The sequence below is a fragment of the Oncorhynchus clarkii genome, chromosome 33 (assembly GCF_045791955.1).
Source record: "Oncorhynchus clarkii lewisi isolate Uvic-CL-2024 chromosome 33, UVic_Ocla_1.0, whole genome shotgun sequence".
In the NCBI taxonomy this organism is placed as follows: Eukaryota; Metazoa; Chordata; class Actinopteri; order Salmoniformes; family Salmonidae; genus Oncorhynchus; species Oncorhynchus clarkii.
In genome coordinates, this window is record NC_092179.1 from 8,190,446 (window position 1) to 8,262,534 (window position 72,089).

Sequence of the window (72,089 nt, forward strand, 5' to 3'; positions counted from 1 at the left end):
CTCATAAACACAGCAAGGTGACCGGGGGACAATTGTATGGTTAAACAGTACAAATACAACCTGTGCAGATCGATCAAGATGGTGAGACACAAGTACAGTACAGGGACAAAGCGATGGAGCGATTCAGCGGGAGTATCTGGCAGAGGTTTCTAACGATCACTGATTACAAAAAGGAAATCCAGTCACGTCTCGGAAGCTAACGCCGCCCTACCGGACGAGCTAAACACCTTTTTCTCACACTTCGTGCAAAACAATTCTGAGCTGCCAAGGGAGAGCCCCTGAGGACAACGAGGGCTACTTGCTTATGGCCTCCACAGACAATGTATGTAAGTCATTCAAACGTGTTAACGCTCGCAAGGCTGCCGGCCCAGACGACATCTCAAGCCACGTGTATAGACCAGCTAGCTGTGGAGTTTTCTTACATTTTCAATCTCTCTAGCTCAGGCTGTTATCCCCACCTGCTTCCAGGTGTCCACTGTCATCCCCGTGACCAAGAAAGGGAAGGTAACTGTCATCATGAAGTGTTTAGAGAGGCTAGTCAAAGGCTACATCACCTCCTCCCTCCCCGACACACTCAACCCTCTCCAATTTCCCTATCGCCCCGCTACCGGACGTCGCGATTGCCATGGCACTGCACACTTCCCTCGCCCATCTGAACAAGATAAATGCCTATGTGAGGTTGCTGTTCATCGACTACAGCTCGGCCTTTAATACCACAGTGCCCTCTAAGCTCACCACAATGCTCACAGCCCTGGGACTGAACTCCTCCCTACGCAACTGGGTCCTGGCCTTCCTGACGAGCCGCCCCCAGGTGGTGATGCTAGACAACGGATCCTCAACACGGGGGCCCCATAAGGGTGCGTGCTCAGTTCCCTCCTGTACCCGCTTTATACCCAAACAGTTCGAACTCCAACATCAAGTTGGTGGACGACATGACAATAGTCGGCCTGATTACCAAGAACGACGAGATGGCCTACAGGGAGGAGGTAGGCACTCTGACAGTGTGGTGCCACGCAAACAACCTCTCCCTCAATGTTGGCAAAACAAAGGAGTTGATTGTAGACTTCAGGAGGAACCACACGCTTCCTCCTGAACTTTAAGTTCAAGCTGAAATGGTCAAACCACACGGACACCATACTGAAGAAGGAACGACAGCAACTCTTTAACCTCAGGAGGCTGAAGAAATTTGGCCTGTCCAAGAGGGCCCTGTTCTACAGGTGCACCATCAAGAGTATACTGTCAGGCTGCATCACAGCCTGGCATGGCAACTGCCCCGTCGCTGACCGCAAGGCACTACAGAGGGTGGTACGCTAAACTGAACGCAACATTGGGAAGGCACACTGCCTGCCCCCCAGGACACCTACTGTACTGTATCTACAACTGCCAGAACCCCTCCCCCCAATTGCACCTTGAAGCCTTGAAGCCCACTGAAATGGCACTCTATTCCTTAGATAGTGCACTACCTTCAGTGAAGAAAACCAATGCTTCCTTATGTGTATGCAAAACAGGCACAATTTCTTCCTCCTTCCTGGTCATGAGAATAAGATAATATTTCACCGGTTAGGGAGAACGCCCATGTAATTACAATACTCTTTGTCATTAAGAATTTCTCAAGTAGGTGTATGACCTATAGTGCTGTGAAAAAGTACTTGCCCCCTTTTCTGATTTTCTCTATTTTTTGTGACTGAATGTTATCTTATCTTCAACTAAAACCTAATATTAGATAAATTGGGGACCTGAGTTTACAAATAACAAATACTTATTTAATTGTATTTAATTTACAAAGTTATGCCCACCCAATTCCCCTGTGTGAAGACGTAATGGCCCCTTTACCCTTAGTAATTGGTTGTGCCACATCCAACCAAACAACTTTATAGCTTTTTATCTGTATATTTGTGTTCTTTTTTTCACTCTGCTGTCTTTTAGGTCATTATTGTACCATGTTGTTTATGCATCGTCAGTTTTATCCCATCACAGCCATTGAACTCTGAAGCTGTAAAATCAGCATTGGCTTCATGGTAACATCCCTAAGCACTTTCATTTCTGTCCTGCAGTTCAGTTCTGAAGTACAACTGTATATTTGATGTGTCTGGGTGGGTTAATACTCAATTATTAACTTGACCATGCTTAAAGAGATATTTAATGTCTGATTTATTATTGTTAACCATCTACCAATCACCCTTATTTATGAGGCACCCTGGTCTTTTTAATCAAATCTGTGCTTGAAATTCAATACCTGACTGAGAGACCTTACAGATGTTGTATGTGTGGGGGACAGAGGAAGGGTTAGTCATTCATAAATCACGTGTTACGTTTGTTGAAAGGATAGGACCAAGGCGCAGCGTGCGTAGAGTTCCACATTCTTTAATAGTGAAACTTACAACAAAAACAACAAAGGCTATAACAAACGTGCAGTATTGCAGTGCACAAGGCAACTATACAAAAACAAGATCCTACAACATAAAGTGGGAAAAGGGGCTGCCAAAGTATGATCTCCAATCAGAGACAACGATAGACAGCTGCCTCTGATTTGGAACCATACTCGGCCAAAAACAAAGAAATAGACAACATAGAATGCCCACCCCAAATCACAACCTGACCTAACCAAATAGAGAAAAAAAACAGCTCTCTAAGGTCAGGGCGTGACATCATGCTGATCCTTATTATTTCACACAGAGTGAGTCCGTGTAACTTATGTGATTTGTTAAGCCCAATTATACTCCTGAACTAATTTAAGCTTGCCTAAACAAGGGGCTGAATATTTATACAACAACTATATTTTAGTGATGAATTTTGTATTAATCTTTAAAAAATTATACTTTGACATTATTTTGTGTATATTGTTTACAAAAAAAAAGTCATTGTATGTAGCTATTAATTCTTGAAGAATAAAACTTTTAAATGCCTCGTGCTTAATTCAAATGCAATATCCCATCAGAACCCAAAATAGAGGCTTGTTTTACTCAATTGTATTTAAGCAATGTGATTATAGCCTCAAAACATGGTTAAAACTGTCATTTTTATACAGTATCGTGGATGGTCAGTCCATGCATCCATAAATCTATATGAATTTGACTGGTTACATTTCTCCAATCCAAACCATCAGCTGCTTACAATGGAGGGGAGTCGGCTTTGTTATTGTTTGAACTAGATATTTCCCCTTTAATGGGACTGAGGGGTCAAAATATCAACCAAAAATCCGATGTATGGTCATATTTAAAAAAAAAAAAAAGAAAATGTCTATAAATTGCATACTTGTTTCATTTCATTTGGTCTTCCACACCATCTTAAGCATTAAGACATCATGTTTTGTTTTTTTGCCCTAGCATTACACAGCTGGGCGGGGGGCAGGACCGAGTTTCGGAAACCCTGCCCTAGAGTGTAATCGGGTAAATCTGCAATGCCACTAAAGCTGTAAAGCTAGACGTCTTCATTTAGACATATCGTGTCTTTTTGTAAAAGATAGGAAACGTTGCCTCTCTGCTGGCTATAATATATTCATATGGGACTTTACATACTGTAGAGTGGCAGGTTTGTTGTCACATTTCTGAAAAGTGACAAGGTATATAATATCAGATGATAAATTAGACAGTAGACTTCAGGGAACAAGTTAACTTTGTATTTAATACACCACTTTGAAAGTGAGAATATCAATATGTTTTCAATGATTAAGGAAAGAAGAAAGGACATGTGGTGTTGGTTGTTGATTGGATGTGTTCCCCAAGCAATTTTAGATACGTTCAAGTCTCCAACAAGGGTACTCATAAGGGTAGTATGTGATTGACTGGGTTAAGACTTTGTTAGCCTGCTGAGATAAAGCTGAGGCTTTGGTCCTGCTTGGAGCAGTCTCTTCAAAGAGGAGGTCAAAAGGGGGGGAAGTGTAACACAGGTGGTCCGGTCACCACGCTCGCGTGATGAGTAAAGGTTGTCATTTTTTAACAAGAAATTTGTGGAGTGGTTGAGAAATGAGTTTTAATGACTCCAACCTAAGTGTATGTCAACTTCCGACTTCAACTGTAGCATTATGTTGGTGGCAAGAATTTGATATAATAATTTCAATAGAAAAACTCTTAAGTGTTGAATCAAGTGCTGTTTTTTTTGTACCAGTTCATCAACCATGTACCATGGAATCGGTACAAACAAGTTCCCTACCTTCTCCTTTTTCCACTTGCCTCCTCCATTTTTTTGTGGTAATTCTGCAGTCAGTTGGTTGTACATTTGGATTGAGCAGATATTCCCATATATTTTTGAGAGCTGCGTATGCGACATAACTCCTCCGTTTCTTGCATAATTCATAATATCATTAATAAATATCATTTTAAAAAGGATCATTTTTCTATAAAGGATGCTTTTAAAAAAAAAATGAATCAGTATATTTGAGTTCAACCATAGCATTTGTTGTGATATCTGTTCTATCTTTTCTGGAGGATAAAACCAGCTTTGCATGGCTTGTTGAATTTTCAATTAGTCGGAAATGAGAAGTTGTTATCTGTATAAAGGCACAAAGGCCATTTTAGAACAAAGGATCAGCCTTTCTTAATAATCTGTTGGAGAACCATTTTGGTCTAACTTACAGTATTTAGTGAGAGGTTTAAAGGTTTCATATTTAATCCTTTAAGTGATGAGTGACTTGCCTGAGACATTGTCTGGTGCACAGGAGACCTGGCTTAGAACCTCCTCAGTCAAACGAACACGTCTTCAGCTCTTAGGCAAGATTGCTCATCCCATGCATGGATCACTAAGCCACCTCTGTTGCACTCTCATTAAAAAGGGGTGCACAGATCCTCCTGCTTCTCTTTGCCATAGAACGTGTTGTTGTGCAGTGGGCCTGATTTCAAACCCAGTCAGTTATGTTGGTGCCGTGATCTCTGAGTATGAGGTCAAAGGGGGTGAAATGTAACTGAGGTGGTTCGACGAGTAAACTTGCTCGAGACTTGAAGACTTGTGTTAGCTTCCTGAACTCACCCCTATGGGCTTTGGCTAAGTGAGCTAACACAGTCTTGTGACATACTGGAGACCCGGTCAGTCACAAGAGCAAGATTAAATAGGTATTGGAAAAGCTATCCTTAGAAGGGCTATGACGTGGCTAATTACTTGTGGGGGCCAAGTTGCGGTTTTTGTGACACCCCCCTTCTAACATGTCCTGCATGTCCTGCGCTGCCTGTGATCATCATAGCCAAAACAGTTCAAGTGCCACATTTATAGGAATAAAATTAATTCAACATGCCACATTGGCTACAGAAACCACCAGAAGCATCTGTTGACCACAGAGAGCGTTTGATTCTTTCTGTTCTCCTCTACCTTTCCTCGCTGGCAAAGTTCCACAATGTTGTCTCTGGTTTTGAATCTGAATTTAGAAAACTGAATCTGAATGCATCTGTGAAGTTGCCTTCAGAAAGTTTTCACCCCCCCTGGACTTTTTCCACATTTTGTCGTGTTACATTTTGTTGTGTTAAAGAGTTGAAAATTGATTAAATGTAGTTTTTTTTAGCTCTGTCCATAATGTTAAGTGGAATTTTTATTTATTTTATTTTTTACAAATTACAAAGTCAATTAGTCAATAAGTATTCGACCCCCAAGGGCCTCCTGGGTGGCGCAGTGGTTAAGTGCGCTGTACTGCAGCGCCAGCTGTGCCATCAGAGACTCTGGGTTCGCGCCCAGGCTATGTCGTAACCGGCTGCGATCGGGAGGTCCGTGGGGCGACGCACAATTGGCCTAGCGTCGTCCGGGTTAGGGAGGGATTGGCCGGTATATATCTATATCTTTCTTTGCTGCAGATAACCATATAGCCGGACAGTACTCTAAGTGTGATAGGACCAGGGATTGAATCACCTGATTCAGTGTGCTAGATGTTACATACTCTGAACATTTTCTTGTAACAGCAATTCCCTTGCCCGTCTTAATAACAATATTATCTATGTGTTCTGACCATGATAAAGTTGCGTCAAACATGACGCCTGGTAGTTTTGTTTTTTTCACTTGCTCTACATATGTTCAATTCATCGACAAATTCAATTGGGGATCATCAGCAAGCATATATCTTGAACCAAATACAATACACTTAGTTTTAGAAATGTTCAACACCAATTTGTTCATATCAACCCACTCAGACACCATTCTTAGTTCACTGCTCAGTTCATCTGATAGCTCATTACATTCTGATTCTGCACTATACATTATAGAGTCATCAGCATACATGACCACTCTTGATTTGTTCATTACTGAAGGTAAATCATTAGTAAAGATAGAGGAGAGAAGTGGGCCTAGGCAACTTCCTTGAGGACCACCATAGTGTATATCTTTACTGTTTGAAAAGCTACCATTAAATAACACTTTTTGCCTTCTCCTGGATAGATATCCAGGATAAATATCCATTCAGGATAGAGCTGCAGACTTAAAACCATAACATTTGAGTTGACCTAGTAACAATTCATGATCAATTATATCAAAAGCAGCACTGAAATCCAGCAACACTGCACCAACTAACTTCCTGTCGTCCATACTCTTTAACTCTTTAATCTGTCATTTGTGCTAAGGCCGTACTCGTAGAATGCCCTTCTTTGTATGCATGCTGGAAACCAGTTATCCAACCATTGCATGAGACATAATCCTTGATTTGTACAGACACACATTTTTCCAATAATTTACTTAACACAGGCAGCAAGCTTATAGGGCGACTATTAGGACCAGTGAATGCAGATTTTTTTTTTATCTTTAGGTAGTGGAATAACCTTTGACTCTGTCCAAATTTCTGGGCACTCCCCAGACATCAAGCACTTACTAAAAATATGAGAGATTGGGGTAGATATTTGGTTATCTGTAACTCTAAGCAATTTGGCGCCAAGATTATCTGTACCAGGTGACTTGTTAACCCGAAAGAGACAACAGCATCTGTTCTAACTCTTACCTTCCAACTTGGTGAAATTCGAACATACATTGCCTCTCCTTCATGATACAATCTTTTATAAGGGTATATGGCATGGAGCCATCAATTGGAATCATAGTATTCCTCAACTTGTTCACTTTCAACCAGTTACAGAGTTTAATGACTGTGATAGGAGAAAACGTAGGATGGATAATCCACATTGTAGTTACTCCACAATACTAACCTAATTGACAGATTGTAAAAATGGGAGCCTGTACAGAAGAAAAGTATTCCAAAACATGCACCCTGTTTGCAACAAGGCACTAAAGTTATAATATAAAATATAAAATGTTACATTCAATTTCAATACCATAATAGAAATTCAAAATTATGGAATTCAAATACCATTTATGTTGGCACTGACAACGCTCCATATGTTCAGCTGGAGGACACAATGTTGTGCAACGTTCAGATAGAACAAACACCCCTCTCTGGCATGTAGAATAAGGCATTGTATCAGCTCTATTCATGAAGGTTCAACAATGTTAGTTTACTGAACATGGCCCTGATAAAGGATTGGATGTCATTAGTTAAAAATTCCTCAGAAAAACCAAATATTAAACAATCAACTCATTTCCTCAACGAGTCCCTATAGAGTTAATAGCAATCCCTTTCCAGCTAAAACATTTCCTGCATATCGGTTTATTTCCTGGTCTTTTCAATGCAGGTGGTTCAGAGAAGGGTATAAAAGACCAGAGATAAGGGCAGTTCAGTGAATTGTCCTGTGGTTCTGTCACACTGGCTCTCTCTCCGTCTCTCATTAAGACTGGTGAGCTAGGCAGCATGGTTCCTCCAGGGTGGACTCTGGTAGCTGTCTTACTTTCTCTTGTCTCAGGTACAGTAGGTGTTCTTTGAAACTTGACTGTGATTAGTTTCTTTACAAATTTTTATCCGGGTTAACTGCTTGTCCCCACTGAAAAAGTATATATGGTAAAAGGAGTTATTACTGTACAGAATTGTACTCCAGTTTGCGTATGGATTGGCTGGCATATTAATATTTTGTTATTTCTAGTTCTAGGCCCTGTTTCAACCTCTGATATCCATGAAAGTAAGTAAAGTACCTTCCTCTAAATTACATTTACATAGAAGGCCAGTTTCCCAGACACAGATCAAGCCTAGTCATGTACTAAAAAGCTATTTTATTGGAGAATCTCCATTGAGAATGATTTTTAGTCCTGGACCAGACTTAATCCGCGTCTGGGAAACCGGCCCATAAAGGGGCAACTCCGACACTTTTCGACCTCATATTCATTAACTCCAGCACCAAACCAGTCTACATATGTGAAAACAATACGTTTCTATAATCTGTGATTAAAATGATAACTGTAAGAAGAAAGGTCTTAAAAAATGCTTCACAGGGTAGATTCACAAGTAAGTAAAACGGTGAGTTTCAAAACCTGCATGGTATTTTCTTGCTCATGAATCTCTTAGTACTTGAAAATCACTGTTTTTAAAACTTTAGATAGCTCAAACTGAAACAAAATGTATAGACAAATGTATTAACAATCTGCATGTAAATGTATTTAATTATACATATGTAAATTATTAATATCTAAAGATATGTTTAAGCTTTATATTTACATATATTTAAATGCACATAAATATATTGACATGTTACAAAATTGGCGATTTTATATATTTCTGCATGTATATTTATATATTTAAGTAAGTGGTGTGGAAATACATTTTGACAGCATGCTGTGGTAGCTAGTAAAATATATTCCAAAAAATATTTCTTAAATATATGTTACCATGTAGTTTAATTCATGGAAAATGTAGTGTTTACCTTACATACTGTAGCTAGACTACATTAAAATACAATGCATAAAACTACAAAGTTCAGCACAAAATCACAATAGCATGATGGACAAGGAGTGCTTCAATAATCTTTTTTTTGTTGCTGAAATAACTTGGTCCATTGTTGAATTGTCACTGGAAGCTCGCATCTGAAACATAAAATATAACGTACAAATGACCTCTGTGCACTTAACGTCTGTATTTGAAAATGATGTGTTTTAACATCAAATGTATACTTACAATGCAGATTCCTTCACCTCCAGTATTCATTTTCCGACTCGCAAGTTGACAGTTACCCTGTGGAGAATGAAGAGACAGAGTCAGAGAAACAATTCCACACAAGATTAAGAATAAATAAGGGGTTCATTTTCATGAACATATTTTAATTTCACTCTGAACTAGATAAATAAATGATACAAAAGACTACATACAGTGCCTTGCGAAAGTATTCGGCCCCCTTGAACTTTGCGACCTTTTGCCACATTTCAGGCTTCAAACATAAAGATATAAAACTGTATTTTTTTGTGAAGAATCAACAACAAGTGGGACACAATCATGAAGTGGAACGACATTTATTGGATATTTCAAACTTTTTTAACAAATCAAAAACTGAAAAATTGGGCGTGCAAAATTATTCAGCCCCCTTAAGTTAATACTTTGTAGAGCCACCTTTTGCTGCGATTACAGCTGTAAGTCGCTTGGGGTATGTCTCTATCAGTTTTGCACATCGAGAGACTGAATTTTTTTCCCATTCCTCCTTGCAAAACAGCTCGAGCTCAGTGAGGTTGGATGGAGAGCATTTGTGAACAGCAGTTTTCAGTTCTTTCCACAGATTCTCGATTGGATTCAGGTCTGGACTTTGACTTGGCCATTCTAACACCTGGATATGTTTATTTTTGAACCATTCCATTGTAGATTTTGCTTTATGTTTTGGATCATTGTCTTGTTGGAAGACAAATCTCTGTCCCAGTCTCAGGTCTTTTGCAGACTCCATCAGGTTTTCTTCCAGAATGGTCCTGTATTTGGCTCCATCCATCTTCCCATCAATTGCAACCATCTTCCCTGTCCCTGCTGAAGAAAAGCAGGCCCAAACCATGATGCTGCCACTACCATGTTTGACAGTGGGGATGGTGTGTTCAGAGTGATGAGCTGTGTTGCTTTTACGCCAAACATAACGTTTTGCATTGTTGCCAAAAATTTCAATTTTGGTTTCATCTGACCAGAGCACCTTCTTCCACATGTTTGGTGTGTCTCCCAGGTGGCTTGTGGCAAACTTTAAACAACACTTTTTATGGATATCTTTAAGAAATGTCTTTCTTCTTGCCACTCTTCCATAAAGGCCAGATTTGTGCAATATACGACTGATTGTTGTCCTATGGACAGAGTCTCCCACCTCAGCTGTAGATCTCTGCAGTTCATCCAGAGTGATCATGGGCCTCATGGCTGCATCTCTGATCAGTCTTCTCCTTGTATGAGCTGAAAGTTTAGAGGGACGGCCAGGTCTTGGTAGATTTGCAGTGGTCTGATACTTCCATTTCAATATTATCGCTTGCACAGTGCTCCTTGGGATGTTTAAAGCTTGGGAAATCTTTTTGTATCCAAATCCGGCTTTAAACTTCTTCACAACCGTATCTCGGACCTGCCTGGTGTGTTCCTTGTTCTTCATGATGCTCTCTGCGCTTTTAACGGACCTCTGAGACTATCACAGTGCAGGTGCATTTATACGGAGACTTGATTACACACAGGTGGATTGTATTTATCATCATTAGTCATTTAGGTCAACATTGGATCATTCAGAGATCCTCACTGAACTTCTGGAGAGAGTTTGCTGCACTGAAAGTAAAAGGGGCTGAATAATTTTGCACGCCCAATCTTTCAGTTTTTGATTTGTTAAAAAAGTTTGAAATATCCAATAAATGTCGTTCCACTTCATGATTGTGTCCCACTTGTTGTTGATTCTTCACAAAAAAATACAGTTTTATATCTTTATGTTTGAAGCCTGAAATGTGGCAAAAGTTCGCAAAGTTCAAGGGGGCCGAATACTTTCGCAAGGCACTGTACATTGACTGGGTCTGTCCATAGGCAGCTGAGGTGCCAGACCAGAACAATCTACTGCAGGAGGGAACATTTTGATTATTTTTTGCTAGAAATAATCTAGCTAGCTAGCTAGCCAGTTCTATCAGAGACACCCAACCCTCACTAAAGCTAGCTAGGTTAGCTAGCTACAGTGGTTCTTCCTTTAAAAGTTACGTACTATAGCACAGCTTGCGGGGTGCCAGAGAATTCAATTGCACATTTTTTAAGTGTCAGCCATTGTTGCCAGAATGACGCAATTTACCATAATCTGCCACCATCTACCGCAAACGGTTGCGGCATAAACTCAAAACATTTAAAGGAAGAACCACTGTAGAAAGCAACACATTACTTGGCTAGCAAAGATTATTTAACAATAGCTTTGGAAATGAAATTATATCTAATGCGTACATAAGATTAACGCTACTGAACTCTTCTCAACTTAAATGTTCAAGACAATTGAAAAGGGTGAAAAGTGACGGAGTTTCCCTTTAAATTCAGTTTTTCTATGTGGATTTATTACTGCAGCAGACTTTTGACTCGTCTCTGTTTTTGCCAGATGTGTGTAAGACCTTTGGCAGTGGAGTCGTCCAGATGTTCAACGGAACCGTATTCTACGTCCACTCCACCTGTCCCTTCACGCTGACACGTTTTACTCACAACCGGGTGGACTGTGACATCACCGTGCGTCGAGGTGAAAACGGCCTGCTGGAATATGTCGAGATCAACGTCAACAAGATCCAGACCCGGATTCTGTACAATGGAACCATCTTCGTCGAGCAGAGAATGTTTGTGTTTTTATTTACTCTATTTTATTCTATTTTAATTCTGTTAAATTATGTCTAATTATTTACTCGTAAAAAAATAACAGCTAACACATAAAGGGGTAGTTGCAAAGACCCAGATATAGTCACTTTTCATATAAAATCATGCATAACACATGCATGACATAGTTCTGGAGTGGGTCTTCAAGATCCTGATAAAGTTAACTGTAAAGCTGGATTCAAAACATGTTCGCTGGATATACTGTATGCATCCTGTATTGAATGTGATTTTTAATCCAATGGTCTTAATCGTGGCCTGTGATGCTGCCAATTACACTAATTACTTCAAAGCAAGTGATGACATTGAATAGGGAAATGTCTGTCCTTCACAGTTTTTTGACGTCTGGGATGACTTGTAACTGTAATTATCTTACATAAGCTGCTAGCTCCAAATGGAATTAATGAATGGATGAATCTGGTTACCTTCACATGCACCAAGGTGATCTTGCTATAGTCTATTGCGTAATGCAGTTACAGACATCATTAATCTGAGAGCTCGAGCATGACCAAGTTATTAATTAGATATTTCACCAAATATTAGCTAGATTTTCCTGCCCTTTTCTTCACACCAACAAAATATACAGTCTAAAATAATCATTAACCTACTTGGCATTGAGGAAGAGGATGATGATGATGATGATTGATGACGATTGACTATGACGTGTTTGTCACAGGGTGTCCCTTCCCTACGACCACACCTATCAACATGTGTTCCAGTACGGGACCAACACCAAGCTGAGGAGCACTGTTCTACCTCTGTCTGTCATCTGGAGCAGTGTGGGCGTGGGCATCGACTCTCTCTGGGTGAGTGATCCATGAACAGCTTCAAATACATTGTTGTTACCTATTATTTATTCTCTCATGCTATCTTTAACAAATTTGATTAGGTTCCTGGTGCCGAGATGACCTATTAATACATGATTGATTGACTGGTCCCTGGTCTGTCCTCTAACAGGTGAAACTGGAGCAGGAGCTAGTCCCTGGAATGACTGGACTCTGTGGACGACCAGATATACCAGGTCAATAACCTTATGAACATATTTTTTATACCTCTTCTAAATATATACAGTAACAGTCAAAACACCTACTCATTCAAGGGCTTTTCTTTATTTTTACTATTTTCTACATTGTAGAATAATAGTGAAGACATCAATATTATGAAATAACACACATGGAATCATGTAGTAAAATAAAAAGCGTTAAACAAATCAAAATATATTTTATATTTGAGATTCTTCAAAGTAGCCACCCTTTGCCTTGATGACAGCTTTGCACACTCTTGGCATTCTCTCAACCAGCTTCACCTGGAATGCTTTTCCAACAGTCTTGAAGGAGTTCCCACATATGCTGATCACTTGTTGGCTCTTTTCCTTCACTCTGCGGTCCAACTCATCCCAAACCATCTCAATTGGGTTGAGGTCGGCTGAAACAATCTAACATCTAAAATATGTTTTGATTTGTTTAACACTTTTTTGGTTACTACATGATTCCATGTGTGTTATTTCATGGTTTTGATGTCTTCACTATTATTCTGCAATGTAGAAAATAGTACAAATAAAGAAAAACCCTTGAATGAGTACTGTAGGTGTGGCCAAACTTTTGACTGGTACTGTGTACTGGTAGAGTATATATATACATGATATACAGTATATATATATGTGTGTATATATATATACTGTATATCATGTTGAATTGTAGATATGGATTGTCTAAGTAATCTGCAAAATGCAGTATGGAGAAAAATACAGTGAACAGCCTCTTGAATATCAATTGTCTGGGTGCTAACTACACTTCTTGCTGTTAGCTGTGCGCTAACTACACTTCTTGCTGTAAACTGCACTTTAACTACACTTCAGTGTACTAACTACTCTATATTTTCCTGCAAAATTAGATGACCGTCAGCAATTGATTGCAAAGAGTGTTCATTCAGAGGACGGGTGCCAGACCATGGACTCCCTCCGCACTAAGAGCAAGGTACATTTCCTGAATTATGCACTTCTTTTTGACCACTATATAGGGATTCGAGTGCTATTTGGGACGTGGACCACCGTTTGAATCTGGTGGTAAAGTACTAGTGTCACTGCTTGGGGTCTCTGGTATTGCGTGCTTGGCCTGAAGGTTATGGCTTGGTAAATAATGCTAGACTTCTGGTGAATGGTAATGAATGGATCTAAGACATAGAACCCTACCATTTTCTGGCAAGCCTTGATGTTAATATTTCTATATAGATAATGCCATGTTGCTGTAACGTAGGTTATACTGTTTTGAAGTCTGCACTAGTGTTTTACAGTATGATGTACTATATGTATTATGTATTACGTAATAGGTCTGTCAGACGTTCCTCTCCAACTACGTTGAATGTCTGCAGGCTAACACAAGCAAATACATAACTCTTTGTCAAGAGAATATTTACGGATATGAAAAAGAGCTTTATGTAGGATGTGCGTTCTACAAAGAAATTGCCCATCGGTGTCAGACCAGCAATGCTTGGAGGACCTTGACACACTGTCGTAAGTAAATCAGTTCAGAAAAAAGCTGTTAGTTTATAAAGATGCTATGAACAGTTGTAACACATTATAATGACTATTAATCTTGTTAAATAATTTTGTCTTTAACAAATTCTTAAAGACTTGTGTGTCTGTCTGTTGCGAAACAGCTGAGTTCAGTTGCCCAGGAGAACTACAATTTGAGGAGCAGGGTGATGCGTTTGTTCCCACCTGTTCCAACCCAGCACCTAGAACCAATGATCAGGACATCACCAGCACCTGTGTCTGCCCCCAAGGTAGGCCTTACACTGTCATCCGGAGAAACAGTTTCAAGTGTAGTCTAAAGTGTAAAAGCTTATATGAAAAATATGAATTGTAATTGAGCAGACAATGTCTTAGCAAGCAGATCTGCACTGCTTTTAAAATTACCGTCACATGTTAAGCAATCTGCAGGGAGACATTATTATCTTTAGTGTTACAATCACATAAGGTTGATGAGGGTTTTAAATGGCTATGTTTCAGGACAGGTATTGAACGATCGAGCAGAGGGCCATTACTGTGTAAGTGAGTCAGCCTGCCCGTGTGTGTACGCCGGGAGGAACTATGCACCGAGGGAAGAACGCAGAACTAAATGCCAGACCTGGTGAGAGAATCAGAACTCATGAGTCTATTTTGGACAAGAGCACTATGTGGTTTTAGTCAAAAGTATTGCACTAGAGTATGCAATGCCTTCAGAAAGTATTCAGACCCCTTGACTTTTTCCACATGTTGTTACATTACAGCCTTATTCTAAAATTAAATAAATAAATGCAAATACTCAACAATCTACACATAATACCCCATAATGACAAAGTGAAAACGGGTTTTAAGAAATGTTTGCAAATGTATTAAATTAAAAAATTAAAAAACGGAAATACTTTATTTACATAAGTATTCAAACCCTTTGCTATGAGACTCGAAATTGAGCTCAGGTGCATCCTGTTTCCATTAATCATAATAATTGGACTTCGATTGGACATCATTTGGAAAGGCACACACCTGTCTATATACGGTCCCACAGTTGACAGTGCATGTCAGAGCAAAAACCAAGCCATGAGGTGGAAGGAATTGTCCATAGAGCGCCAAGACAGGATTGTGTAGAGGCACAGATCCGGGGAAGGGTACCAAAACATTTCTGCAGCATTGAAGGTCCCCGACAGTGGCCTCCATTGTTCTTAAATTAAAGAAGTTTGGAACCACCAACACTCTTCCTAGAGCTGGCAGCCCAGCCAAACTGAGCAATTGGTAGAGAAGGGCCTTGGTCAGGGAGGTGACCAAGAATCTAATGGTCACTGACAGAGCTCAAGAGTTCCTCTATGGAGATGGGAGAACCTTCCAGAAGGACAACCATCTCTGCAGCACTCCATCAATCAGGCCTTTATTGTAGTAGCCAGATGGAAGCCACTCCTCAGTAAATGGCACATGACAGCCCGCTTGGGGTTTGCCAAAAGGCACCTAAAGACTCTCAGACCATGAGAAACAAGATTTTCTGGTCTGATGAAACCAAAAATGCCAAATGTCACGTCTGGAGGAAACCGGGGACCATCCCTTCGGTGAAGCATGGTGGTGGAAGAATCATGCTGTAGGTGTGTTTTTCAGCGGCCGAGACTGGTAGACTAGACAGGATCGAGTGGCCTGCCAGAGCCCGGACTTGAACCTGTTCGAACATCTCTGGAGAGACTTGAAAATAGCTGTGCAGTGACACTGCCCATCCAACCTGACAGAGATTGAGAGGATCTGCAGAGAAGAATGGGAAAAACTCAAAATACAGGTGTGCCAAGCTTGTAGCGTCATACCCAAGATGACTAGAGATGTAATTGCTGCCAAAGGTGCTTCAACAAAGTACTGAGTAAAGTGTCTGAATAGTTATGTAAATGTAATATATTTTTTTATATATATATTTTTTTATATATAAATTACTAAACATTTCTAAACTGATATATCTTTTTTTATATATATCTTTTTTTATATATAAATTACTAAACATTTCTCAACTGTTTTTGCTTTGTCATTATGGGGTATTGTGTGTAGATAGATAAAGGGAAAAAAACAAATTAGTACGTTTTAGAGTAAGTCTGTAACCTAAGAAAATGTGGAAAAAGTCAAGGGGTCTGAATACTTTCCGAAGGTACTGTGTGTTGAAAAGGATGTTATTTGTGAACTAGCCAGACTTCTCATTGAATTTGTCTACTTATTGATATTATCCTGATCAAAATGTAACATGATACTCATTTATTTCTCTACAGTATGTGCTACAATGGCAAGTGGATATGCTCTCAGAACAGCTGCCCTAGCAGGTGTGTGATTGAAGGGCAGTTTGTGACCACGTTCGATGGGAAACAGTATACCCTTCCCGGTAAATGCTCATACATGGCCTCGAAGGTAAATTAATAGATTTTAATCTCACAGCACTAGGGTAGTTTTGAGTTGTACTCATACAGTACTTTCACCTGAAGTACTAACTTCCCTTATTCTTTATGAATGAAATAAAACAGGGTTTTAATTGGACGATTACCATACATTTTTCTGAGACGACGTCCTCCATCCAAAACGTGTTTCTTCAGATTTACCAGGTACGGGTTGTCTGCTTGTAACCTTTGCTTCCCCTTTACATTCAACGTCTCTTTATGATGATCAACAACATCTAAAACACTTTTTTTGTTTGCCAATTACAGAATACCTACAGATTCTCTCACAACAGTGTACAGTTTGAGAAAGAGGAAATCCGAGAGCTACATCAGTCAGACAACGCCATGGTGTTCTGGCAGTCATCCATGTATGTCCAGGTATTGACATCCTTTGGCATGAAGATGCAAGTCCAGACGTCTCCAGACCTCCAGCTCTATATCACACTACCACAGAGTGAAGTAGGGATGCCAGAAGGTACTTTGCTTTCATCGTTATAATGGTTCTGCATGATGTACGTATTATCGCTATGTATCATGATTATTATCATTGTCATATCGGTATTTAAGTCACATTGACTGAATCCTGTGAACGAACAAACAAATGATGTCATGTATCTGCTCATTTCTGTACTGTAAAATAAAGTGGTAACGTTCCTTTTTTACTAGGACTTTGTGGAAACTACAATACCGATACCACTGATGATTTCACCACAAGCAGTGGTATCGTAGAAAATGCAGCGGAACCGTTTGCGCTGTCCTGGAGTGTAGGGGACTGTCCTGTTAACATACCTAAAGTCTGTATCAACACCGACAACGGTAAAGTCCCTCTGAAGGCTTCATGACTTACAAAATAGGTCCTCGCATGCGTTCAGTAGGTTTTTCTATGAAGGAAATTAATCAGTTTGTTTGAATAGCTTCATGAAAATAGTGCATGTGGTGACAATGTGTTCCCCTTGTCATAGTATTATCGCTCTTTGTTGGTACATTACATTGTCTATATGACATTTAATAATTAGGGGGAATGCCTCTTGCAATACGACATTGTGTAGAAATGGGGGGGGGGGGGGGGGGGGGGGGAATCCTAATTCTGTTTTTGTGCTTCTTACTCTAACCTATGGACGATTACCTCTCAGAAATATTTGCAGACGAGAAGTGTCACACCTTGAGAGACTCCGGTGGGATTTTCGCCAAGTGCTACGATCACGTGCCTACTGACAATTACCACAAGGCAAGGATCAACTAATACCAAACACAATCTTGAGAACTTTTTATACATTGATTAAGGTCAAACAAAAATACATATTTGAATTGGTATTTACCTTGTATTTAACTAGGAAATGATGATGTAACAATGTTTTGTAATCATTTGTGACCTCATGTTTGCAGGCTTGTATCCAGAGAACGTGTACCTGTGGAACTGGGCTGCAGCAGTGTTTGTGTGTGGCCTTGGCAAATTATGCCAAAGCCTGTGCCAACCAGGGCATCACAGTGGGTGACTGGAGAAGGGCCACTAACTGCAGTGAGTAACACCCATAGAATTAGCAATTGGAGTACTAGAATGGACATTAACCTTCTTATGACGGTATAAAAGGTCAGACATTTTGGCAAGCCAGTGGTCAGCCAGTGCTGTGATACCATATTGTGTAAAACAATATTTTTTAATATTATTTGCACAGTATGTTTGTTAGGTGGAATGATTCCAATAATGTTTCTAATTTACATTCCATACAAACAATGCAGTCAATCCACTACACTGGCTGAAATTAGTTTGTGATAGGACAGACAAGTTGTAAATGCAAACAAGTACTGATATTGTATCATATAATAACAGCTTTCCAAGAAAACAAACATTGAGGAATGTATTGTCTGTCAACAAATATTTTCTAGGCTATTTATACAGAAAATTGGTATAAAACCTGTGTACACTGTATTTACAAGACAATATTTTAGATTGACAATAATTCTATTACACAATTTCTGATATACTGTATCACATTACTTTTATTTCCCTGCATAAGTAAAAGCAGGAAATGCATCAACTGCTTATCTACTGCCATTCATTCCAATTAAACTGGTTTGGATTTCTCTCTGACCTATATTTCTGCAATTTTCTGTAAATGTTTAACATGAATGTCATTTTGGATTTCTCTCTGACCAATATTTCTGCCATTTTCTGTAAATGTTTAACATGAATGTCATTTTGGATTTCCAGCGGTACCGTGTGAGAACAATCAGAGGTTTGACTACGAAATGCAGGCGTGCAACAGCACCTGTCTCTCCCTATCCCGGCCAGACCCCAGGTGTGGGGTGGAGGATGCACCTGTGGAGGGCTGTGGCTGCCTGGAGGGCACTCATCTGACCGGGGGGCTCACCTGTACCCCGAAGGCCCAGTGTCCATGTCACCATCAGAGAGGAGTCACACCACCAGGACCTGTTGCCATCGATGGACGACAGTGGTGAGTTCCTCTTACATACTGCTATGGAGGTGTCATTACAGATGACAGCGTCGGCATAAATCATTTGACTCTTGCACAAAAAAAAACAGGAGATCCTATTACAGAACGTGCTGCTGTTTGTTGGTATTATTGTTATTACGTTTATTTGAACGGCAAACCATAAGTCTCAGTACACTTGAGAAAAGACGCGTTGGGACCAGATTTATTCAACAGCTAATTTCCATCTGCAGTCCCCGGTCCCCATGGTAACATATAACAAAGAAAATACATTATATACGAACAAACAACATAGAAACATCAGACACATTTTTGTGTTCTTCTTAGGAATAATAACAAAAACAGAGGTCAGGATATACAGATACGTTTACAGACCAAAGTCAAGATATTGCACATAATAATAATTGGACACATTGCTTTTTGGAACCATGAGTTGTAAAAAAAACAGCAACAAAAACAAACAGCAAAGAAAAAGGTTTGTAGTGGTTACACTCTTCTTTACACCGCTTTTTGTGTAAAAGCACTGACACTATAGTCAGCATTTTTGGTTTTCTGGTAGTTGGTTCCAGTGGTGAACAGCTTTTAAAGAATGCAGATCGGGCAAAAACTGTTTCACACACGGGAACTCTACGGTTCCCATTCACTTCTCACCTAGTATGTGGCTGTATACATTACCTTGCCTTACAAAAGTATTCACCCCCCTTGGCGTTTTTCCTATTTTTTTTGCATTTACAACTTGTAATTTAAATGGATGTTTATTTGGAATTCATGTAATGGACATACAAAAAAAATAGTCAAAATTGGTGAAGTGAAAAAAGTACTTGTTTAAATAAAAGATGAAAAATAAAAGATGAAAAGGTAGTGCGTGCTTATTTATTCACCCCCTGTGCTATGAAGCCGCTAAATAAGATCTGGTGCAACCAATTGTCTTCAGATGTCACATTATTAGTTAAATAAAGTCCACCTGTGTTCAATCTAAGTGTCACATGATCTGTCACATGACCTCAGTGTATTGTGGCAGACCAGGGGGTTTGGTCAAGAAGTTTACACAGATCAGACACGGACGGAGTATGATTAGCTCAGCTACAAGGGTGTTTATAAATTAAAAATCTAAAGATAAGGATAGATATACCGTCTTCTGGGCTCCTGGTCTTGCTGTATCCTGTTTGGCACACAAACTCAAACTCCATCGTCTTCACTCGGGCACCGTCTCCAACTACACGGAAGTCATCTTACTTCCCCCAGTAATCTCCTGTGTGCTGCCCTTCTGGCAGCCTTATGGGGCTTGTACAGCTGGTGAGCAATCAAACCCAATTAGTCCTGGGCGGAGAGCCCGTCCAGCCCTGGAACGTCCAGCAGATGGAGCCATCGCCTCGTGATGTATACTCCGTCTGTCACCAGGCCTCGACGAGTCTCCCCCTGGTGGCTGACCTGCTGTACATATACACCTGTTCTGAAAGGCCCCAGAGTCTGCAACACCACTAAGCAAGAGGCACCACCAAGCAAGCGATACCATGAACAAAGTTGTGGAGAAGTACAGATCAGAGTTGAGTTATAAAAAAACATCCAAAACTTTGAGCATCCCACGGAGCACCATTAAATCCATTATTAAAAAATGCAAAGAATATGGCACCACAACAATCCTGCCAAGAGCGGGCCGCCCACCAAAACTCACGGACCAGGCAAGGAGGGCATTAATCACAGAGGCAACAAAGAGACCAAAGATAACCCCGAAGGAGCTGTCCGTAGGACCACTTTAAGCCATACACTCCAAAGCTGGGCTTTATGGAAGAGTGGCCAGAAAAAAGCAATTTTTTAAACGAAAAATATAAGCAAACACGTTTGGTGTTCATCAAAAGGCATGTGGGAGACTCCCCAAACATATGGAAGAAGGTACTCTGGTCAGATGAGACTAAAATGTAGCTTTTTGGCCATCAAGGAAACGCTATGTCTGGCGCAAACCAAACATCTCTCATCACCCCGAGAACACCATGTTTTTCATTGGCAGGGACTGGGAAACTGGTCAGAATTTAAGGAATGATGGATGGTGCTAAATACAGGGAAATTCTTGAGGGATACCTGTTTCAGTCTTCCAAATATTTGAGACTGAGACGGAGGTTCACCTTCCAGCAGGACAATGACAACACTGAAGTGGTTTAAGGGGAAATGTATTTAAATGTCTTGGAATGGCCTTGTCAAAGCCCAGACCTCAATCCAATTGAGAATCTGTGGTATGACTTAAAGATTGCTGTACACCAGCGGAACCTATCTAACTTGAAGGAGCTGGAGCAGTCTTGCCTTGAAGAATGGGCAAAAATCCCAGTGGTTAGATGTTCCAAGCTTATCGAGACATACCCCAAGAGATTTGCAGCTGTAATTGTTGCAAAAGGTGGCTCTACAAAGTATTGACGGGTGGGGGTTAAGTTTTTGTCTTATTTCTTGTTTGTTTAATAAAAAAATATTTTGCATCTTCAAAGTGGTAGGCATGTTGTGTAAATCAAATGATACAAATTCGCCCAAAATCCATTTTAATTCCAGATTGTAAGGCAACAAAATAGGAAAAATGCCAAGGGGGTGAATACTTTTGCGAGTCATTGTACGTCTAACCCTACGTACATATCCCAACCAGAAGCCATGGATTACAGGCAACAACCGCACTGAGCAAAAGGCTAGAGCTGCCGCTTTCCAGGAGCGGGACACTAATCTGGATGCTTATAAGAAATCCCGCTACGACCTCCAACGAGCCATCAAACTGTCAACACATCAATGCGGGACTATTGTTGAATTCTACTATGCCGGATCTGACACTCATCAGATGTGGCAGGGCTTGCAAACACTCGTCAGATGTGTATGGGCTTCCAAATTTCTTTCTACTAAGCTATATGTCATTTTTAAGGTCCAAGGATCATTTAGCTATTTGATTTGACATTTTAAGACCCCTTGAAGTATACATGTTATTTTTTTTTGGTCCTTACTGCTATTAACCCATACAAACACATTGAATAACATATTCACTACAAGGAACAGATAGTCCCAGCAAAAATATCAAAAGGAAGTTTGTTCTTGAAGTGTCTCTCCTAAAAAGATATAATAAGAAAGATCAGGAAACATTATTTGTTTAGTTTTTTATATATATATATTTAACCCCATATTTTTGGCAATAAACAGTCTCTGTATACTGTATACTTCCATTCATTTTTTCAACTGGTACCTTTAGATGAGTCTTGAGGCCTGTGTGCGTCTTAGAGCAAAACAACTGTAGATGTTCGTGAGTCACACCTTTGCACAGAGGGTTGTGTAGCTGAAGCGGTTCAAACGCTACAGACAGAAGTTGGCAGATCAGCCGTATCAACTATAGACAAGTCTTTTGACGCAAAATGGAGAAGACCGATTTTTGGGATGTCTCGTGGTCTGATAAACACCGGTTGAGCGTTGTAACCTTTCACCGCAAATGTGGAAGTACGGTGGATTGAGACGCTTCCAATGCAAAAAAACAGATCTCTAGCTTAAATTGACAGATTTTTATGGGGATTTTTTTATTATGCTAATTAGATTTCCGCGGGGTGCAGGTTTAAAAAAAATTAAGCTGGTTAAGGGTCAAGGCCACGGGGCCCGACCCGATTACCAGGATGTGTACTCAGAGCATGTGCTGACCAGCTGGCAAATGTCTTCACTGACATGTTCAACCTTTCCCTGACAGTCCACCATAGTCCCTGTGCCCAAGAACGCCAAGGTAACCTGTCTAAATGACTATCACCCCATAGTACTCACATCTGTAGACATGAAATGCTTTGAAAGACTGGTCATGGCTCACATCAACACCATCAACACCATCATTCCAGACACCCTGGATCCAGTCCAATTCGCATACCGCCCCAACAGATCCACAGATGACAAACTCTCTCTTGCACTCCACACTGCCCTCTCCCACCTGGAAAAGAGGAAAACCTACGTAAGAATGCTGTTCATTGACTACACCATAGTGTCTTCCAAGCTCATCACTAAGCTCAGGACCCTGGGACTGAACACCTGCCTCTGCAACTGACTCGATCCTGGACTTCCAGATGGGCCACTCACAGGTGTTGAGGGTAGGCAACTACACATCCGTCACTCTGACCCTCGACATGGGCGTCCCTCAGGGGTACGTGCTTAGTCCCCTCCTGTACTCCCTGTTCACCCACAACTGCGTGGCTGCGCAGGATTCCAACACCATCATTACGTTTGCTGATGACACAGCGGTGGTTGGCCTGATCACTGATGACGATCAGACAGCCTATACACCAGCATCTTACATCCACCTTTTTATACTCTTTTGCAGCAAATGTGAGGATGGAGAATTGCTGTGCTCTGAAGATTGTGGTAAATATATATTTGTATTTAATAGCCTCTTGATGGTCGAATTCTTACATGTTATTACAGTATTTGTGTGTGTTTGATATGCCTTCAAATATAATACTGTATGCTACTGTCTGTTTCAGGTTGCACCCAGGGGAAGGTTTGTGTGCATTGCTCACAATTTGCCATAGACACAGCTCAAAAAACATGTGCCAGTCTGAGCAAACCAATAGTAAGTTCACAGAATTAGAGTTAATATAAAAAATGTAATAAATAGTGAATATTTCATGCTAGCCCAAAAGTAGAACTGAAAACTGTTCATTGATTCAATTAGCATTGAATTGTAATGAGACACTCATCTTCGTTGTTCCCAGAGTGCTGTTCAGAATTGTACAAGTGGCTGTTACTGTCCAGGGGGCCAGTTGGAAGACCATAGGGGTGTGTGTGTCACTGTGGACAACTGCACCTGTCAGTACAGCGGCAAAGTGTTCAAAGCAGGACAGAGTGTCAAGACCAACTGTAGAACATGGTGAGTGAGCCACAACTGTTGCCTTGCTACTTCTGAAGTGTGTATCAATTACAGATACATACATAAGGGAATGTATCACAGTACGACTTGGGGATTTGTCCATTTTTAAAGACAAACAAACCAACAAACACACCACGTAGTGTATTATATCTAACGAACATCAGGAAGTGTTTGTCTGATTCTGAGTTGAAGCAAAGATAGTGTTTTATACTTACTGTCTGAAATGTAATCCATCATTTGAATCCTAACCTCTACTTAAGTTGATGTTTCATGTAGCCTAGTGGTTAGAGTGTTGGACTAGTAACCGAAAGGTTGCAAGATCAAATCCCAGAGCTGACAAGGTACAAATCTGTCTTTCTACCCCTGAACAAGGCAGTTAACCCCACTGTTCCTAGGTTGTCATTGAAAACAAGAATTTGTTCTTAACTGACTTGCCTAGTTAAATAAAGGTCAAATTAAATGTACATTTACATCAATACATGACTAAGCAAAAAAGTATACTGAAGTGGAAGTTCAGAATCACCACCCTAAAAGTTTGTCTCCATCCACTTCCCAGCACCTGCCGCCATGCCCAGTGGAGCTGTGTAGATGAACCATGCCCTGGTACATGCCTGGTGTATGGAAACGGACACTATCAAACCTTTGACTCTAAATGGTACCGCTACGATGGGAACTGTCAGTACACATTAGTGGAGGTGAGTCACAGAAGCCAATCTGATATCCCCTTTTCATTGGGTTATCAAGCATTGTTCTTCATTTTGTTAGAGATATTTCTTTTCTTTTCTTTTCTATACTGCTGTGAAATTAATGGTACTGCTTCTTAAAAAAAAAAAAACATCTACAATTCTGCTGTTTTCTTCCTTCTCTCATAGGATGGCTGTGGTAGGGAAGCTGGGTCGTTTTCTGTCAAAGTGGAGAGTGTCCCGTGCTGTGACGAGGCTCTGACCTGTTCCCGGACCATCGTGTTAGACCTGCTGGTAATGCACTTAGCTCACTTCTCTCCTCTGTCACGCCGTGCTTTTGAAGTCCATTATTATTAAATAGAACTACCCCTCAGTTTGTTTGGAGTGTGTTTTGTTAAGTAGGACCAAGCACCACTTGGAATCACCAGGTAAATACTAATTGTATTGAATAATGTAAATACGTATCAGAAAGTTTGCATGAAAATGACTTTTTTTTTTTGCGAGTAATTTTCTACTGAATACCTGTGGTAATAGGACTGTAGTATGGAGCGTTATTAACTTCCTTAATGAGGTGTTGGTCTTTTCTCTCAGGGTAATGTCACTCTGACTCTGAATGAAATGACGGTGACGAGACGGCTCCAAGGGGGATGGGCTTCTCTGGAGGCGGAGCCTCTGTACTCCACCCACACTGTGGGCCTCTACATCATGATCTCAGTGCCTTCTAGAGGACTAACCCTCATCTGGGACAAACACACCCGACTTACCGTCATACTGGACGACCGTTGGAGGGTGAGTTCTCTCCATCTAGACGTTAAAGATGCAACCTGTAAGATTTCCCTATTGCTCGTTGATCATTGCAACTGCTGAAATATAATTTCACAGCTACTAAGTACTGTTTAGTATTAAGTTATGGTTAAGTTAGCACAACTGTCTTGCCAAAGTTAGTAACTCATAAATTAATTGGATTATTATTAATTAAGTTAATTACTGCTGTACTTTCACAGAACCGAGTGTGTGGACTTTGCGGGAACTTCGATTCCAACGAGATGAACGACCTGCAGATAAGTGGGTCATCGGTGGTGTCCAGCCCCCTCGCCTTCGGCAACAGCTGGAAGATGGCCACACCCCCCTGCTCTGACGTGATCAATGAGGTGTTTCCGTGCCAGCGCCACTCTTACTGCTCCGCCTGGGCCGAGAGACGCTGTATGATCCTCACGGGAGACACCTTTAAGGACTGCCACTTGAAGGTAAAGTTCGCTTAAAAGGACAGTTCACCCCAAATGTTAAACACCTTTAATTAAGGACTGCCAAAGAGGTACGCTTAAAAGGTTAGTTTACCCCAAACATCACACACCTCCACTTAAAGGTAGGCTTAAAGAGATAGTTCACCCCAAACATGTGGGTCCTTTGTAGCTCAGTTGGTAGATTATGGTGCTTTCAATGCCAGGATAGTGGGTTTGATTCCCACAAACACTCGTACAAGATATTTTAAATGTTTATGTACCCCTAAAAGCATCTGCTAAATTGCATGTATTATATAATTATGTAACACATTTAAGGAGACATTCCGTTAAGATGTTCTGCTTTGTTCTCCAGGTGGACCCAGAGCCCTACTACCAGGCCTGTGTGTTGGAGTCGTGCTCCTGTGAGTTTGAGGGGAAGTTCTTGGGTTTCTGTACGTCCGTGGCGGCCTACGCTGAGGCCTGCAGTGACCAGGACGTGTGTGTCCGCTGGAGAACGCCAGACATGTGCCGTACGTAAACACAACTGATGCAAATATGATTAAATACTGATGCAGTATTTCATTTAAAAGTAATGCTAACACTTTATTGTTATTTTTTAAGTATGTATGAGCCTGCCCAGGATAGTCTTTCAATTAAATGCTACTTACAGTGGAAGTCAGAAGTATACATACACTTAGGTTAGAGTCATTAAAACTTGTTTTTCAAATGTCTTGTTAACAAACTATAGGTTTGGCAAGTCGGTTAGGACATCTACTTTGTGCATGACACAAAACATTTTTCCAACAATTGTTTACAGACAGATTATTTCACTTATAATTCACTGAATCACAATTCCAGTGGGTCAGAAGTTTATAGACACTAAGTTGACTGTGCCTTTAAACAGCTTGGAAAATTCCATAAAATTATGTCATGGCTTTGGAAGCTTCTGATAGCCTAATTGACATCATTTGAGTCAATTGGAGGTGTACCTGTGGATGTATTTCAAGGCCTACCTTCAAACTCAGTGCCTCTTTGCTTGATATCATGGGAACATCAAAAGAAATCAGCCAAGACCTCAGAAAAAAAATGTAGACCTCCACAAGACTGGTTCATCCTTGGGAGCAATTTCCAAATGCCTGAAGGTACCACGTTCATCTGTACAAACAATAGTAAGCAAGTATAAATACCATCGGACCACGCCGCCGTCATAACGCCGTCATACCGCCCAGGAAGGAGATGCGCTCTGTCTCCTAGAGATGAACGTACTTTGGTGTGAAAAGTGCAAACCCAAACCCAGGAAAGGACCTTGTGAAGATGCTGGAGGAAACAGGTACAAAAGTATCTATATCCACAGCAAACCAAGTCCTATATCGACACAACCTGAAAGTCCGCTCAGCAAGGAAGAAGCTACTTCTCCAAAACCGCCATAAAAAAAGCCAGACTACGGTTTGCAGCTGCACATGGGGACAAAGATCGTACTTTTTGGAGAAATGTCCTCTGGTCTGATGAAACAAAAATAAAACTGTTTGGCCATAATGACCACCGTTATGTTTGGAGGAAAGAGGGAGAGGCATGCAAGCCAACCGTGGAGTAAGGGGGTGTCAGCATCATGTTGTGGAGGTGCTTTGCTGCAGGAGGGACTGGTGCACTTCACAAAATAGATGGCATCATGAGGAAAGAAAATCATGTAGATATATTGAAGCAACATTTCGAGACATCAGTCAGGCAGTTAAAGCTTGTTCGCAAATGGATTTTCCAAATGGACAATGACCCCAAGCATACTTCCAAAGTTGTGGAAAAATGGCTTAAGGGCAACAAAGTCAAGGTATTGGAGTGGCCATCACAAAGCCCTGACCTCAATCCCATAGAAAATTTGTGGGCAGAACTGAACAATCATCTGCGAGCAAGGAGGCCTACAAACCTGACTCAGTTACACCAGCTCTGTCAGGAGGAATGGGCCAAAATTCACCCAACTTATTGTGGGAAGCTTGTGGAAGTCAACCCAAAACATTTGACCCATGTTAAACAATTTAAAGGCAATGCTACCAAATACTAATTGAGTGTATGTAAACTTCTGACCCACTGGGAATGTGATGAAATAAATAAAAGCTGAAATCAATCCTTCTCTCTACTATTATTTTGACATTTCACATTCTTAAAATAAAGTGGTGATTCTAAATGACCTAAGACAGGCAATTTTTACGAGGATTAAATGTCAGGAATTGTGGAAAAACTGAGTTTAAATGTATTTGGCTAAGGTGTATGTAAACATCCGACTTCAACTGTATATGTATGTGTTATTGAAACAGTGTTTAAATGAACTATTCCTTTACCTACCCATACAGCGGTATACTGCGACTACTACAATGAGCAGGGCCACAGTAGCTGGCACTACGATCCCTGTGGACAGATCAAGACCTGTGGCAAAAACAACCTCTTCACTGGCAAGCTGGAAGGTAACTGAACTGACCTAATTAATGGAAATAGTTGATCCATCTAACATGGTCCTGGATCTGTTTGTGCTGTCAAACCCGACCTGTCACCAGGCTATGATCCCAGAACCAAATCTTGTGTACACTAATAGATAATTCTGTTTAAGTTTACATGTATGTTTATATCTGTCATGAGAGATGAATCTACTCCTCACAGTGATGTTGACCTTAACGCTAACTTTGACATTGTCTCTGTGTGCAGGCTGCTACCCGAGATGCCCAGCAGAGGCTCCATACTATGATGAGAACACAAGGAGTTGCTCCACTTTGGACAACTGCACCTGTTATTCCAACGAGACTACTGTTGAACCTGGTACAGTTATCAGGAAACCCACTGAGAAATGGTGAGTACCAATTTACAGTATACCAGTGCATGTAGGCCTATGTGAGGAAATGAGAAAGGGAAAATACATGTAACATACAGGAGAATGGTAACTGATCTTTTCCTGTGTTCTCTGTCTACAGCACTTGTGAACAGGGACGTATTAACTGTGGTAAGTGGATATAAGTTATGACGGCATGAACATATTTGTAAATCAGTTAAGACTTTGATCACAATTGTGACGGACTTGTATTCAAGTATTATATTATCAGGAATGCAGGTCGCAGTTGTAAATGAGAACTTGTTCTCAACTGGCCTACCTGGCTAAATAAAGGTGAAATAAAGAAATGCGGTATTAACACATCCATTTATGTGATTTGCCTCATTAGGTCCTGATCAAACCACCACATCTGAACCTACAACCACAGCTACACAATCAACTACAAGGAGAACTCCACCTGAACCTACAACAACTATACTGACTACTACACCTGAACCTACAACCACACCTAAACAACCCACTACTACACCTACAACCACACCTAAACAACCTACTACTACATATGAACCTACAACCACAGCTACACAATCAACTACAATGAGAACTACACCTGAAGCTACAACAACTATACTGACTACTACACCTGAACCTACAACCACACCTAAACAACCTACTACTACATATGAACCTACAACCACAGCTACACAATCAACTACAATGAGAACTACACCTGAAGCTACAACAACTATACTGACTACTACACCTGAACCTACAACCACACCTAAACAACCTACTACTACATATGAACCTACAACCACAGCTACACAATCAACTACAATGAGAACTACACCTGAAGCTACAACAACTATACTGACTACTACACCTGAACCTACAACCACACCTAAACAACCTACTACTACATATGAACCTACAACCACAGCTACACAATCAACTACAATGAGAACTACACCTGAACCTACAACCACACCTAAACAACCTACTACTACATATGAACCTACAACCACAGCTACACAATCAACTACAATGAGAACTACACCTGAAGCTACAACAACTATACTGACTACTACACCTACACCTGAACCTACAACCACACCTAAACAACCTACTACTACATATGAACCTACAACCACAGCTACACAATCAACTACAATGAGAACTACACCTGAAGCTACAACAACTATACTGACTACTACACCTGAACCTACAACCACACCTAAACAACCTACTTCTACATATAAACCTACAACCACAGCTACACAATCAACTACAATGAGAACTACACCTGAAGCTACAACAACTATACTGACTACTACACCTGAACCTACAACCACACCTAAACAACCTACTACTACATATGAACCTACAACCACAGCTACACAATCAACTACAATGAGAACTACACCTGAAGCTACAACAACTATACTGACTACTACACCTGAATATACAACCACACCTAAACAACCTACTACTACATATGAACCTACAACCACAGCTACACAATCAACTACAATGAGAACTACACCTGAAGCTACAACAACTATACTGACTACTACACCTGAACCTACAACCACACCTAAACAACCTACTACTACATATGAACCTACAACCACAGCTACACAATCAACTACAATGAGAACTACACCTGAAGCTACAACAACTATACTGACTACTACACCTGAATATACAACCACACCTAAACAACCTACTACTACATATGAACCTACAACCACAGCTACACAATCAACTACAATGAGAACTACACCTGAACCAACAACAACTATACTGACTACTACACCTGAATATACAACCACACCTACACAACCGACTACAACAAGAACTACACCTGTACTTACGTCAACTATATTGACTATTACACCTGCATCTACAACCGCACCTACACAACCCACTGTACTACTGATTACAACACCTGAATATACAACCACACTTCAACAACCCACTACAACACCTGAACCTACAACCTCACCTAAACAACCCACAACAACAAGAACCACACCTGAATATACAACCACACTATTCCCATCGATAGCTACAGGACCTACAAATATTCAACATAGTACAGGAGCTGTGGTTGTGTTGAGTACTACAGCCGAACAAACCACTACTGCAGAAGCAACTACAGCATACATTGAAACTACAACTAAATTAGCATCTACACAACCCACAACTACATTCTCATATTCTACAACCAAATATGTTGAACCGACATCTACAACCGAACCAACTTCTTCACATACTGAAATGACAACCGAACCAACTTCTTTTACTGAAATGACAACCAAACCAACTCATTTTACTGAAATGACAACCAAACCAACATCTGAAGGACCATCGACTGAAGCTACAACCCTGTACACAAGTCAACCAACAACCTCCTCTACACGATCTCCCACTACCTCTGAATCGACAACATCTACGGGTCCAACAACAATGTCAACAACAATATCTACAAAGTCTACAACACGTACAAGTAGGCCATTATATTTAAATATATTTTTGGCAATTTGGATTGTTGATATTGGTGTATCTCTAAAATCTACACTAATGCTGACCTTACAAATGGATGTTGAAATTGTTCCACTATGTTTAAGTCAAATCTTCACCTTGTTTCCAGTTTGTGAGTGTAGAGACCTGAAGAGGAACAAGATATGGGTGTGTGGAGAGAAGTGGACAGAAGAATGCTTCAATAAGATTTGTACGGGTGGGAAGATAGAGATGACTTCGGTCACCTGTCCGAATCCAGTTCGCCCCACCACGTGCCCCAGGGGACAGATGGTCAGTGTCTCAGACGGATGCTGTAACTACTGGAAGTGTAATTGTGAGTCTGGCTGCCTGTCTGTTCCTTCGTGTGAAGTTCTAGAGTTTGTCTATCCGTGGATCTTGTTTTTGAAGAGGGTTTTACTTCCTGCAAAGTCTGCTCTTTTTATGTCGTAGTTTTGTCTCCCTTATGGGAATGCACTTATTATAAGTCAGTTCCTCTCTTATTCCCCCTCTACTCTTATGCCCCTCTACTCGTATTCCCCCTGTCCCCCAGGTCGTTGTAACCTCTATGGAGACCCTCACTACATCTCCTTCCAGGGTGTGACCTTTGACTTCCTGGATAATTGTACATACATCCTGGTCGAGGAGAAAACGCCGCGTCACCATCTGACTGTTGCCGTGGACAACTACTTCTGTATTCCCGAGTTGGACGGCTCCTGTGCCAAAGGCATCATCCTGCAGTACCGGAACAACACGGCCACTGTCAGCATCGTACCGGATGAGTACAGGGTGAAGGTACTGCCGGTCTTCAACTTGATTGATTGGTTTAAGGATTCATTCATCCGTCCATCCATTCATTCAATTATTTGTTCATTCATTCCAGTAGTCACCACATTTTGATTGATTGACTCTTGAATATATAGCCTTGATAGTGATCTTTCTGAGATCTCACTCACTCAAACCATTCTGCTCCTCTCTGTCCTAGTCTACTCTGAACCAGAAGAACGTTGAGCCTCCCTATGAGGAGAATGGTATCAGGTTTGAGACGACAAACTATATGGTGTCTGTATACATCCCTGAGATACGCTCACATATCTCTCTCACACCATCCAACACTGTGACTGTCACCTTGGCCATGGAGCATTTCCTGAATAACACCCAAGGACAATGCGGTTTGTATTAGACAAGGAAGTGTGTGGTGCGTGCATGCCTGCCTGCATGCATGCGTGCATTCGTGTATGTATGGGTTCGTTACCAAGCTTACGTTTACATCTTTGGCCATTGGCAGGTGTGTGCGGTGGGAGCTCTTGTGTGCGTAGAAGTGGGGAGACTGAAGCTGACAGATGCTGTGATAAGACCGCCTATGACTGGGTCTATGAGGACCCTCTGAAGCCTGAGTGTAGCGCTGCTCCCAGGGACATCCCTTGCCATCCTTCAAACAATACTACCAGCTGTCCTGGCAGCCCCCTCTGTGACCTTCTCCATCACCCGTAGGACGATTCAATTCAATATGATTTATTTCACATGATGATCTCCCAAATGGTCAAAAATCTGTGGCGTTTCATTCAATGTTGCTGCGACAACATTATACATTATACTGAGACAAAACCATGCAACATACAAACTGATTTTGTTGTGTTGTAAAACTATTGGTTTTCCTGTATGTTGATCAGTCTGTTGGTATGTCTCATTACAGAGTTTTTGCAGATTGCAGAAGGCGGGTGGATCTGAGCCAGCTTGAGAAGAACTGTAGGTTTGATTCGTGTGGTAGGAACGACATGGCTTGTTCTCCTCTGGAGCAGGCTGCTGAGGAGTGTAAGAAAGCAGGCCTCTGTGTGGACTGGAGACAACTCACCAACGGGACCTGTGGTAATTTAACTGATTTTTGATTTAGATTTTTTTTTTTAGTTTCTAAAACTTCCTGAAATGTGTATTGGTGCTTGGAAAATCAACTGAGGCGTTGATAACAAAAAATTAAGAAATGTAGTTGTATTTGTGTATATATACATATATATATATATATATTTTTAATCATCCATCATGGTGTACTGATGCTGGGGAAATTCATTAAGATACAAGGACAAGAAGAGAGAAAGAACATTTCACTAATTCATTTTCTTTTTTTCAGCTATTAGGTGCCCAACAGGGATGGCGTACAGAGAGTGCCAAGGTCAATTGGATGACTACTGTCACGGAGGGTAAGTGAATCCATCTCCCTGTGTCCTAACTATTTAACAGAGGACATTTTACGTGTCTAAATGTATTTTTAAAAAGTGTCTAAAAAGTTCAAGAGTCTTCTGTGTTCCACGTTCTTTCTGCAGAGTCCGTGTTCAAGGGAGAGTACAGGAGGAAGTTAAGGCTGGATGTTTCTGTCTCAGAGGACAGTTCAGAGCTGAGGAGCACAAGAAGATCTGTGTGTCGGAGTGTCCCTGTGAGTGGAGTTTGGATTCTCTCTTGAGCCTAGGGCCAAATCCAAACTTGAGAAATCCACTTGTATAGGTTGAAGTTGAGCTTGTGATCATCTGAGTTATGCTAAGACAGGGTTTCCCAAACTCGGTCCTCGGGACCCCAAGGGGTGCACATTTTGGGTTTGGCCTTAGCACTACACAGTTGATTCAAATAATCAACTAAACATCAAGCTTTGATAGTGTTAGGGGTTAAAAATTAAAAATAAATACAAATGTGCACCCCTTGGTGTTCCGAGGACTGAGTTTGGGAAACGCTATGCTATGAGCATCCCAAATCAGGATTTGGCCTGAACACATTGACTGCAATGACCTCCAGGTGTGCAATTTATACATACTATCAGGGTTGAATTGTAATTCAATTCCCTCTCCCTGTAAATTCCATTAATTCCAGGTCACTTTAAATTCAGAGATACTTGAATTAAATTACATGAATTCAATTCCCAATGCAATATTATCCCCAACAATTCCACATTCGAATTCAATTACTTCTGGCTTTCAGACTGATCATGTCACTGTTTAGACAGCCTAGCTATACTGGTAACATAGAGATAGATACAAGTTGAAATGAATTTTAAATAAATCCTGCATTCATTTTGTCATACTTTGTGCATTCATTTTGTCATACTTTGTGCATTCATTTTGTCATACTTTGTGCATTCATTTTGTCATACTTTGTGCATTCATTTCATTTACTGGGAAATGTACAAATATTGTTTTCCAATTCACTTCCATAAATGTTATGCTTTTCAATTCAAACAGTCCAAACAGCGTAACAGATTGTTGACATTCGATTTGAATTCAACATAAATTCTCCGCTTCACGAGTGAATTACAATTAGATTGGAATTGACCCCAACCATGCATACTATACTGATGCTTTATGTGTTATAAGCTAAACCTCTTCGTTATGTCTTCCAGACTGCAAGGGTCCACTGGGAGAACACAAGCAGGTGAGAAGTCCATGTGCTTTCATGGCTCCATGATTTACAGCTCTGTTACAGGGGCTGATATACTGGTACTTTTTAGTAGTAATGTTCTTCTGTTTTACAGCTTGGGGAGACATGGCAGTCCAACTGCCAGGTGTGTACGTGTAGCAACCAAACCAAGACCGAGGAGTGTCAACCTAACCCCTCCCCTCCCCCCCCACCTCTCTGCAGTCAGAACTCAGTCCTGGTTACCGGCTGCTGTGGCAAACAGACTTGTGGTAAGATAATGGATCGGATACGGAATAATAATAACGATGCATGTACAGGGTGTTTCTAAATACACTCACCTTCCTAGTGCTCACATGACCTCACTTTCCTTTGCAGTTGAGAAGACGTGTAACTATAATGGAAGGACCTACAAAGTAAGCATCCAGATGTTTAGAAATACCAACGTTATATGGCTACTGTACCGGGGGAGAGGGGGGGGGGGGGAATGTATACATACACACACAAGACCTTTGTACACATTGGCATCTCTTCTTATCTGATGTCTATGTGCCTGTTTGGTTAGGTGGGAGACAGATGGACAGACCTTGCCCTGCCTTGTGAGTCCTATAGCTGTACCAGAGAAGGCATTCAGACAGTGAGAAGGGTGTGTCCCCATCAGAACTGCTCAGAGGTACCCGCTGCTCTTTCAAATGTATTTATGAAGACATCTTTTTTTTTCTCACAAAGTATGGAACTATATAACTTTTCAATGCGACTTTTTTGTTTCTAGGAGGACAGAGTATGGGACGAACACCATTGCTGCTACACATGTAAGCTAACTCTTATCCCCAGTCTGTGTTGTAGGTATTTGGTCATATCTGGTCACACTGACCATGAAGAGAGGGAGGGCCGGACATCTAGTGGTTGAACTGTGGTGGTTCACTTATTCACTGTGGACATTTCCACTGCAAGGAGAGACTAGAAAATCAACAACAATATAACGTTTCCTAGTATTGCTTATAGCTCCAAGGGATGATTATGTACAATGTAACTCTGAACTGTATTAAAGGGTCAGTTCACAAAAAAAACTATATTTTAGTATTTTGTTTGTCAGTACTCTGTTAAAACAATTGTTCAAGTTTTCAACATAGAGCACTTTAGTTCAGAGAAAGAACTGTAATGATGATGAGGTTGATGCATTTTCCCCACTCACACACTGCCGTTGTCTCTACCCCAGGTAACCAGACCTGTGCTACCAGGGTTTCTAGTGTGAACATCACTGTAGACAACTGCACAGCAACACTACAGCTGCCCATGTGTCAAGGCCAGTGTGGGACAGAGACAAGGTAAGACTGGTCAGAGATGATTAATGCACTTACTGTACGTTGCTCTGGATAAGAGTGTGTGACATAACTACAATGTGAATGTCTTGTCTGGTCCTCTTCTCTTCTCCTTCCTCTCCTCCCTCTCTCTAAACCTCAGATGGATTGTTGCTCGCAGTGTTCTCCAACTGGAACAGAAGTGTGAGTGTTGCAGAGTGAGGAGTTATGAGAGGAAGTCAATGAATCTGACCTGTACCGGGGGCTCCGTTATGCCACACCTGTATGCACATGTTACCAGCTGCGAGTGCCAGAAGTGCAGTATATTGCAGTAAACATTGCCTTGTGTTCTGAACGTGTATGCATGCACACAAACCCCAAAAAATCTATATTGAACTGTTATTAAGATGGTGAAAATGTGCCAAATCAATGGTTTTTCTAGATTCTGCAACCTTCTTATAATACTGTCTTGGTCGGTGTGTTGAGGGTATACTGTACGGTACGTGCAGAACAACGGCTTAATGTTTCCTTGGTGTAATAGGTTTTTCTATATTGCATATGCTCTGTTCCAGTGCAGGAAGTGGACCATTGTGTGTAGCATATTGTTGATTGCGTATGTATTCCATAGATTTCACATAGGAAATCTTCTACTGATCAACCCAGCACTTTTAGCACTTTTACAGCTAAATGACTGCAGCTCCAATTTGAATGTGATTTTCTTATTTTATTGAAACGTTTATTTCAAGAACTGTAACCACTTTGATTTTGCTGATTTATTTTCAATAAAGTACTGAAGCCTCTACATTGAACCACCGTTTACGTATCACAATCAGTTGACCTTCGTTGATGAATTTGCATGAATTGAATTAACATGAGTATTGATTGAGATTCATCTGATACATTAACATCAGCATTGATTAGCTGAATTCAAAGAAAGTTTCTAATCCTATCAGAGATATATAAGTGCACTATTACCTACCAATCAGGATCCGTTTCTATGGCTGCCAGGGGCTCTCAACCTTTCCTCTGCGGGGCCTACTGAGACACCCCTCTAATCTGGAGACCCCCTGTAAGAACAATATAAATATTTTCGGAGAACATTTTAAAGAGGAAACCCCCACTGAAATGAATTGGCACAATGTCAACTAACCCTTTTGTCTTCGTATTAAACAATAACATATTCACCTTAAAACAACTAACATTGCTCTTCCATAAAATGCTGTGTTCTTGTTGCTGATGTTTTTCTATTCATGTTGGCGTGTTCACGGTTTTTCCATGCTTTTCCAGAGACCCGTCAGAACTCTGTAAGGCCCACTAGGTGTTCTAGCTCCCCTGGTTGAGAACCATTGTTCCACAGCCTCCTGTCCCATCCTCAGTTGAGGGAGAGCGACATTGTTTGGAAACTCTACAACAAAGGCCTGGAAGACTTTGAACAGGCACGGTTACACCCTGCCTTGGAAAAGCATTCATGAGTTTCACGAGGGAGGAAAAGGGACCTTAGTTATTGCAAGTCTGTAGAAGACTGATACTTTAGCTCTACCTGACCTGCTTGTAAAATACACAGTTTTTTAGTAGTAGGACTCAAGGAGAGGATTTACGGTGTGTCATGGAGTCTCTCATATGATATTCTCTCCATGAGTTCAGCGGTTGTGTGTGTAAATGTGTGAGCATGTTTGTTTGTCTATTTGTTTTGCGTCTGTGACATAGTGTTCCGTGAACCTTGTGGACTCTGCTCCAGGATTCCTATGGTTGGGTCCCTACCTCTCTCATGGTCACTCACATTTTTCTAGGGGACGACCTGAATGTCGACATGATCAAAGAGTTCACATGAGTGGTGGCCGGCGGGTTACTGATTACTGTAGAATGGATGTTAGAGTTTCAGCCAATCAACATCCAGGATCCAAACTACCTGGGCTAATAATGCCTCTTTAAGATAAAGGTTTGCTTTTCAACCAAAGTCCTGTCAGTGAAATCCTCTGCTGCTCTAACACATCCCTCCATCTCCTCGTGGGACCTCTGCTGCTGCACTGGTAAAAACTGGTATTTTTGTATTTTTTTTTAAAATCAATATACTGTATTTCACAACAGTCCTTGTGCTGGAAAGTGTGTGTTGTACATAGTATGTTGATTGATTTGATTGATAATTGGTAATAATGACTAGAGCAACAGGAGGAGAAAATGATTATGTAATGCTTAACCTGTGTACCTACGAAAATGTGATTCTACCGGAAGGTTTTTGATCATCACAGTAGTCAACCCCAGATCTTGCCGTCTGTCTGCCCGTAGGTCCGCTGGTTCACTCTACATGTACCTGTGTCAACCGCGGAGGTCATCATGAGTGTTGAAACTAAGGCGCCCCGGGTGCCTTGCTGCTCCAAACTGAAGGTCAGTGTTTTAATTCCTCAATGCGTCTTCATCAGGGTATTCAGGGTAGTAAGGACGTGTGCCTCCTAGTAGATGATGAAGAGAAACAGTCAAGTTAGATGTACTTGGAAAGAAACATTTGGAACTTAATAGTGGTCCACACAGAGCTTGCAAGGAGAACTTAACTGGTGTCTCTTGAAAAATACGTATCCTGGAAAGAGAGAAGTAAATGTTCAAGAAGATGAAGTAAGCCTGATTGAAGTATTGGCCAGACAGGAATAAACTAGGGAATAGTGCCATTCTCTCGTGGAAGCCTTGTGTTCCATATAGGAATGACGACGACTAAGTAAGTCAAGTATTGACAGGCCGCCTGTGTCAGGTAAAAAATCTTCCCAGCGTGAAATAGTTCCCAGTTCAATAATTGCATGTGCGTCTCTTTATGTGGATGGCTGAGCTCATGCGGATGTTTCTCTCTCACCCTCCCTTGCCCTTGATTTAGTTATCTAACTAACAAATATGTGCACTGTCAATCAAAAAAGTAGTGGCAAAAAAATATCTTCTCACATCAACTTTGGTGCTCAAGTCTGGGTATTTACATGCTGACCTCATGCCTCAACAAGCTTCTGATTGGTCAGTGTCAATGCTCCTTGTCACCATTGATTGGCAGATGTGTGAAGCATATGCGCTTGCCCACAGAATAGTTAGAAGGTGTGAGAGGGAAGCATCCTCACGAGCTCAGTCATCCACATAAAGAGATACGCTTGCAACTATTGAACTGGCAACGTTGTCACGCTGTGGGAAATTTTACAGCATGACGTCACAATCAGAACAAGATCAGAACTATCGTGAACTATTTCACGCTGGGAAGATTTTTTTACATGGCAGCCTGGCTGTTATATTCGCTGCTGTGTACTATGGCAAATGGGATTGCAGTGATTGTGTAAACGTATTCCACGGAGAGCCTCTGACCCAGACCTTTACCGACAACTCTGCAGTTGTTTATTCTCTGTACAGCTCAGGTTCGGTCTTTTAGAAGAAAAAAAAACACCAACGGCAGATTGACTAACAGCTATATCTGAACTGAAGGGACTGAAGGTGTGGGAGGCCAAATAGGCAAAAAGGTGGTGAAGCAGGAGGGGTGGATACAAGAGTTACACGTTTTGCTGAGTCATCCAACAGCCAGACCTGTAAAATGACAAAGCAGTTTTTCAACCTACATATTTGGTTGAAAGGCAGTGTTTGTACACACATTCACTTATAGATGTATTTTTATTTAACATTATTTCATAGATCAATAATAGTTATTCAAGTTATTCCCTAGAACTGACTCTTATTGTGGTCGATAACCTGTTACTTGGTCTGTTATGAATCCCATAACTGAAGAGATATCAGCACATGGCTGGATGACAACACCTTTTCCAAATGGGTCAAATGAGTCTTGCTGTCTGTGTCTGGGTATTATTAGTTTCATTAGGATTCTCTTGAACTACAGTAGATGTCCTGTCTTATGAACAATCAACTGTAGGACAGTGCAAGTGGTGTCAAACAATCCATACTCATGTTTTCCTGACCCTTCGATGTTGTTTTGTGTGCTCTGGGTAGATTTCGGATGTCAGTTTACCCTTCCCAAACCCCAACATTAACTATAATCTGGAGAAACACAAATCTGGCCCCAGATCAACATCTAGACTCTAGGGACATTGCCTTCATCTAACTCTGCTTTGTGTTTATTTTCATAGCTGTTCCTGATTTCCCTGTCCTTTGTGTACTTCGCAAAAGCCTTCGGGGGAAGCTACATGAAGAGTTCTATCACCCAGATAGAGAGACGTTTCGACATCCCCAGCTCACTTATAGGAGTCATCGATGGCAGCTTTGAGATTGGTAGGCCTAATGTCCTAAGTACTTAGTACTAAAGCCTTGTTTGCACAGGGCCCGAAATCAATAGATGATGTTTATTGTTCTACAAGAGGACATCAAACCCTGGCCCCATATACTTGTCCTGAACATCTATGTAAGCAGCACAGTTCAAGGCCTCCACCTAACCATACCATGTTTCTTTTTATGTGTGGTCTTGCTGCACAACCAACATTCCTCTGGGACAAATAAGGTCGAAAGTTAAAGGCCTGTAATGGGCTAGGTGGAATTTTCACCATTTTGCCCACAATCATTTAAGAAATACATTCCGAGAAGTACTGGGGTTGATTTGATTCTGAACAGTAAATGCCTGTACCCTGTGAGGTTTTGCCTTCTAACTTTAGCTCCATAAACATGACTCATTGGCCATGTCATGGTTCTGTTCTCTCTCCTACCAGGTAACCTGCTGGTGATAGCATTTGTGAGCTACTTTGGGGCGAAGCTCCACAGGCCCAGACTGATAGGGATTGGCTGTCTCATTATGGCTGCTGGGGCCTTCCTAACGGCTCTGCCACACTTCTTCCAGGGACAGTGAGTACACCTCTTATTGGATTTATTGACTATTTATCTCTAGGCGGTTTATATTTGTGAATAGTGTATACATGTAAATTGAACGTGAGGCTTGACAATAAAGAATTGAGAGAAAATCTTAACACTTCTAAAAGAAGTGGTACAAAAAAAACCAACAAAGAAATGCTTGGGTATGAAGAAGGGACATGTGCCTTCTCAGAGCCACTGTATCACTTTACAGAGGAAACATACATTTCATTTCTTTCCCATGCAGGTATGTATATGAAACAACCCTGTCACATATACCTGAGGAAAACTCGACAGAAAGTATACTGCCTTGTCTGGCCAACACGAGTCATCTGGTCATAAATGATCTGTCTACAGCTGCAAGTAAAGCAGGTAACGAGTCATTCACCATCACTGCAGCATCAGAGTCTGGCTGCATCTGGGAACTGTAGTCTACATACAGTGTTGCGGGCTCAATGGAATACATGGAATGGAATTAATGGAAGAGTATCAAACAGATGGAAAACACGACTCCGTTCCATTTACTCCATTCCAGCCATGACAATGAGCCCATTGTTCTATAGTTCCTCCTACCAACCTCCACTGTGCCAATCTCAAATAAATGGTGTGTCACAGGTTAAAAGTGCCAGAGGCGTCACTACAGACCCGGGTTTGATTCCAGGCTGTGTCACAACTGGCCGTAACCAGGAGTCCCATAGGGCGGCGCACATTTTGGCCCAGCGTCGTCCGAGTTAGGGGAGGGTTTGGCCGGGTTGGGCTTTGCATGGCTCATTACACTGTTGGTCGTCAGTCGAACCGGACTTTGGTCGTCAGTCGAACAGTGTTTCCTCCGACACATTGGTGCAGCTGGCTGCCGGGTTGGGCGAGTGTTAATAAGATGCATGGTTTGGCGGGTAATGTTTCGGGGAGAACACATGACTCAACCTTCGCCTCTACCGAGCCCATTGGGGAGTTACAGCGATGTGACAAGATCGCAATTGGATATCACAAAATTGGAGAGAAAAGTACAAAAAATATAAAAAATTGCCACAAGTTATTTTTTATGGAGCAGCACTGTGTATTCAAGACCATTTTACCCTTAAGGACAAGAAAGTTGATCCTAATTGTATGCCTTTTTTTTCCTGAATACTGGTCCTACGAAACCAAAATGGTGTACTTTTTTGTTTTGGTACTAGCCCTAACACACGTGATTTAAAGGATTGATGAGTGGATAAGTTGAATCAAGTGTCTTATAGCTAGGGCAAAAACAAAAACATGCACCCCTTTGAGCCCCCAGGATTTAAGAAAGCGTGCTTTGTGCTCCCACAGCGTGTGAGAAGGAGGCAGGCTCGTCCATGTGGATCTATGTATTCCTGGGTAACATGCTGCGAGGGATCGGAGAGACGCCTGTCATGCCTTTAGGAGTGTCCTATCTGGACGACTACGCCAGAAAGGAGAACACTGCCATCTACCTTGGTTAGTTAAACACTTTTCAGGTGTACCATATCAACATTGGGTAGTAAACCTCTTTTTATACCGTACGACAGCTCTTCAACCCCTTCCATACCACACCGCTCCCGGTTGAAGTTTCCCCTAGACGTAGGTCTAGGATTAGCTTCCCCTCCTCAATCCTAAACTGAACCATTAGTGGGGAAATGAAAACTGACCCAAGATCAGCATCTTGGGGCAACTTCACCCAACACCTCCCACTTGTATTGTGTAAACCTTGGTTAGAAACAACCTCTTCAGGCATTCCATATCAAAATCTGCCATCCTGCAAATAGCAATAGCTGACTTAGATGTATCAGCTACAGCAAACCATATGGCAAACGAATATGGCCAAACTATCGAACTAACTTCAGTTGAATCTACTGTCTTTTCTGTTGCTCGAACTGTATCTGAACAAATCTCTCTGTCTCCTCTGCCTCAGCGTGTTTACAGACTGTTGGCATCCTGGGTCCTGTATTTGGCTTCATGTTTGGCTCCTTCTGTGCCAAGATCTACGTGGACATTGGCTCTGTGGATTTAGGTAACCAACTCTTGAATTAACAAATCATACATTGTCTATTTTATGTAAGTTAGGATGTATTTATATGTGCACATCAATATTGTATTTATGGCGGAATATGTGTTACTAATAATCATGTTGCATTTGCCTCATTTATTAGTTACTAAGTTGCTTCTACACCTGCATTGCTTGCTGTTTGGGGTTTTAGGCTGGGTGTCTGTACAGCACTTTGATATATCAGCTGATGTAAGAAGGGCTATATAAATACATTTGATTTTCATTTATTTGAATTTAATCCATCTATTTGGGTGGAATCTGAAGTTGATTAGCTTCTATGATGTTGCTAAATCGTGTCAGAGGGTAGTTGTTTGTGTGGTTTGTTTGCAGAACGGTTTGGTCATCTCGGTTTATTGGTTGGGACTTTTTGGGTGCTGAAGGTCATTTCTTAACATAGAGACATTTAAATCTGTTTGCATTAAGATAATAATTATCCTATCTTCCTAGAACAGTATATTTTTATCCACACAGCAAATTGGGCAGTGTTCACTTTTGTTGATTTTTCAAATGAACATTTCTCATGTTAATTCAGGAGTTAAATTAACTCTGTACAGGTTAAATTAACACTCAGTGGTGTAAAATAACCCCAGTGTTGATGTTAATAACCAGTGTTGAACCAAAACCACACCCATCATTATCATATATCCTAGCATGCTCTATTACAGGGTGATGTTTTGAATTGTTTGTTTCAATTTCTGTATTTTTTTAAATGTACATTGATTGATTAATTAACTTTATGCAATTCAAATATAAATAACGTACATTTTTCTAACCTCATCCAATCTGTTACTTGGACTTATTTCACCCATTACTGAAATGGTTGTTCAAGTTTAGATGCTTTAGGTACTGTCATATCTTTGTTTTCCCAACCCTAGAAATCATGCTGAATGCAGGTTGCGAGTGAATAACAATACCAAATGTTTGATATTCTCATTCTGACTGGATTCCAATAGGAATTACACATGACTTTGCAAGCCAGCATAATGTGACTTGCAGACCTGAAGTGGCCTGTAAAACCATGAGTTTCAGGCCACTGTATTAGGGTAAAACTAGGCCTTATGAAATACAGAGTATACAAAATATTATTTCATACTGTTCTTTCCACGATATAGACTGACCAGGTGAATCCAGGTGAACGCTATGATCTCACATTGATGGCACTTGTTAAATCCACTTCAACTTTTTCACGCTCAACAGTTTCCCGTGTGTATCAATAATGGGTCACCACCCAAAGGACATCTAGCCAACTTGACACAATTGTGGGAAGCATTGGAGTCAACATGGGCCAGCAGTTCTCAATGTTAGGAAGGTGTTCTTAATGTTTGTGCACTCATTATTGTAGTGTCTTAAGGAATTTGATTGTAATGAAAACATATTCGCTTTGGATCTCACTTGGTGATGGTCACAAGACTGAAAATCAATGAACAACCATGTCTCTGTCACTAACATATACAGTCATGGGTGGTAACTACTCGAAAGGCACACTGGAAAATATGCAAACAAGACCTTACACTGAGAAAAGTGTTAATTTAACACTGAAAAGTGTGAACCCGTATAGACACTGGAACAGTGTTAAATGTAAGAATCAGTGTTTATTCAACTGGAGAATTTGCTGTGTAGTAATGATGGTCTTTAGAGAGCTAAGATTACCAGGGATTTCTGTAGAGCTAATTGAGCCATGTAGCTGAGTCTTCACATTTTGAGCATGACTTGATAACATTGATATTATTTCAGATTATAATGGAATACAAATTCAGCAGCCCAGTTAGTTATTTTAAGGACATTTCTGATCAACTGACCATGTTCACCCTCATAGTCACTCACATCTGTATCTCACTCCTACCCACAGAGAGCATCTCCATCAACCACAAGGACTCTCGCTGGGTGGGGGCCTGGTGGTTAGGCTTCCTGGTTTCTGGCTTCCTGATGCTCCTGGCTGGGATTCCATTTTGGTTCCTCCCCAATACTCTGGCTAAGCAGTGCAAGAGCCCCAGCAAAAAGAGACAGAAGGAGGACATACAGGCAAAGAGCTCCTCTGACACCCCAGAGGTGGAGCCGGAGCAGGGCAGTTTCCTACCGGAGGACAACACTGAGGAGGATGCACCACAGCCTGTCACCATGGCTGCCATGGCTAAAGGTATTGCGGGATTCCTAGTCCCTTCGCCTAGCTTCAGAGAGGGTGGGGTAGGTGTTGGAAAAAGTAATGGCTCCACCTTGCCCAAAGTTGTGTTTCTGATAACTAACCTTCATCTGTCCAATACTTTCAAATCTATGATCCCAGAGTTGTTAGGTGCTGGGGAAAGAGGCTAGTGACTAATGGAACTGGGGCGGCGGAATTCTTGCATCGTCTTCAATCATTGATGGACATTACAGCTTGGACAAACCTGATCCAGAGTCTGACCACTGACCCTTAACAGACCCCAAACCCCACTTAAGCACTAATCTCTGCGAGATATAATACCAAGCGTTGCTCAAGACCGACAACTTAGTGACAGTACAGACTCTGACTACAGCCAAATGATTACAAATACCACATTCCATTGACCACATTTCATTATATGGTGGATACTGTACCTTATATGGATACTGATACTGTACCTTATCTATAACATTATGCTAGAGTGATCAATGTATTGCTCAACATTGGATTTCCCTGCCTCCAACTATTTTGACATTACTGAATACTATGATATGCCTTTCTGAATTGTTATTTCTTGTTATTTCCAGATTTTGCGCCGTCCCTGAAAAGGCTGTTCAGCAACAAAGTCTACCTGCTGATCATCCTGACGTCCGTGGTGGCATTCAATGGCTTCATAGGGATGATCACCTTCAAACCCAAGTTCATGGAGCAGGTCTACGGGCAGTCTCCCTCCAAGGCAATCTTCTTGATAGGTCGGCAACAGTACAAGAGGCACACACAGACACTTTCTCTCTCCTTCTCTCTCCTTCACTCAGAAGAGAGCCGAAGCCATGTTGCCATTGAAAGAACATTTGACTGAGATGAACATGACTAAAAGTGTGTGCATGTGTGGGCAGCAACTTTAAACTGAAAGAGCACTCTGTACTGTTATTAGATAGTCCAGTAGCTAACCTGATTACTCACCACCACTTGTCCACGAGTATCTAGCTCATATTGTACATGACTGTCATGCAACACTTTTCCCACACAGCTTATACTGTCAGCAGTAACAGTGCATTTAAAATACTCTGCTATGCATTAGTTATACACATGCCAGACATTAGAAATCATGCTGATACACATGTATCTATCTATGCTCAACTACTTTCCTGACAGTCTTTACAAATCTTTCAATTTAGCCTGTTTTATGTTTTAAAATGTGATTGCATGGCAAATGATTTGACCACTTTTGGGAGAATAAAGTACTACAGACTTGACTTGTCTGTCTCTGTCCAGGTTCGATGAACCTGCCTGCGGTGGCAGTTGGGGTCATCGTGGGAGGCTTGGTGATGAAGCGGTTCAAGCTGAGCGTTCTGGGAGCCGCCCGACTCTCCATCGTCTCCTCCTTCCTCTCCTTCTGCCTCCTGCTCATCCAGTACTTCCTACAGTGTGACAACTCAGAGGTGGCTGGCCTCACCATGACCTATCAAGGGTAAGTACTGTAGTTCATGTAACATACAGTGCTATCAGACGGTATCCACACCCCTTGACTTTTTCCACATTTTGTTAGGTTACAGACTGAATTTAAAATTGATTACATTGAGATTGTGTGTCACTGGCCTACACACAATACCTCATAATGTCAAAGTGGAATTATGTTTTTCTACATTTTTACAAATTACATAGGAATGAAAATATGTCTTTAAGTCAATAAGTATGCAATCCCTTTCTTATGGCAAGCCTAAATATGTTCAGGTGTACAGATTTGCTTAACAAGTCACGTAAAAAGTTGCATAGACTTACTTTGCCTGCAATAATAGTGTACCCCACACATACAATTAATTATCTGTAAGGTCGCTCAGTCAAGCAGTGAATTTCAAAAACAGATTCAACCACAAACACCAGGGAGGTTTTTCCAATGCCTCGCAAAGGGCACCTATTGGTAGATGTGTAAAAAAAACACAAAAAAAAAACACCTTGAATATCTCTTTTGAGCATGGTGAAGTTATTCATTACTCTTTGGATGGGGTATCAATACACCCAGTCACTACAAATATACAGGCGTCCTTCCTAACTCAGTTGCCGGAGAGGAAGGAAACCGCTTAGGGATTTCACCATGAGGCCAATGGTGACGTTAAAACAGTTACAGAATTGACTGGCTGTGGTAGGAGAAAACTTAGGATGGATCAACAGCATTGCAGTTACTCGACATTACTAACCTAATTCACAGAGTGAAAAGAAGCTTGTACAGAATAAAAAATATTGCAACAAGGCACTAAAGTAATACTGCAGAAAATGTGGCAAAGCAATTCACTTTTTTGTTGTGAATAACAAACATTATGTTTGGGGACAAATCCAATAAAACACATTACGCAAGGACAAACCTAAAACATAAGACCAAATCTACACTGTAGTTGCTTACCAATAAGACAGGGAATGTTCCTGAGTGGCAAGACACGGGAACGGTTGTCTAGCAATGGTCAACAATCAATTTGAAAGAGTTAAGAACTTTGAAAAGAATAAATGGGCAAATGTTGTACAATCCAAGTGTGGAAAGCTCTTAGAGACTTGGCCAGAAAGACTCACAGCTGTAATCGCTGCCAAAGAGGCTTCTACAAAGTATTCCCTCAGGGGTGTGAATACTTATGTAAATTCAATATTTCTGTATTTATTTTCAATACATTTTCAAAAATGCCTACCGACATGTTTTGACTTCGTCATAATGGTGTATTGTGTGTCAAAAGTATATATAAACTCAACAAAAAAAAGAAACATCCCTTTTTCAGGACCCCGTCTTTCAAAGATAATTAGTAAAAATCAAAATAACTTCACGAATCTTCATTGTAAAGGGTTTAAACACTGTTTCCCATGCTTGTTCAATGAATCATAAACAATTAATGAACATGCAACTGTGGAGCGGTCGTTAAGACACTAACAGCTTACAGACAGTAGGCAATTAGGGTCACAGTGACACTAAAAAGGCCTTTCTACTGACTCTGAAAAACACCAAAAGAAAGATTCCCAGGGTCCCTGCTCATCTGCGTGAACGTGCCTTAGGCATGCTGCAATAAGGCATCAGGACTGTAGATGTGGCCAGGGCAATAAATGTCAATGTCCTGTGGCAGACCAGGGGGTTTGGTCAAGACGTTTACCCAGTTCAGACACAGACAGAGAAGGATTAGCTCAGTTTCAAGGGTGTTTTATTTAAATTAGGGTTCAAAAAAGAAAAGGATAGGTCTCCCCCATGAGACCCTCTCCGGGATACCTTCTTCTGGGCTCCGGGTCTTGCTGTATCCTGTTTGGCACACAAACTCAAATTCCTTCGTTTCCGCTCGGGCACCGTCTCCAACTACACGGAAGTCACCTTACTTCCCCCAGTCCCCTTGTGTGCTGCCCTTCTGGCAGCTTTATGGACCTTGCACAGCTGGTGAGCAATCCGTCCTTGATTGCTCACAATCTCCCAATCAACCCCAATTAGTCACGGCTGGGAAGCCCGTCGAGACCTGGCACGTCCAGCAGATGGAGCCATCGCCTCATGATGTACACCCCATCTGCTACCAGGCCTCGACGAGTCTCCCCCTGGTGGCTGACCAGCTGTACGCCACAGTCCGTACTGTGAGACGCCTAAGACAGCGGTATAGCGAGACGTGTAACAACACCTGAACAGGATCGGTACATCTGAACATCACACCTGCGGGACAGGTACAGGATGGCAACAACAACTGCCCAAGTTACACCAGGAACGCACAATCCCTCCATCAGTGCTCAGACTGTCCGCAATAGGCTGAGAGAGGCTGGACTGAAGGCTTGTAGGCCTGTAAGGCAGGTCCTCACCAGACATCACCGGCAACAATGTCGCTTATGGGCACAAACCCACCGTTGCTGGACAAGACAGGACTGGCAAAAAGTGCTCTTCACTGACGAGTCGCGGTTTTGTCTCACCAGGAGTGATGGATTCGCAATTATCGTCGAAGGAATGAGCGTTACACCGAGGCCTGTACACTGGAGCGGGATCGATTTGGAGGTGGCTGGGCCATCATGGTCTCGGGCGGTGTGTCACAGCATCATTGGACTGAGCTTGTTGTCATTGCAGGCAATCTCAACGCTGTGCGTTACAGGGAAGACATCCTCCTCCCTCATGTGGTCCCCTTCCATCAGGCTCATCCTGACATGACCCTCCACTGTGACAATGCCACCAGCCATACTGCTCTTTCTGTGTGTGATTTCCTGCCAGACATTAATGTCAGTGTTCTGCCATTGCCAGCGAAGAGCCCGGATCTCAATCCCATTGAGCACGTCTAGGACCTGTTGTATCGGAGGGTAAAGGCTCGGGCCATTCCCACCCAGAAATGTCCAGGAACTTGCAGGTGCCTTGGTAGAAGAGTGGGGTAACATCTCACAGCAAGAACTGGCAAATCTGGTGCAGTCCATGAGGAGGAGATGCACTGCAGCACTTAATGCAGCTGGTGGCCACACCAGATACTGACTGTTACTTTTTAACCCCCCCCCCCCCGCCCCTTTGTTCAGGGACACATTATTCCATTTTGAAGGCTGTAACACAACAAAATGCGGAAAAAGTCAAGGGAATACTTTCTGAAAGCACTGTAAAAGTTAGGGTTAGGGTTAGTTCCTCTCCTGCCTCCTGCTCATCCAATACTTCCTACAGTGTGACAACACAAGAAGTGGGTTACCAAGGGTAAATACTGTAGTTCATATGGCGAAAATAGAGTAAATGAATTTGTAGAAATGTAGTATCTGGAGACTTAGCATTTATACAGTGATTCTAAGAGAAGGCATGAAGCACAGTGTGCTTAATCAAATATTATATTTGGATTGCTACAAAATCAGATTTTGCTTGACTATTACTATTGCTACTGATTTAGATAATATAAGATAACAAAATACAAACTTTGATCTTTGTCTTTGTGTTCATTATCGTTGCACTGGACTGCCGTGTAAAACAATAAACACAATACATTGTCACACTTTTGACTCATAGCTACATTGTTACCTTTATCCCCCAGGGCTACAAAGGTGTCTTACCAGCAGGAGAGCTTGCTATCTCAGTGTAACATGGGCTGCTCCTGTTCCCTGAAACACTGGGACCCTGTGTGTGCCAGAAATGGCATCACCTATGCCTCCCCCTGTCTTGCTGGCTGCCAGACCTCCACAGGCGTAGGCAAGGAGATGGTAAGACATCTCCTGACTAAATGTCTAAATGTGTTCTGAGTTACTCTCAACTCCTCCGGCCTTGTTTGTTAACACATTAACACATGTCTCTGTTGTTACAGAGGTCTCTGTTTCCATAGGGACAACATATGAGTGTAGAACTCCAGAGAACACTTCGGAATGTCATATACTATACCACACAATCCGTTGCAATAGTACTGGGCTGGAGCCAAAACCTGCGCACCCTTGTGGGTCAAACCCATAACCAACTTTGATGAATTTAAAGTCACTGTTTCTCCTTCTGTTTTTTCCATCTTCTCCTTCCTCTGTTCCACAGGAGTTCCATAACTGCACATGTATGCAGGAGCTGAAGGGGGGGCTGATGGCTCCACCAACCAACATGTCCGCCATCTTGGGACAGTGCCCCAGGAAGAGTGATTGTGACAGGATGTTTAAGTTCTACATGGCTGTCTCTGTCCTGGGGGCCTTCGTCTCTGCCTGCGGGGGCACATCTGGATATATCGTCCTGCTCAGGTAAGACAAGACATTAGGATGGATGGAACTGCCCAGTGGTGGAAACAGTACCCAATTGTCATATTTGAGTAGAAGTAAAGATACCTTAATTGAAAATGGCTCAAGTTAAAGTGAAAGTCACCCAGTAAAACACTTCTTGAGTACAAGTCTAAAAGTATTTGGTTTGAAATATACTTAAGTATTGAAAGGACAGGTAATTGCAAAATTATACTTAAGTATCAAATGTAAAAGTATAAATAATTTCAAATTCCTTATATTAAGCAAACATTCCAACACTCAGACATGATTCTGAGTGTCTGCCAGATCAGAGGCAGTAGGGATGACCACGGATGTGCTCTGTTAAGTGTGTGAATTGGACCATTTTCAGTCTTAAGCATTCAACATGTCAGGGAAAATGTATGGAGTGAAAAGTACATTATTTTCATTAGGAATGTAGTGAAGTAAAAGTTGTCAAAAATATAAATAGTAAAGTACAGACACCCCCAAAAACTAGTAGAACTTTTAAACTTTACACAACTGAAACTGCCCACCTGTGATTGGAATCTCTTTTGTATTGTTTTTGTTTGCAAACTTTGTTTACCCTCAATGTGTTGCTTTTGTTTGGTTTCAGGTCTATACACCCAGATTTAAAATCACTGGCTCTTGGGATGCATACATTGATAGGCAGAACTCTGGGTAAGTAAGATAAGTTTGTTGAGGGTATGAACAATCGTAGAACCTTGTGTAACATTCTCAAAATGTTCTATTTTCATTCAATTTCTTTGGTTGAGGAACTTGAGAAAGTAAAACACTTCAGTAACTTGTGTGTGTGTTTGCAGGTGGAATCCCTCCCCCTATCTACTTTGGAGCTTTGATTGACAGGACGTGTCTGAAGTGGGGATTGAAGCGATGTGGGGGTCAAGGAGCATGCAGATTCTACGACTCACATGCATTCAGGTACAGTCAACTGAACTCAACTGATAAATGGACGGATGGATGGACTTTATTCTAACCTCTGTCCCTTCTCTACCCCCGTAGAATAACGTTCCTGGGTCTGGTCTATTGTCTGTACGGCCTGGCCAACCTGCTGTGGGGGGTGCTGTACCTGCAACTGTCCAAGCGGCAGAAGAAGTTGGAACTGCGAAGCCAGGCCAAGGCTACAGCCCTGGAGGCCAATGGGAACAACAATCCCAATGGAAATGCCATGGTCAGCATCTTTAAGAACAAAGATGACCGGGACAGGGACAATGAGAGCACCATCTGAGATACCAGAGAGATTTCCAAAACAAATGGTTTTTGATCCTGTATTGTGCCATGCCCATGATCCACCTGAAGTGTTTTTTGTGGTATTTGGTGACTTGTCGAATGAACAAGTACATTTTTTTTTTGCCACAACTCGGTACAGTCTTAAGCCAAGCCCCAGTACATTGGTAGGAATTGGTCGCTATTTGTGAAACTGATTTTGCTGCTAGATCTGTTCGACCAAAGCCCTGATATATTTACCATCCTCTCAATGTTATTAATGCAGTATTCAATATATAAGATCCCAATGAAGTATTCCTCCCATGTGAGTTATTATGAATAGTTTTCCAACCACAGGCCGCACCTATTACCTGTCTCTATCTCCCCCTTTCCCACCTGAAGGACCGTTGTACATACTATAAACTAAAAACCTCTTACAAGTTCTTTCGAAACTTAATTTCTGTCCTATTTCGATTTCTCTCTTGTTATACACAGTGCCTTGCAAAAGTATTCAGACCCATTGTATTTCTTCACATTTTATTGTGTTACAAAGTGGATTAAAATGTATGTAAAAACATTTGTGGGGTCAACAATCTACACAAAACATGCGAAGCAACGTAACACCATGAAACTATACGTGACATCAACTGTGTGAGCACATGTGAAAACATGATCTCATGTTAAATAAATGTGACAACAAGGGGATGCAAAATGTCAGCACAACGCCACGACACTACACTGTTGGATTCGAAATGTTGAACATTGAGATATTTGAGACAGGATAGATCAGACGCTTAGTGTATTAAGGAGTGAGATCTGTAGAAAGACAGAGTGGCTGTGGAATGTGCTGGGTGGACGGGAGGAGATCAAAGGACTTCTATAGGGGAGGCAGATGGACATCTGTGGACTAGGCGAAGGAGGGGTTGAGGTCAGGAGGTGAGGTCAGATCCCACGAAGGGAGTAATAAGAGTTTAGTATCCGGTTACCCTCTTCCTGTGGAACCATAAGATGTAAGGATTGGAGAGAAGGAGGAGTGTCTTAAGTGGGATATATATACCTGTGATGGTGAGAAATGTTTGGCTGTCTGAATTACAGCTGTAAAGACCCTTTTTTTTAAATATATATTATTTCACCTTTATTTAACCAGGTAAGCTAGTTGAGAACAAGTTCTCATTTACAACTGCGACCTGGCCAAGATAAAGCAAAGCAGTGTGACACAAACAACAACACAGAGTTACACATGGAATAAACAGGCATACAGTCAATAACACAATAGAAAAACAAGTATATATACAGTGTGTGCAAATGGCATGAGGAGGTAAGGCAATAAATAGGCCATAGTAGCGAAGTAATTGGGCAGAATTAAACTTGGTTAACCTCTCTGCGCACTGAACCCGATAGCGGGATGAAATTCGACAACATACGGTGATCGCTACATAAGTAGTCATATTAAACAGTCATGAAAATACAAGTGACTCACATGTTTCGAAAGCCTAGAATATTGCTAATCCAACTGCGTTGTCAGATTTAAAAAGGATTTACTGTGAAAGAATACGATGTGATTATCTGAGTATAGAGCCCCATAAAAATAAACTATTTCAACCAGCACAGGTGTAACAAAATCAAACTACAATAAAATAAATAGTTTACCTTTGATGATCTTCCACTGTTTGCAATCCCAATCCCATTGTTACACAATGAATGTTTTTTTGTTCGATAAAATCCATTTTTATAGCCTAACACGAAACATTTTGTGTACCGCTTGTCGTGAATTCCGTCTCATTCCATTTTCGACGACACATTCGAGGTAAATACACACACAAAACATGACTTTTCCAGTCATGTTTGGATTCATTGCAATCAACTGGTTTGTTTGTAACACAACCAAACCTGATGGGTGATTTTGCGGGACGTATTGACTGAAAGAAACCGATTTGAAGACAAGTAATGACATCATTGTGCACCAATGATTTGCCCGCTGTTTCGTTGATTGACTGTATTTTACACACAATGATCACTGATCGTCTTACAATCTAGCTGGGTAGATCGCCAATGAGCTGATGTAAATGGCAATATGTAATGTTTATGTGTTGGAAGACCAACCCATGTAGTAAACTCCTGCGTAAAGAGGTTCATTCGCCATTGACGATTCATACCGGAAGGAGCAAAGCATGTTGTGCACAGCATTGTTTTGGTAAAGCGCATATTCAGCTGTTTATATATCAATCAGTATGGCGACTAAGTCAGGAAAAGCTCAATCTAAGTCTAGATATACAGATGTACACACAATTTTAGAAGAAATTGATCGGGGACGATTCATTTAGCGATTCCCAAATGGAGGAATATTTTTTTAACAGAGAGGACATTGATTTAGACTGGTAAGTTCTTCCCATGCTAATGCCGTTGTTTGAAATTAATAATATAAAATATTATTTGTGAAATGAAATAGCCTATTTGAGGCTGTTGAGGGGAGGGCAGGCCTACAACAATGGCCAAAGTGAAATGGAGACAGTAGATACAGCTGGTCTGTTGTAAAATAATAAAGACAGTAGATCTAGCTGGTCTGTCATAATATAATAGAGACAGTAGATCTAGCTGAAATGTCATAATATAAATGAGACAGTAGATCTAGCAGGTCTATAATAATATATTCAACCTTATGTTCCCTGTACTCTATATATATATGTTTATTATACCTGTTGATGCAGGGCTCATATGTGAAACTATTCTAACGGAACATTTTCTTTCACAGTGACACTGACTCCGAATGGCAGCCCCCAGTGCCAAGGTGTCCATCCCCCACTGAAGCTGGTTCATCCAGCTCCTGCCACAAGTGGTGTTCATCTGACCAAATGTATTTCTGCAGGCATGGATGTGCTATGGCACCTGGCATCAGCAGCATAATATTGTGTAGAGGACTGAGGGTCTTCCAAATATTGAAAGTGTTATTTTGTAAATGTGTATATATTTTTTTCATGTTTTGTCATGTGTTAGAATACCATTTTGGTATTTTGTATATAGTTATTCCATTCAAAATGTATAACTTCACCAATTTGGCCGGTTGGGTACATTTGGGCTACTTGTGTGGGACACCTGGGTGACTTCATGATAGATGTCATGTAGCACACTCATTTTGGAAGTTATCATTCTGAAACTTTGCACAAGTACTGTTGCCCTCTTATGTTTTTCACTGAAATTGTCCCAATCATCCTATCTGAATGTTTGTTTTATCTTGTTCATTTTAAAGATCATGATACAACAATAAAAATAAAAAACATGTGGGTTTTTTTCATTGTATTATCTAAACCAGATCTATTGTGTTATATTCTCGTACATTCAATTCACATTTACACAAACTTCAGTGTTTTCTTTCAAATGGTACCAAGAATATGCATTCCTTGGTTCTGTGCCTGAGCTCCAGGCAGTTAGATTTGGGTATGTCTTCAGGCGGAAATTGAAAAAAGTAGGGGGGTAGCTCTAAGAGGTTTTAAGCTTCTCTAGTGTCTGTGAGTTGTTTACTCTGAAAAATAAGAACCTAACATCACAAGACAACATGTTAAAACACAATCTCATGAAATAAATGGGACAACATAGGAGAGGAAAACTTCAACATGTGATATCATGACACTAAACGTGACAACATTGGAGCACATAAAAACCCAGGAGTTCAAATGTCATTTTGAAAATAATTGACATTAATTCAATTTAAACAGTCATGGTCCCCTGCAGGCTTTGTCTCGTTGCATCGATAATCTGCTAAATCTAGAACTAGTTACAGTAAAATGCAGGTGTTAGTGTTAAAGGACAGTATGCTGCTGTACGCTGATTACTTGGGATTCAACTTCTGGGTTACTAGCCACCTGAAGTTGCTGCTGTGCCACCAGGTCTGTGGAGATACTGTAGATTGGCACAAATACATTTCTGCGCTTTGCCTATAGTTGCAGTAAAAAGTATTCTGACTTAAAGGATTGTAAAACCTTGTACTGTGGCCTGTCGTAGCTGAATCAGAATTAGTTAGGTAACATGGATAAACAAGATGTTTTATTTATTTTCATAATATGCTTATGTGGGGAAAGTCACTTGGAGCCCAGAGAGGGTAGAGGTCAGGCTTGTCTTTTACATGTCTGGTAATAGGCAGAATATCAGAAAGGGAGAAGTCAGGTTCGACCATTGTCTTCATAATGAATATATCTGTGAAACCACGTAAAGGGCTCCACTATGTATGTACTCCAGTCACTCCCTCCTTTTCCCATTGGGGGGAGGAGTATGGCAGTGTCTGGAACCATTGTATGTCCCCTCTGATGTTGCACTTATCTTGAGATAGTATATGACCTAGAGGCTCACTCCTCTCCAGGAGTTTGTCCAGGAGGGGGTTATTTGAGATGGGAGTATCTAGAATTGACAATTGATATATGCCATTGGATGAGGTAATGTTATGGTAATAGGAAGTACCAAGAACGAGAAGTAGAACCTCGTCTTAGAGAGCAAATTGAACGATAATTTATTTTATGAATGTTAAATATTTATAATATTGTAGTTTGAATTTGGCGCTCTGCAAATTCCCCGGATGTTGTCGAGGTGTCCCGCTAGCGGCACGCCTTTCCCAAAGTGCTTTCAAGGCTAACGTAAGGGCATGTGATACAACGAACCACATATTTTATTTATAGCTTGTCACTGTGTAATTGTGATACCTGACTATTAGGTCTGTGAGTGTGATGGATCAGCTACGGTAAGTTGTGATTTTAACAATAACCCACATGTAACTAGTTGACAGTAAGTTACTGAAATGCAAATGTAAACTGCTTGTGAACCAGCTGCCACTAAGCTATGTATGTATGTATGGAAGACTGGAGACTGTTTAGTGCCAAAAATAAAGGGTTGAATACATATATTTATATTATATCTGAGACACTTCAAAATAAACTTCCTTTAGTTTTTTATGCGGGACTATCTGTTGTTCCTTGTAGTGAGTCAGTTATTTTTTCATCAAATATTTTTTCAATATATTTTTTGATACGTCAAGGGGTCTTAAAATTCAAAATCAAATAGCTAAATGATCCTTTGTATGACCTTCTTAAAACAATTCCATATAGCTTAGTAAAAACCCCTCTCTCGGCTTAGACAGGGTTTAGACTGTTATGGGTGAAGAATATTAGAACACTCAGTTGAAGTGGGAAGTTCACATACACCTTAGCCAAATACATTTCAACTCAGTTTTTCACAATTCCTGACATCTAATCCTAGCAAAAATTCCCTGTTTTAGGTCAGTTCGGATCGCCACTTTATTTTAAGAATGTGAAATGTCAGAATAATAGTAGAGAGGATGATTTATTTCAGCTTTTATTTCTTTCATCACATTCCCAGTGGGCCAGAAGTTTACATACACTTAATTAGTATTTGGTAGCATTGCCTTTAAATAGTTTACCTTGGGTCAAATGTTTTGGGTAGCCTTCCACAAGCTTCCCATAATAAATTGGGCAAATTTTGGCCCATTCCTCCTGACAGAGCTGGTGTAACTGAGTCAGGTTTGTAGGCCTCCTTGCTCGCACACGCTTTTTCAGTTCTGCCCACACATTTTCTATGGGATTGAGATCAGGGCTTTGTGATGGCCACTCCAAGTAGGCTGAACTGTCTACAGAAAGTATAACAGCTGCTTTGCACTGATATTCAACTGCTAAACAGTACTGTGAAAGGAAAGGAATGAAGGGTATATTAGACCTGCACATGCACTGTAGTACAAACCATGTCAGAGCCAACTAAGTGTTAAAACTGTATGTTCAATCTCTATCTTAATCTGCAGTACCTTCCTAACATCACCCACTGTCACTTCTATTACCTACAGTTTGGAACTCAGACACACAAATTGGTCTCTGCCAAGCCATTTGACAAAAGCATGAAACAATATAAAGGTCTCTACACACAGGGCACTTACACTTGATTGGGGCCCAGGAATGTGGCTGGTTCTTAACTGTTAATCCCTCGAATGCCTGTGAGAGCAAAGCTGCTTGCTGGGCAACCTGTCTGCCGACACCTCATGCATGCTGGGTAAGTATGCTCATAACACATTCCCCTGACTCAGTCGGTGGTCGGCCCAGCGGCTTGGTGTCCGGTGCTGGTCCGTTAGGTCCACCCAGTTGGACACATTTTGCCCAGCTGGTTTTGTAACCAGAAATGTTGTTAAATGTTTTCACCCCACTTGCTTTGTTATACTCATCTTTGATAGATTAAATGCACCCTGCAAGCAGCTTTGCCCTCACAGGAGTTTTAGAGATTAACCTGCCATCTTTTGACCAATCCTTTAGCTTTTCTAAGTTAAGACATGTATCACAGGCCTTGTTGGCAGGCCTACACAGACATGTATCACAGGCCGTGTTGGCAGGCCTACACAGACATGTATCACAGGTATACATTGCCAGCAGCATACCACCCTGCATAGATTGATTTTGAAGCTAAGCAGAGTTGGTCCTGGATGGGAGACCAGATGCAGCTGGAAGTGGTGTTGGAGGGCCAGTAGGAGGCACTCTTTCCTGTGGTCTAAAAAAAAGTGATTGGGACACTGCCCTGTGTAGGGTGCCATCTTTTGGATGGGAAGTTATTAAACGGGTGTCCTGACTCTCTGAGGTCATTAAAGATCCCATGGCACTTCTCTTAAGAGTTGGGGTGTTAACCCCAGTGTCTTGGCTAAATTCCCAATCTGGCCCTCAAACCATCATGGTCACCTAATAATCCCCAGTTTACAATTGGTTCATTCATCCCCCTCCTCTCCCCTGTAACTATTCCCCAGGTCGTTGCTGTAAATGAGAACGTGTTCTCAGTCAACTTACCTGGTAAAATAACAGATACATTTTTAAAAATTGTGTCATATGGTCCATTAGAAATACATTTTTAAAGTATTTTTTAGCATACTTTAGCATATTAGCGTGGTCATCTGTGAACGCATCAACGCTATTTTCTCAAAGTCTTTAGGGACTATTATTAGTCCCAAAAACTAATTTGGAGGGAAATTGACTACATGAGTAGATGATTAGTATATTGCTATTGGTTTCCTTATTTTTAAATATACGCTACCGGTCAAAAGTTTTAGAACACCTTCTCATTCAAGGTTTAAAAAACAATTTTTTAAACTATTTTCTACATTGTAGAATAATAGTGAAGACATCAAAACTATGAAATAACACATATGGAATCATGTAGTAACCAAAAAAGTGTTAAACAAATCAAAATGTATCTTATATTTGAGATTCTTCAAATAGCCACCCTTTGCCTTGATGACAGATTTGCACACTCTTGGCATTCTCTCAACCAGCTTCACCTGGAATGCTTTTCCAACAGGCTTGAAGGAGTTCCCACATATGCTGAGCAGTTGTTGGCTGCTTTTCCTTCGCTCTGCGGGTCCAACTCATCCCAAATCATTTCAATTTGGTTGAGGTAGGGGGATTGTGGAGGCCAGGTCATCTGATGCATCACTCCATCACTCTCCTTCTTGGTCAAAAAGCCCTTAAACACCCTGGAGGTGTGTTGGGTCATTGTCCAGTTGAAAAACAAATGATAGTCTCACTAAGCCCAAACAAGATGGGATGGCGTATCGCTGCAGCATGCTGTGGTAGCCATGTTTGTTAAGTGTGCCTTGAATTCTAAATAAATCAAAGACCGTGTCACCAGCAAAGCATCCCCACACCATAACACCTCCTCCTCCATGCTTTACGGTAGGAAATACACATGCAGAGATCATCCGTTCACCCACACCACATCTCACAAAGAACCAAAAATCACCAATTTGGATTCCAGACCAAAGGACAAAGTTCCACCGGTCTAATGTCCATTGCTCTTGTTTCTTGGCCCAAGCAAGTCTTTTCTTCTTATTGGTGTCCTTTAGTAGTGGTTTCTTCGCAGCAATTCGACCATGAAGGCCTGATTCATACAGTCTCCTCTGAACAGTTGATGTTGAGATTTGTCTGTTACTTGAACTCTGTGAAACTTTCAAAGTTCTTTAAATATTCTGTATTGACTGAACTTCATGTCTTAAAGTAATGATGGACTGTCGTTTCTCTTTGCTTATTTGAGCTGTTCTTGCTATAATATGGAGTTGGGCTATCTTCTGTATACCCCCCCTACCTTGTCACAACACAACTGATTGTCTCAAACGCATTAAGATGGAAAGAAATTCCACAAATTAACTTTTAAGAAGGCACATCTGTAAATTGAAATGCATTCCAGATGACTACCTTATGAAGCTGGTTGAGAGAATGCCAAGAGTGTGCAAAACTGTCATCAAGTCAAAGGGTGGCTACTTTGAAAAATCTCAAATATAAAATATATTTAGATTTGTTTAATCTATAAATGTAGTGTGATGTCTCCATTATTATTCCACAATGTAGAAAATAATAAAAAAAAATAAAGAAATCCTTGAATGAGTAGGTGTGTTCAAACTTTTGACTGGTACATATATATATTTCCTGAGCTTTCTTATTTCTCCTAGATATAGGTTAAACACTTCAAAACCGTGTTTCTTCTTATTTATTTTACGACTGTCTTTTTTTGCCATTTATAAATATGTTATACAATGCGCTTCTATGGCCTATAGTAGTAAAGGCCAAATTCTATTTTTTCTCAAATATTTTGAATACCTAAAGAGGTCCTAAAATCCCAATTCAAATAGCTAAATGATCCATAGAATGACCATCTCATAACAATTCCATGTGCCTGAGTGCTGTCCTAAGGCTCTATGGGCTGGGTTTCGGATATTGATCTGAACCTCGAACAGCTGGCCGAGGGGGACTCTTCTGTTGTTTCATCTCTTGACGTTGTAGGGTTGTGTGATGAAATGTTTGGGGTTGAGGGTGCTTTTTTCAATTCGAAAAAGGAGGGGTATTGGCCCAATTCTGCTTTACATGTGTAAGGGTGCATGCTGGTGGCAGGGAAGTCAGGCGCAGGAGATTGAACTTGGTATAAACGGAGCAGTTTAATAAAGTGCTCAAAAACTCAGATATACACACAAAAAAACAAGTGGGTACAAAACCCGCCGCACACCAGAACAGAACTTTCACAATGCTTACAAACAAAACCCACCGCACACCAGAACAGAACTTACACAACGCTTACAAACAAAACCCACCGCACACCAGAACAGAACTTACACAACGCTTACAAACAAAACCCACCGCACACCAGAACAGAACTTACACAACGCTTACAAACAAAACCCGCCGCACACCAGAACAGAACTTACACAACGCTTACAAACAAAACCCACCGCACACCAGAACAGAACTTACACAACGCTTACAAACAAAACCCACCGCACACCAGAACAGAACTTACACAACGCTTACAAACAAAACCCACCGCACACCAGAACAGAACTTACACAACGCTTACAAACAAAACCCACCGCACACCAGAACAGAACTTACACAATGCTTACAAACAAACACTCACCTACAAGGACAATGAGGGGGAACAGAGGGTTAAATACACAACATGTAATGAATGGGATTGAAAGCAGGTGTGAAAAAAAAGAGGATCAGCAATGGCTAGAAAGTCGGCGATTTCGACCGCCGAACGCCGCCCGAACAAGGAGAGAGACCAACTTCGGCGGAAGTCGTGACAACATGCGTTATTTTGAGTTTTTCTTTGCACTTGCAAAACTCTGCATGCAGTATTTTTATTGGATGTTTGTACCATTTGGTAAATTCTTTATTGAAAACCTTGCTGCCTTATAGAGCAGTTGCTTCTATAACTGATTGGAAAAGGTTGAGCCAGATCCTAGATGGAATTAAGACTTGAATGTTTCTTTTAATGGCATAGAATGCTCTTCTTGCTTTTGCTCCCATCTTGTTCACAGCCATGGAAACAATGCAGTGCACTCCCTCCCTCCTTCCCTTCCCCTCCCCTCCCCTCCCCTAGGCGTGTGTGTGTGTGTGTGTGTGTGTGTGTGTGTGTGTGTGTGTGTGTGTGTGTGTGTGTGTGTGTGTGTGTGTGTGTGTGTGTGTGTGTGGAATAGAAATGTGTAAGGGCTTTTGCAACGCCGGTCCTCAGTACCTCCACTGCCACCAGCTCACAGAATAGGGGCTCAGGCTCAGGGGGTAGAGAGGAGGGGAGAGGTTGAGAGAAGGAGGAGAAAGACTAAGCTGTTTGTCAGAGACACACAGGAGGAGAGAGGAGCCTCAACTCAGGTCAGGTACTATAACATATATCGAGTAGAGGAGCCTCAACTCAGGTCAGGTACTTTAACATATATCCAGTAGTGGAACCTCAACTCAGGTCAGGTACTATAACATATATCCAGTAGTGGAACCTCAACTCAGGTCAAGTACTATAACATATATCCAGTAGTGGAACCTCAACTCAGGTCGGGTACTATAACATATATCGAGTAGAGGAGACTCAACTCAGGTCAGGTACTATAACATATATCCAGTAGTGGAACCTCAACTCAGGTCAAGTACTATAACATATATCCAGTAGTCGAACCTCAACTCAGGTCAAGTACTATAACATATATCCAGTAGAGGAGCCTCAACTCAGGTCAGGTACTATAACATATATCCAGTAGAGGAGCCTCAACTCAGGTCAGGTACTATAGCATACAGTGGGGCAAAAAACTATTTAGTCAGCCACCAATTGTGCAAGTTCTCCCACTTAAAAAGATGAGAGAGGCTTGTAATTTTCATCATAGGTACACTTCAACTATGACAGACAAAATGAGAAAAAAAATCCAGAAAATCACTTTGTAGGATTTTTAATGAATTTATTTGCAAATTATGGTGGAAAATAAGTATTTGGTCACCTACAAACAAGCAAGATTTCTGGCTCTCACAGACCTGTAACTTCTTCTTTAAGAGGCTCCTCTGTCCTCCACTCGTTACCTGTATTCATGACACCTGTTTGAACTTGTTATCAGTATAAAAGACACCTGTCCACAACCTCAAACAGTCACACTCCAAACTCCACTATGGCCAAGACCAAAGAGCTGTCAAAGGACACCAGAAACAAAATTGTAGACCTGCACCAGGCTGGGAAGACTGAATCTGCAATAGGTAAGCAGCTTGGTTTGAAGAAATCAACTGTGGGAGCAATTATTAGGAAATGGAAGACATACAAGACCACTGATAATCTCCCTCGATCTGGGGCTCCACGCAAGATCTCACCCCGTGGGGTCAAAATGATCACAAGAACGGTGAGCAAAAATCCCAGAACCACACGGGGGGACCTAGTGAATGACCTGCAGAGACCTGGGACCAAAGTAACAAAGCCTACCATCAATAACACACCATGCCGCCAGGGACTCAAATCCTGCAGTGCCAGACGTGTCCCCCTGCTTAAGCCAGTACATGTCCAGGCCCGTCTGAAGTTTGCTAGAGAGCATTTGGATGATCCAGAAGAAGATTGGGAGAATGTCATATGGTCAGATGAAACCAAAATATAACTTTTTGGTAAAAACTCAACTCGTCGTGTTTGGAGGACAAAGAATGTTGAGTTGCATCCAAAGAACACCATACCTACTGTGAAGCATGGGGGTGGAAACATCATGCTTTGGGGCTGTATTTGGGGCAACAGCCCCAAAACATCACTGCTCTAGAGGAGATCTGCATGGAGGAATGGGCCAAAATACCAGCAACAGTGTGTGAAAACCTTGTGAAGACTTACAGAAAACGTTTGACCTCTGTCATTGCCAACAAAGGGTATATAACAAAGTATTGAGAAACTTTTGTTATTGACCAAATACTTATTTTCCACCATAATTTGCAAATAAATTCATTAAAAATCCTACAATGTGATTTTCTGGATTCTTTTTCTCATTTTGTCTGTCATAGTTGAAGTGTACCTATGATGAAAATTACAGGCCTCTCATCCTTTTAAGGTGGAGAACTTGCTCAATTGGTGGCTGACTAAATACTTTTTTGTCCCACGGTATATCCAGTAGAGGAGCCTCAACTCAGGTCAAGTACTATAACATATATCCAGTAGAGGAGCCTCAACTCAGGTCAGGTACTATAACATATATCCAGTAGAGGAACCTCAACTCAGGTCGGGTACTATAACATATATCCAGTAGAGGAGCCTCAACTCAGGTCAGGTACTATAACATATATCCAGTTAGTCAGGTTCATTCAGATATCTCTCTCTCTCTCTGTGTGTGTGTGTGTGTGTGTGTGTGTGTGTGTGTGTGTGTGTGTGTGTGTGTGTGTGTGTGTGTGTGTGTGTGTGTGTGTGTGTGTGTGTGTGGGGGTACTTTTAGTTGATTCTGACTCTGCTATTATGAGACTCAGATTGGAGTGTTGCAAATTGGGAGGGGAGAAAGAATTAGCCAGGCTAAATCTGGGGGGGATTATCAGAAAACAGAAAAGGTGCTTGTGCCTTTGTCCAGCTATGCTCCCTGCTTCCACCATCTAACTCATGTACGTATTTGCATTGTGTTGGCCTGTGTTTCCTATTGTTTCTAGTGTTCAAATGAAGTCAGAATCATCTTTGTCATCTGAGAACATGGATTTGATTTCCAGTACCTGACAGTAACTGTGCCGAGGTGTTTGTGAATAGCCACTTTTAGATTCTCATACTCCAGAGGTGAGAGTTTTAAATTCACTATTTTCTTACTCATATTCATTAGCTACCATGCTCGGGTTGGGGCTAATTACAGACCTATAGGCTCCAAATGTGTGTGTAAAGAATCAAGGGTGTTTGGTTGAGTCTAGTCTTCATTATAAAACTATTTGTTGAATGATTTAAAGGAGCATGGAAGAACCTCAAAGAAAACATACCATCAAAATGCATCTTATATGCCTGCCCTTACAGAAAATCCACATGATTTCACATGTTGAAAATCACATGATTTCACCATACATTTTATGTTTCACTTGTGTCGTTTACTGAAATCACATGTTGCTTTACATGTTTTCACATTATCTTCACATAAGATCACATGTGATCACATGAAAACGTGTTTTTGGCACACTTCCCGTGTTCACATATGAAATTCATATGGTTTTTCCATAACGGTGAGCCAGCTGAGATGCAGTGTGCTGTCCTGTGTCTGACTGGATAGGATGGGTGATTCAGCAGAGGACAGAGCGAAGCTGATCAGCCAACGGGAACCGTGTGTCCCTGACAAGCACGCCACCAAATGCCCCTGCTGTTCCACACACAAGGTTCTTCATGATGCTTTAAAATGCACACGCACGAATTTGCATGCACTCTGTCTGCCCACGCATGCACATGTAACCGGTGTGAAATGGCTAGCGGGGTGCTTGCTAATAGCGTTTCAATCGGTGACGTCACTCGCTCTGAGACCTTGAAGTAGTAGTTCCCCTTGCTCTGCAAGGGCCGTGGCTTTTGTGGAGCGATGGGTAACGGTGCTTCGTGGGTGACTGTTGTTGATGTGTGCAGAGGGTCCCTGGTTCGAGCCCAGGTAGGGGCGAGGAGAGGGACGGAAGCAGAACCGTTACACACAGACACGTGTGAACATATGCACTCACGTCGTTCCCATGCAGACACACACAGACAAAAAACCATTGGCAAGCACATTCATACAGACAAAAAGACAATAATGTGTTTGTCAGCAGTACATCGTGGCCCTGTCGTCCGTCTCCTTCTCCAAGGCTCTGTCAGGGAACTACATGAAGAGTGCCATCACTCAGAGAGACACCTTGACCTGTCCAGCTCTCTCATTGGACTCATAGACGGCAGCTTTGTGATGGGTATCAACAATAACATTGAGTTGCTTGAGAATTCATGTAGTAAAAACCAGATACAGACTACAGTATGATCCATTTTGTTTTGTGGTTCAATCAGAGTCTGCTCTCAATACTGTCCAGTTTTATAGTTGTTCCTATTAATTGATTGACTGGCAGTTTGTCCATAACTTTACTGTCAAACCGATAGCATTGGTTTATGTGCTGCTATGTTGTGGTAGTCTGGAATCCAAACTGATATGCTCTTTTTAGTAAAAAATCTAAGCTTAAATGTGCATTTCCAGACTACTGTAGTGTTGTGGTTTCTTGCAGGTAACCTGCTGTTCCTGGCTGTGGTCAGCCATTTTGGGGCGAAGCTGCACCGGCCCAGGCTCATTGCTATGGGCTGTTTCCTCATGGCTGTAGGATCCTTCCTCACAGGCCTGCCACACATCTTCATGGGATGGTAAAACAACTGAAATAATGGTTAAACTTGTACTTGTAGAGTTCCTCCTATACAGATGATAGTTTCACTTTAGAAATAAAGAAATCTATCCAGTTGTTGATGAATTAATCTCAGTTCATTTAGAACTAAAGTGTTGCGTAATTGGTCAGGTGTTTGATTATGTTTTGGGGCCATACATGTTAAGAGATGGGATTAAGAGATGCTATAACAAGGAGCAGAACCGGAACGGGGAGCTCCACCTTCTCTCTGTACAAGTTACGGGCAAGTCCACAGGCAAGTCCATGTCCCCCCCCCCTTTCAAAATTTGAAAGATGCCAACACAAAATAACCAGTAAAAATAACACAAAAAAACACAGGAACTATTGCTGAGCGTTGGCCCACGCATCCCATTCCTTCCTGACAGATTCGACCTAACCAGCTATGTTTACGTAGACTGACATGCCCGAGATCCAGATGGAGCCATCTTTCTGACATCAACACAAGTACCACTCACATCTGAGAAACATCTTCACCTGTCACTGCCACTATAATTTCTACTTTCCTGCAGTAGTCTCGCTTGGCCTGACTTGTCGAAGGCTGAACTAGCATGAAACTTTACTTTCAAGACTATTTCTGGAACTACAGATGCCACTTGGCTTTATTGGCAACCGTGGTGCAACGTACAAGTTGTACAGTATATGCATAATCCCGAATAAAGGAGGTATGCTGTGTACCTGTGTGTCTCTGTATGATTCCCTCTGTAGACTGTGTGAGGGACTCCAGCTCCCACATGTGGATTTATGTGTTCCCGAGGAACGCTCTGAGGGGGATAGGAGAGACCCCCGTAACCCCACTAGGCATCTCCTACATTGACGACTTCGCTAAAGCTGAAAACGCTGCTTTTTACATTGGTGAGTTAATTCCACTCGCAGCAAAGTGGAAGCCACTGTGTGTGTGTGTGTGTGTGTCTTTGTTTGTTAACCGTAAAATGAGCGTGTGTCATGTATTCTAAATACGTCATGACTAGGTTTGCAAAATGTCATGACTAGGTTTTGCAAAAAACAAAAAGGGAATGTATAGAAAGTTCCAGGAGTTTTGCGACCCGAGTCATGACATATGTAACTGAGTAGATAGGGCTGCAGGCTTAACTGTGTGCCTTATGGTTGACAGCATGTCTACAGACCGTCACACTGCTAGGTCCCGTGTTTGGTTTCCTGCTGGGGTCGTTGTGTGCCAGACTCTATGTAGACATTGGGTATTTTTTTTTATTTTACCTTTATTTAACTAGGCAAGTCAGTTAAGAACAAATTCTTATTTTCAATAACGGCCTAGGAACAGTGGGTTAACTGCCTGTTCAGGGGCAGAACGACAGATTTGTACCTTGTCAGCTCAGGGGGTTTGAACTTGCAACCTTCCGGTTACTAGTCCAACGCTCTAACCACTAGGCTAACCTGCCGCCCCAGGTCGATCTGGTTAAGATAATCACGTACTGTACATATTATTGTGTTCGGGTTCTTTCTACTAAGCAATGTATAATCATTTTGTATCCAAATCCATTCAAAACCATGCAAAAAAATTGTCAAACGATTCCCTTTATGTTATTACTATTATCCGTATGGTATGTGTATCAGTGCTTATGATAGAGATATGTCTCACCTCTTCCGGAGGCTGTGAACGTCACCCCAAGGATGCCCGCTTGAGTGGGGACCGGGTGACTGGGTTCCCTGGTCTCCTCTGTCATCGTGCTCCTGTCAGGCAGGGAGAGGAGAGCAAGCTGCCTCCCAGCACCACCTACTCAGGATGGGGCACACATCAGACCATGGCGCTGAAATTGCAAAAGATAGTCAGACTTTCATTGGCAACGTTCAGATAACTTGTGACTAGAGACCAACGTTTTTCTGGGTCACTCAAGTCATGTGGACAAGAAAAATGCCAGGCCCCATTTGAGATAGAAATATAATCCTGTGCCTATCTCTTATGATGGACATTTCTATACAGGGGCGATACATTCTATACCGGGCCGTCTAACTGTAAAGAATAAAGACTTAAAGCATTCACATAACACAAACCAGAAAATGTAACCGTGTTGTATGTTTTTCTCTTATAGTTTCAAGTTTCACACCGTCATACCGTACTTTCTGCTTCTGTGTGGCAGCATCCAGAAGTTCAACTCAATCATTGGCCTGCTCATGTTCAAAGCCAAGTACATGGAACAGCAGTTTGGCCAATCAGCAGCCAGAGCCAACTTCCTCATTGGTTAGAAAATGTAGCTACATGTTTCTCAATCACCTACCATCTTTATAAACCAACTATGGCCTCTCCGTCGCGTTTCCTTCTGGTCCTTTCTCATTGTGAAGTCAAACTCTATTGGTTGGATTGGGCCTGAGGTTTAGGTCAGAGACAAGGGCTGTGCTTAGACAGGCAGCCCACTTATGATATTTTATCCATTAATTGGCCTTTTGACATATCACATCAGATATTTTCGCATTAGCTTCTTTTCAGAGCATATCAGATTGGTCAAAAGACCAAATACCAGGGATGCAAACTAGTCACCTTTCGGTGAATCAAAAATAGGTAACATACATGATTCGAGTAGAGCTGATGAGAAACGTTTGGGAGGGAGGTCTTTGGACCACTACTGGCTGTAAGCAAATGACTGATGCGCATTTGGAGCAATAGTGGCTGTATGCAAGGCTCAGTCAATCATTCACATTACAACAGAATGCAGCATGCAACTGAAGAGAGAAGAGACAACTAACTTGCTAGTTACAGCATCAGCGCTCGCTTTGAAAAGACAGCAGAGTGTGGAAAGGCCGTTTGCCAGTTACAGCAGCGCGTCCCCTGAACGATAACGAAGAGGTAGCTGAGAAGCCTGACCACGGAGACTGGGGTGAGAAGGTGATGAAGTGTACTTCATGACCTGTAATCGAAAAACAATGGCATTTGGATAGTTTGAGGTGAGGGAGCAAGTGTGGTGGAACAAGAATTGTTAGCATTGTATCTTGCTAGCTGGATCGAATTCTCCGCGTTAGCTAGCCAGATAAATGTTGAGCAACACTATCCAACTTAGCTGAACAAATAATTGAGTTTATGCTGTGAAAATTAGCTGTGTAATGAAGTCAGACAGCTAGCTAACAGGAACGTTACAACATCGGATAAGCTAACGTTAGTAAACGAACCAACTCGCTATATTATTAACTGAGTGGGGTGGGACCCTGTGTGCTCAGACAACGGCATCACCTACAACTTCCCCTGCCTCGCAATCTGCTCCAGCTTTACAGGATACAGCAAAAACATGGTACCACAACTATTAATGTACTGAGTGTACAAAACATTCATGTTAATGTAACAGTTGTTGAAGTACTATGTGAATTTCACCAGGTTCATATATCAATATGTTGTGTTGATTTGTTATGCATGCCTGCATCCTGGGAGAAGGGGAGTGTGTACTTACGTTTTGCCCGGCGTGCTCGTGCTCAAATCATTTTGATGCACTGAGAGAGGTAGGCACGCTTTTTCTGTCTTCAGAAAAGTTTGATTCTTTTAAGTACAAAGTCATACACACAATGTTTTGTTCATGAATAATGATGTATATTTAGAGGTTACTCATAAATGGATGGTATTGTTAAGATGCACTTGTAATTGTACTTTTTAGGACGATATCAATATTCTGAATTCAACATGTGGTTAATAGCTAGCTAAGGTATTAGCAGGCTATTGTATGTGTGAACGATGGCTAGCTCCTCGAATGATCCCAGTCCCTCCTATTGTGCATCTGTTGTAGAAAGAGGCGACGATTCTCAGAACAGATGTGCTCTACAAATGTTTTATTTCCTTTTGGATGCAGGTATGTGGTTTTATCAATGTGAAATATGTTATGTATAATAAGGAGAGAGTGTATTAATTTTTGTATTTAAAATCATTTTGATGCACTGAGAGAGAAAGAGGCGACGATTCTCAGAACAGATGTGCTCTACAAATGTTTTATTTCCTTTTGGATGCAGATGCAAGATGCAGAGAGTCAATTCTGCTTGATTAAAACTACCTGATCTCCAAAGTCCACGTTTATGGTCTCTATCAACCACACACAACGCAGAGTTACAGCGGTGTAGTATAGCACCGGCTACATTGGTGCCGTGACCCGGATTCATCGTTGATCGACGTCAGCTCAATCACCGCGGCGCTGCTGCTCTAGAGACTAAAAATATACCATGCCCTGTTCAAAAGCACGTAACTATTTTGTCTTGCCCATTAACCCTCTGAATGGCACACATACACAATCCATGTCTCAACTGCCTTACAATATATATATTTTTTACATGTCGTCTCCTCTTTATCTACACTGATTTAAGTGGATTTAACAAGTAACATCCGTAAGGGATTATAGCTTTCACCTGGTCAGCATATGTCATGGAAAGAGCAGGTGTTCTTAATGTTTTGTACACTCAGTGTAACTCAATTGCACTGAAATAAGTTATTTTCAACCATTACCTGGTACCTTGTTGGGGCCTTATCTCCCACCCGGGATGAAGAGGACTAAGTAAGTAATTGCTGATTGGCAATAAACTATTAGTTTGACATGTGGAAAAAATATGGTGTGCAATACCTATGTAGAGAAGGTTATCTCTGGTAGTTATTCAATATGACTTCAAGGTTTACAGGACACTCTTGTAAAATAGATTTAATGTCAATGTGACTCCCTGTTTAAATAAAAGTTCAATAAACATCAACACAGGATATGGGGTATGCATGGTATCACATCATTACATACTGCTGCACCTGCATTCCAGCAAAATTCCAGCATCTGGAATAGACTCAACATGTTTGAGGGGGGAAAAAGAAATGTGGGGGAAGAGGTGGCTGTCGAATGTATGATTCTGATATGTACAGGTAAGTTCATTGTGTGTGTGTGTGTGTGTGTGTGTGTGTGGGGGGGGGTGGCGCGCACCAATGTGTGTGTGCGTCCATGTTTGTGTGTATACTCTGAGGTGTGTTTGAATATGAATGAGCAGCAGTGTTGTGATCTGTCCTATCCCGTCCTTGCAGAGTGATCTTCCTTGCCCTCATCACATGTCTCGGTGGCTCCTCCTACTTTTTCATCATCGCAGTCATTACAGTTTAGGAGTGAGGGGGACAGCCCCCACACTCATTGCTAAAGATCGAACTTCAGACTCTCCCCAAAACAACCGAACCCCACAACAAACCGAAAGAGATTTAAGGTGCACACTCCTAAAGAGGTAGCCAGAACAGGATATCTCCCTCCAAGCTCACAAAGACACAGGAGGAGGAACTATCCAACACCCAGGGAGAGAGAACGAGTGACCTCAGTCAAACACAGACAGAAAGAAGAGGCGTTAGATAGAGGAGGTTACCACAGATGCCATTCCTCCTGCTCATGTGAGCAAGGAAAGAGATGACAAGCCTTCTGATCAGGCCAACAGGCAGGCCAAGGGAGAGGTCATAGTGATTCACACCCACAGAGAGAAAGACAACCCACACAACCTATTGGCTGAGATGAACCACACAGAGGTAGAGGCAGAGGGCCTTCAGGGCTAGCCAGTCAGCCAGCCTGCTCTGATCCTCAAGTCAGTTGTATTTAAATTCATGTTCATTAAAGATTTTTATTCAAGATTTGAAAAGTCCCATTTACTTAATGATATCTTTTCACTGTCTGCAACCCTCAAGAACCAGGGTGAGTCTGGGTCACCCTTTTACTGGGCAAACACAACTTGCATATCGTCATAGACTAGGCCAAAATGTTCATCTTTTAACCTTGCTTGAATAAAACATGCATTTTTTATAGTGCGCAAGAGTTGTGCTTTTTCCTTTTCTATGATGATTAAAGGTTTTGGTTGCACCTCAACTCAACGTTGGTTGAGCTCCCTCCGTTTTTTGTTGTTGTCAAATACTACTTTATTTTTTTACATGTAGTAAGTAAATTATTAAAAGCATTAAAATTGGGATGTTTCCCACTTATTTACACAACCTACTCCACACTTGCAAAGTGAAAGTTTATAGAAATGTTCTGAAATTAAGTAGTAAACAGGAAAAGCAGAATTGAATCCAATTATTATAATGCGAATAATTTAATGGTCTATGGTTCAATCCCATTTCTGAAGGTCTGATGAAAAACTAATATTGTTCCTCCTCTTCCTTGTGGCAGGCGCAGCAGCACACTGCCCTCCAAAGCCTGAAAAAAAATCGCCGGACTTTCCCTTTGCATGCAGCTCTGCATGGAACATCCAGTGTCACATCCTTGGTG

The 72,089-nt window shown here is 41.4% G+C and overlaps 2 protein-coding genes and 1 pseudogene across 2 annotated transcripts; all 3 read left to right on the forward strand.

The window, feature by feature from the left end:
* Window positions 1-7,645: 7,645 nt before the first annotated feature.
* LOC139392783 (mucin-2-like) lies at window positions 7,646-36,619 on the forward strand. Its single transcript, XM_071141034.1, has 42 exons — window positions 7,646-7,760; window positions 7,938-7,973; window positions 11,355-11,583; window positions 12,294-12,423; window positions 12,575-12,638; window positions 13,511-13,593; window positions 13,946-14,129; window positions 14,276-14,401; window positions 14,628-14,748; window positions 16,391-16,526; window positions 16,640-16,717; window positions 16,820-17,027; window positions 17,219-17,368; window positions 17,686-17,780; window positions 17,939-18,071; window positions 18,765-19,008; window positions 23,324-23,364; window positions 23,484-23,572; window positions 23,715-23,869; window positions 24,426-24,564; window positions 24,742-24,846; window positions 25,144-25,341; window positions 25,557-25,799; window positions 26,149-26,305; window positions 28,121-28,231; window positions 28,470-28,611; window positions 28,733-28,761; window positions 28,979-31,099; window positions 31,244-31,447; window positions 31,664-31,905; window positions 32,096-32,282; window positions 32,399-32,600; window positions 32,807-32,979; window positions 33,239-33,308; window positions 33,432-33,541; window positions 34,496-34,527; window positions 34,628-34,781; window positions 34,888-34,925; window positions 35,075-35,182; window positions 35,282-35,321; window positions 35,729-35,837; window positions 35,974-36,619. Exons 1-42 carry the CDS (start codon window positions 7,709-7,711, stop codon window positions 36,143-36,145), a joined length of 7,440 nt encoding a protein of 2,479 aa, XP_070997135.1. The 5' UTR covers window positions 7,646-7,708; the 3' UTR covers window positions 36,146-36,619.
* Window positions 36,620-37,533: 914 nt separating this feature from the next.
* Window positions 37,534-52,289, forward strand: LOC139392784 (solute carrier organic anion transporter family member 1C1-like). Its single transcript, XM_071141035.1, has 15 exons — window positions 37,534-37,840; window positions 38,097-38,195; window positions 39,914-40,055; window positions 40,487-40,619; window positions 40,873-40,997; window positions 41,934-42,080; window positions 42,535-42,633; window positions 44,519-44,806; window positions 45,397-45,561; window positions 46,085-46,280; window positions 49,813-49,978; window positions 50,295-50,491; window positions 51,102-51,166; window positions 51,310-51,427; window positions 51,509-52,289. The coding sequence occupies exons 2-15, from the start codon at window positions 38,145-38,147 to the stop codon at window positions 51,732-51,734; spliced, it is 2,118 nt and encodes a 705-aa protein (XP_070997136.1). The 5' UTR covers window positions 37,534-37,840; window positions 38,097-38,144; the 3' UTR covers window positions 51,735-52,289.
* Window positions 52,290-64,758: 12,469 nt separating this feature from the next.
* Window positions 64,759-68,088, forward strand: LOC139392555 (solute carrier organic anion transporter family member 1C1-like; annotated as a pseudogene).
* The last annotated feature ends 4,001 nt before the right edge of the window (window positions 68,089-72,089 follow it).

What these genes read in the sequence shown, in the direction of transcription:
- LOC139392784 (XM_071141035.1), top strand. Translation starts at nt 38,145, where the DNA reads ATGAGTGTTGAAACTAAGGCGCCCCGGGTGCCTTGCTGCTCCAAACTG. An exon ending in CCACACTTCTTCCAGGGACA is followed by an intron (nt 40,620 to 40,872) that starts GTGAGTACACCT and finishes TTTCCCATGCAG; the next exon opens with GTATGTATATGAAACAACCC. An exon ending in ATTGATAGGCAGAACTCTGG is followed by an intron (nt 51,167 to 51,309) that starts GTAAGTAAGATA and finishes GTGTGTTTGCAG; the next exon opens with GTGGAATCCCTCCCCCTATC.
- LOC139392783 (XM_071141034.1), top strand. Translation starts at nt 7,709, where the DNA reads ATGGTTCCTCCAGGGTGGACTCTGGTAGCTGTCTTACTTTCTCTTGTC. An exon ending in AACCTCTGATATCCATGAAA is followed by an intron (nt 7,974 to 11,354) that starts GTAAGTAAAGTA and finishes TGTTTTTGCCAG; the next exon opens with ATGTGTGTAAGACCTTTGGC. An exon ending in ACACCATTGCTGCTACACAT is followed by an intron (nt 35,322 to 35,728) that starts GTAAGCTAACTC and finishes TCTCTACCCCAG; the next exon opens with GTAACCAGACCTGTGCTACC.